This window comes from Apteryx mantelli, chromosome 21 (assembly GCF_036417845.1).
Source record: "Apteryx mantelli isolate bAptMan1 chromosome 21, bAptMan1.hap1, whole genome shotgun sequence".
Classification (NCBI taxonomy): Eukaryota; Metazoa; Chordata; class Aves; order Apterygiformes; family Apterygidae; genus Apteryx; species Apteryx mantelli.
The window spans coordinates 10,450,496-10,511,911 of NC_089998.1; the positions used below are offsets into that span (position 1 = coordinate 10,450,496).

The 61,416-nt window shown below is 46.7% G+C and overlaps 2 protein-coding genes and 1 long non-coding RNA gene across 8 annotated transcripts; 1 reads left to right on the forward strand and 2 right to left on the reverse strand.

Annotated features, from left to right (window-relative positions):
- Positions 1 to 28,411: 28,411 nt before the first annotated feature.
- LOC106493706 (uncharacterized) lies at positions 28,412 to 32,058 on the forward strand. The gene is made up of 3 exons (XR_001294186.2): positions 28,412 to 28,514; positions 28,842 to 28,943; positions 31,283 to 32,058. It is a non-coding gene; the product is annotated as an uncharacterized lncRNA (long non-coding RNA).
- Positions 32,059 to 33,345: 1,287 nt separating this feature from the next.
- TMEM268 (transmembrane protein 268) lies at positions 33,346 to 53,630 on the reverse strand. Of its 6 annotated transcripts, XM_067309061.1 has the most exons (14): positions 53,260 to 53,630; positions 52,165 to 52,442; positions 51,512 to 51,699; positions 45,746 to 45,888; positions 44,145 to 44,281; positions 43,265 to 43,600; positions 41,785 to 41,894; positions 41,245 to 41,311; positions 40,839 to 40,900; positions 39,617 to 39,766; positions 38,361 to 38,471; positions 36,659 to 36,739; positions 35,083 to 35,268; positions 33,346 to 33,665 (listed from the first exon to the last, which is right to left on the reverse strand). In XM_067309061.1, exons 6-14 carry the CDS (start codon positions 43,368 to 43,370, stop codon positions 33,486 to 33,488), a joined length of 1,053 nt encoding a protein of 350 aa, XP_067165162.1. In that variant the 5' UTR covers positions 43,371 to 43,600; positions 44,145 to 44,281; positions 45,746 to 45,888; positions 51,512 to 51,699; positions 52,165 to 52,442; positions 53,260 to 53,630; the 3' UTR covers positions 33,346 to 33,485. The 6 variants fall into 6 exon arrangements, with proteins under 6 accessions (XP_067165162.1, XP_067165164.1, XP_067165163.1 ...); XM_067309063.1 differs by lacking the exons at positions 51,512 to 51,699; positions 53,260 to 53,630 and having other exon boundaries at positions 52,165 to 52,185; XM_067309062.1 differs by lacking the exons at positions 51,512 to 51,699; positions 52,165 to 52,442; positions 53,260 to 53,630 and adding an exon at positions 46,004 to 46,570.
- A 2,082-nt stretch (positions 53,631 to 55,712) lies between these two features.
- ATP6V1G1 (ATPase H+ transporting V1 subunit G1) lies at positions 55,713 to 60,128 on the reverse strand. The gene is made up of 3 exons (XM_067309073.1): positions 59,996 to 60,128; positions 57,966 to 58,066; positions 55,713 to 56,487 (listed from the first exon to the last, which is right to left on the reverse strand). Exons 1-3 carry the CDS (start codon positions 60,075 to 60,077, stop codon positions 56,314 to 56,316), a joined length of 357 nt encoding a protein of 118 aa, XP_067165174.1. The 5' UTR covers positions 60,078 to 60,128; the 3' UTR covers positions 55,713 to 56,313.
- Between the last annotated feature and the right edge of the window lie 1,288 nt (positions 60,129 to 61,416).

Here is a 61,416-nt window from a genome sequence, read left to right on the forward strand (position 1 = left end):
ATGAAGAATTTGACAGATTGTTTTGTTTGACCTGAATTTTCAATTTCAATGAATAAAATATTCATAAAAAATATCTTGCCTTGTTCTAATTAGCACTAAGCGTTACCATCACTCAACTGACAGAATTGCAGTCTAGAAGTCCGAACAAAATGTGAAATGTTTCAAGTGGAATAACCACTAATGCAAACGACCTGAAACAGTCTGACAGAAGTCTCCTTGCCAAGATGTCACACTTTCATTAACTATCCATCAGCCTTTGCATTTCCAGAGTAAAAGAGAAGGCTGCTACAACAGACAAGAACTAAGATTTTAAGAAGCCCTTTCAGGCCTTTTTCATACCTGCTAAAGAAGCAAGAGAGGGCACAAGCCCACAGGTTTTCCCTCGGGTTGTTTTTTTTAACATATTTAAAAATGCTAACAGAATTAGAAAACCACCAACAAACAAAGAAACACTTAAAAAACAAAGCCCAGCATTTTAACAAATTGCTTACACGCAGCAGTACCTGCAATCACAAGAAGATCTAAGTACAGAAGACTTTGCAAGTGAAAATACCACAGCCAACATTGTCTAACTGGCTCGGATATAGATTCAAGGCACCCGTCTAGGCAAGGGCTTTGCACTGCAGTTCCCAAAATTGCCTTATCGCTGGCAGTGGTTGCTTAGGTGCCACAGGATGTTTTATTTAAGGAGGGATGTGCAGGGTGACGGAGAGTCCCTAGATGCAAAGAGCCTCAGAGAGCAAAGGCTGCACCTCTCAAACTTCAGTTGTAGTCATCAACTGAATTAAGTAGTTACAAAAGTTTGCATGGATGCATGCCCTCCAAGTTTAATCAGGCCTATGTTGCTTTAGATTAAGTAAATTAGATCAAACCCAACTAATCAAACTCAAGTAAGTCACTCTTCATTTAGGAACAGAAGGGGGAAATTCTGACTCTGTTGAAGCAACAGGAAACATTAACATTGGCATTACTGGAGCCGTGCCTTCATTTAGAGCATCCGGAGAGGTGTCTGCAGGGCCTGGTTAACAAACTCGTCTAAGTTAAAAAAAAAGGCAAGTTCAGCAGGAAGACGCAGACTGGGCCATCACGAGAAGGCAGTATTCTCCTTAGAGAAATTCCCTACGAGACAGGCAGAACAACCCATCCGAGGCAGCACACGACTGTCCTGAGGGGCAGGGAGGAGATGTTTCTTAACACGCTGGCACATCTCCAGTTTCCATCCTCTCACTAAACAAATTAATCTGGACACAGAAACACTACGGCAGGTGCGTGCGGCTGTTATTCCCCACACTACTTAGCACTGGTGTATCTGGTGCTTGCTCATGTGACATGAAGCCATTTAGATCAGCCCTGTGACAGCCCCAAAAGTCCCTCTGTGTTTCTCCCAAGCTATTGCCAAGCCTCCCACGCTTGCCCAAGACAAGAAAGCAGTAGAAGCCCTTCAGCCTTTTCATCTGCTTCGATTGCTGCAGAGCTGAAGATTGATCCTTATCACGAGGACATTTGGGAACAGATAGGCAATGAGCCAGTTTGGATCTCCTTCAGGAAGAGAGTTGGGGATGGCCAGGAATGAAAGAACTGAATCACACGCAGCCCCGGGAAGCACTTCGGTTCGTTCATCAGATGCCCGAAAATGCATGAACCCATCCCACTCGCATTTTAGACTGTTGAGGTGATGTGTGCAGACATAAAGAATGAGTTCAAATGAAAGAAATTTGAGTTTATATCAGAGATCTTTGTTCTCTCTGCAAACATGCTGGGGCAGCTGTACGGCCAGAAACTTCCTTGTGAAGGGCAATGTGCTACGCAGAGGAAACCCCCCGTGCTCTTTGCCAACCATTCGGAAACTGAATGGGACCGAGATTCTGTCAGAGGGTGTACTCGAGTCACCCGTTGAGTAGTTTGGCTTTACATTTTATATTTATTCATAATATAATATAAATTAAATAGGTACTGTCATTTTAAAAAGGAGGAGAATCATCTCAACTAATGACCACCCATGAGAGCAAACCGGAGGTCACTGCTGAAGTCAATGGGCAATGCTGGTGCGAGCAGAGGAGCTCTCCTGTGAACAGCACAGACCTTTCAGCCCTTCCCTTTCTGATCCGACAAGACCTCAACTCCAGACATTGAGCCCTGAAACCGGAGCAGCAGCTGGGAGAAAGCGTCGCAACTTTGCAGCCACTGGACCTGCAGCGCTGTGGCTATCACCAGGCTGCAGCATCGCTGCTCAGGCATCTGCATGGAGGACGTGACTCATCCTCCCTGCACAGCCCCTGAGAGTTAGGCGCCTGTCCTGCGCTCGCCTGCCTTGTCCTTATAAACCCCAGCAACTTGTACAGCCAGAGCAAGCAGTTTGCTCAGAGAGCAATTCGTCTCCTAAATGGGTGCATGAGGTAGGCAAGACGATGCGCATCCTGGAGGCCCTGTTGAAAAGAGGGGCCGTATTAAATGGAACTGGATGGAACAACCTGATGCAAGTCATTTACACCTCAAATGTCCTGTGAAATCATTTGGACTTGTTCATGATGATTAAAGGGATTCCAGCAGCGGCACCTCTCTAGTCTTGACAGTCCTAGCGCTACTATTAGCCCTCTGGCATGACAATGAGGTGGGCAGACAGGACAGACACCTCTCACAAGATCTCTTCGAAAGGCGTAGTGGTTTTTGTTTGGGTTGTGTGTGTGTGTGCATGTGTGTGCGTGCCTGTTTGTTTGGCTATAAATGATCTGTTATTTGCTAAGCAGTCCAGTGTCAAGAAAAAAAATCGCCCTGTTGGAAGCAAATCCTCCCCACTACTGCCTCAATAATCAAGTCTGGATCACATTTCATTTTAAACAATAAAATGTATTCAAAGAAAGCCAGAATTTGGAGTGTGAAGCCTAGACTGTGGATACCAAACACCTCTTACTTGTTCAAGCTAACAAATTCAGCCACTGAGCTTAAAAGTGAAAGAATCAACAATCACACTTGTTTTTGTGGGTGAGAAAGGAAAGCAAAGCAGGTAACTGTATCAATCATACAGTGACCCTAGGAGCTCGCACTCCAGCACCTGCTGCCGTGTGAATAGTCTCCACATCTGCATCCGTCCTCACCGCAGGGTGAGAAACCACCATGCAAAGGACTCGCGCCCAGCTGAGAAAGTCTCTGGGTTTCCTGTCATCTTTTCATTAACCGCTGCTTCAATGAGAAGGTGGTGGGACATTCGTGGGATCAGGGCAGTGAGAAGACGGTTCTGTTCGCCTACCAGCTTGAAAGGAGAAGTGGAGATAACAGCTGACAAAATATCTTCAGAAAGGAAGGCAAGAATCAAGATGCTGAAGGGTTCATTATAGAAATAAAGATCGAGTCCTGAAGACCTTCACTCTGTCTTCACAGCACCAGGGGAAACTGTGTAAGGAAACTGCAGTGCTATTACTGCTCTCGTTTATCTAATGGGTTTTATGGAAGTGGTGCTGGCTAAACTTCTTTGTTATCAAGGAGTGAGCCGGGTTTTGCACTGCTGCATGCCTTTTGGAAGAAATGCATCTGTGCAAAACAAGTGTGAAATGCTATCAAATCCAAGTTTTCCACTTCCACTAGTGGAAATGCTTTTCATTCACTTTCTGCTGGTCCCTTTCATGACAGATGGGCAAAGCACTAGAGGGTCAGGTTTAATTTTCATTTGGGGGATTAATAAGCTATGTCCCAGTTAGTCCAGATGTCAGCTGACCTGTTCATTCCTGTAAGCCTGTTTGGATGAATGCCCTTCAACCAGTGCCTTCCTCGTTTCCATCAGAGACTCGCTATTTGTGTGGCATGGATGGCTGTGTGACAAAGTTTTTCTGCTTCCTGAACAAATGATTGAAAGAATGCAAAAAGGTCACAGTGAAGTAGATTAGTGAGTAGGCTGGCGCTAATATTTGTAAAACATTTCCAGTTTGCAAGTAGTGTCAAGAACACACAGCTGTATTCCAATAATTCATATGCATGTGAGTAACAGATAACCCTATCACAGGAAACCGGTGTTTTCATTTGCGATGAGATGGATACAGTTTGTGCGGCAGGGCAATTCAAAATTGTTGCATTACTTATGTTCTTTTTAAGCATCAAAAGGACACTGGTGTGGGACTCAAAAAATTCACTTGGTGTTTTTCTCTGCAGAAAAAAGAATTTCATAGGAAAGTGTTAGCAAACCTTTCCTCCTCCCTCCTGTACTGCTGCTCGATGCGAGCACACTGTGAGCTTTTTAGTATAATTATTTGAAGGAGCTGTCTTTCCTTGAGAAGAAAATTGGAAAAGAGATACATTTATATAGAGATATATATATAGCCCAACAAGCAGTAAAAAAAAGGGAGCTGTCTTTCCTTGGGAAACCACATTGAGAGATATGTGTATGTATATATATTAAAAAACATAAACATACGGCTCAGTGAGTGGGTGTGTTATGGAAGGGAAAGAAAATGCAGCCTAGGGCTTAGTAGCGTTATATTTCCCATCGCCTACATTGCAAATTGAGATTCCAAATCACTGTTTCCAGTCAATAGCTAAGATCTCATTCACCCATTTGAGATATTTGGATCTAATCAAACTGATTAGATCGGGTTCAACTTTCATTGCTCTCCGTGTACCTAGTGGAAAGGGGAATCATCTGTAGGCTGGCAAGGTCTCAGCAGGAAATTTCACCAGAAGCATGACCAGACAGGCAAGGAAATTTTTGTCAGCGGCATCCAGACCTGCTTTTTTAAGTCTGCACCCCTCTGGGTGTGTGACAGCTGCCAGCAAAGAGCAGCCAGTTCAACATCCTTGTCTTCAGTCGCTGGGACTGCAGAGAGGTTAGCACCAGCTGTACGTTCTAGCCCAAGAGCTCTGCTGCTTTATGGAGTGACTATGAAAAGAAAAAAAAGCACAGTGGGGGGGAGGGAGGAGAAAAAAAACACGCTTCACCAAGAACAAGAACTAGGAGACATGGCAGTGTGGGAGGCCAAGCAGAGAGGGCAGCGCGAGCACCACATGCCAAGCAGCTCTTGCTGTGACCAGGCTGTTCGTATCGCCGCATGATGGAGGATGACCCTGGTCTTGCTCTCAGGGCTGGGAAAGGCTCCGGACTTGGCACCTTCTTCCCAGATTCTGCAGAGATCAGCTAACAACAGGGGTTACTGAAGACTGAGAAGCAGAACTGATTAAAATATGGGAAGAAAGTGCAGGTGGGCTGGTTGGCTGAAGTAGAAGTGCCAGCAACACAGGGCTTTACAGCTTACGGGGAAGGAGAGAAGGGAGACGGGCAGAGAAGGTCTTGCTGAAGTTCAGAATAACGAAGCTGAATGATGGGGTGGGGGGCTTCAAAGTGTATTCAAAGCCCAATCCCAGATGCCCATTCAGACAGCCACTATAGAGGTAGGACGTGGCTAGTCCCTTCAGGGCTACAGCGAGAGAAAGGAGCATCTCACCCTTGAGCAGGGCCCACAGCACGTCCAGGAGGGTGTCCCTAGGACAGCCCAGCCCAGAAGAGTGCAGAAGCTGCTGCTCTGCAGAGAGGCAGCCGGAGGAGCACGCTGGGGAAGGAAACCAAGATAACAAAGGGCTCAACTCTGCTTGTACTGGCACTGGTGTAAATCAGGAGCTGGCCCATGGTGCAAGAGCAGCATAAAACCAACAAGCTCTGAATCATGGCGGAGATCAATTTAAAAAAAAAAAAAGAGAGTTTCAAGGACTCAATAAAGAGTATCAAGACTCATTAGGATGAGCTTTTGTCTCTGCATCTGTGCTAAGCAGTACCACAGTCTAGCAACAGATGCTGCAGTCAGCAGGGATGCTGACAGAAGCAATGACCTCTCAAGCTAGTCGCTGCCGCACCTGGTTGCAAGCCAGCAAAGTTAGCGGAGGAGCAAAGCAGCCTCACTGCTGTCTACAAGCAGCGGCCCAAAAAGCCAACTGGCATTTCACTACCCGCAGCCTCCGGGCATCTCAGCTCCAGAAAAAAAAAAAAATAAATAATAATAATAATAATAACATCAAGCCTTCCTTAACGACGGCTTGCAAAGTGGGGCACAGTCACTTGGATTAGGAGAGTGCTGAGTCAAGTGAACGGTGGGCACGTCCTGTAATGGAAAGGCTCATCTGATGTTTCTCTGATTGTGAGAGTTTCCTGGCTCTGACGTAACTGGGAGAATTATTTCCCAATGTGTCAGCTTTACTGTCAAGCCACAGCCACACGCGCACTGTAAAGACTAAAACGTATCTTGCTTATGCTATTAGCACGATAGCTATTTATAGCTGGCATTTACACAGCTACCACTTCTAAAGCACCTGAGAGCTTCCTAATTTTAGTTTATCCCTGCATGCTGGACTCCGCTGGGGCTACAGCCAGGGGATGGAGGGACACGGGACCTCGGACTCAGCACTCACACAGTCTGTGGCAAAACAGCGACTTGCACTCAGGTCACCTAAATCACAAACTACTGCCTTAGCCCTTCACCTCTGTTTGCTGTGGCTAAAGGTAGACAGAAGCGATAGGAAACCATGGAGATGTGTGAAGTTTCTGGCACTTTACATGTTTACCTGAGCTGCAGAATCTTCCAGAGTTTGCAAATCTAGTCCGGAAATTGCTCAGTTACAAAATTTCTATTACTTTCTGCTTCCAGTCAGGCTAAAAATAAAGTAAAACTGTAGGCCAGGCTCATTGCAACCACTTGATCTCAGTGGAGTTTAATCAGGGCAAATGTGGGCCTTCACCATGTTATTTTTCAGCAGTTTGGCTTCCAGTCACAGCCAGAACAAGGAAAGAAAAACCAGTGGGTGAGCCAGCCAGCCACCAGCACTTCTCGTCTTTGCTCCTCACAGGCAGGTGTCTGCGTCCCCAAAACCTCCCCATCTGCTCCTGCTCCACTGCCATGGGCCCTGCAAGGTGACCACTACCAACGTGTACTTGAGAGGCCCGAGGTGAGACTGGTGCTGTCCTACTCTGGTAACATCCTGGCTTTTCTAATTGGCAGGAACGTGCCATCAGAGGCTTGTAGTTGACTCTTAACAGAGTTTCTGGTTTGGGATGCTGTGCAGAGAGCCGGCTGCATCATTGATGTAAGGGGAAAGGGAACAGGGTCCCACTTTAGGGATTTTAGGAACAAGTGAGCCAAATTTCTTTGAGGTACTGCTTAGGTATGGCCCTGAGCAGGGGCATGGTCCTAAATTTTGAGCATCCTGTGAACGACTTCCTACCCACACACTGCCTGCCTCATCCTTCAGGGACATCTCCACACCTCTAAAGGACGTCAGAGAGCTACACACACACACACACAAACCTTACAGAGCTACTTCCAAGCAAACATTTTGGAGCCTTCACATTCCTGGTGAGTGCCACAGAAGCTGCTCCCGTTGAAAAACTACCCCGCTGCAGTGACATCTGATGCCCATAGCGCATTTCCACAGCCCACCACTATGGGCACAGGAAGATTTGTAAGTGCTGCTAATGGGAAATCTCTGCTGGCGTTGTAACACCCTGCATCACTTTGGCTTTGAAGGGTGTACTCCATCCTCTCCACCTTCGCCAGGTGAGTGGTGAACACAGCCAAGGGGAGGTGATTGGGACTCCCTTTTCCAGCTGCTCTGCATCAGCATGGCTCAGTTCACAGCTCTCAGCTCCAGCAATTGCCTATCAGCCTCGTTGCATTTGCAGAGGCCGTGTGCCAAGCCTTTCTCAGGGCCAAGGGAAAATATCCAGTGTGATGTGGTTTAGTAAAAGAAATCAGCTGTTTATAGCTTCTAACCCAGTGATAACTTATTGCTGTAAACCTTGAATAACCACAACCTAAATCTTGCTTGACTTGCTGGAGGCACCAATGTTCCTTCTCCTTCTGAAATAAGGTGAAACCACCAATATTCTGGTATTGGACAATACTTCTGAGCTTGGGGCTGGGTGTCTAACTGCTCCTGCTCTGCTCAAGGGCAAAGGCAGTAGCTAAAATATCAATTAGTTTTCCCAGCTTTGCACTGAAGGGAGTGGGGTAAAAGAGGGACTCTGCCAGTGCCTCCGTGCTGAGCGATAGCATGCGTAACCGTCTGACTTTGTAGGAGGACAGAGGAGGAACATTTACACATTTTGTTCATTCATATAGTATCTGTGCATGTAGCAGCATCCTAAACTCCCTCAGAAAACCTGGCTGACTTCAGATCCCTGCTCCCAGGACATTTCCACGCTCTAGAGGAGCTCAGAGCTTGAGCCAAGAGGTTGGACTGGTCCCTAAGACACAGACAAGCTCAGAAATAAAGTGACCAAATCTTGCCACCTATTTTGGATGTGGTCTTTTTGCTCCAAAGTTCAGAGCAAACAAGAGACGAGCCTAAAAAGGATGGGATTTCCACTCTCTAACAAGTCATTGCTGAGCTGAGGAGTTATTGCTCTGCACCGTGTGACAGGAGAGCAAGAAGTGAGTCAATTAAGTGACAAGCAAATTTCTAACAAATAAATGAGAACATGTCTATGTGGGCTGCGTTGTCAGTGCACTGGAAAGAGGTAAGGCTCGCTCCTGTTGCAGACGTTTCATGAGAATTGGTAATTTTACATCCTTACAAAGTCTAGCAGAGCTGATTACATTTCACACCTCACATGAATAGAAAATATTTTCCAATATCTTATGGTGTCTCTGACAGGGTGAATATGAAATTTCCTATTCCTCCAGAACATGATGTGCAGGTCACTAGTAGAGAAAACATTGAATAAGGTTACAGTGACATGTGGATGCTGAAATATCTCCAACTTCTACTTATTTTCTAATCGGTTCTGAGCTGAGGAGGAAAAAAATCAATCACTTGTAACAATGGGCAGGAAAGCTTCCAAAGTCAAAGCTGCTGAAGTCAGACTCCTACCTATTTTTTACTTAAAGCATTATGCTTTCAGGTCGATTTTGCAGCCCTGTGGGAAGTAGCTAGCTTTGCCCCTGCGCTGGCCAGCTGGCAGCAAAGCTGAGGTCTCTGTCCTTCCCCCGGAGGTGGAAGTTGTGCTGTCGTTCTCTGCAGTGGAGGATTCGTTCCTTCGAGACCTGCCAATACCCACACCAGAGAGCCGGTGCCCGACTGGGGACTGCTGAGGTCAGAATTTCTTGCATTTAGTGGAAAACTTCCCAGCAGGCAGCTCCACACACGCTAGGTGGGAATGCATGTGTTGCGGGCAAGGCTTTGTAGGTGGTGCCAGGGGTACCTCCGTGCAAGGACTCTTGATTTATGCTTCCGGGACCCCAGATATAGTAGCACAGGGGCCTTGGTAGAGTCACCTATTTGGAGAGTTTCTGCGACTGATGCCTTTTACCATTTACCACAAATGACTTCAGCAGCCACACATTAAATCATTTCAGAAAATGCTTGGAAATATTAACCAACAAAAAATTCCACCCCATCTTTCCATTCAGTCAGTTGTGTTCTTCTTTTTCTTTTTTTTTTGATTGAAAAATCGAACAACAACAACAATAAGTAGAAATGTCATTTGTACCTTTGTGGTCCGCGTAAAAGTCCCCCATCCTTTCTTCAGCTGTCTCGGTTGCAAGTGGCGTCACAGAGAACAGGTACAGGGGCTGAAGCCTAGTTAGAAAAAAAAATAGGTAAAGGGGAAATTCAACAAACAATGAATTATTGTTGTTCTGAGGTTAAGCTCATAGCTGAGCCTTGGGACTGCTTCCCAGCACATCATGCCATTATGACCTTCAAGATAACCGCATGAGAAAGGGCTTTTCAGAGTTCTGAATCCTGAAATGACTGATTGTGCTTACTCAGGCAACATCCTCCTGGGCAAATTAGTCACTTTGTCGCTTGTTCTTGTTTCTTTTCTTTCTCGTTCTCTCTGCAGCATTACGCTGGAAGACATCTCCGGGTCAGGCCCTGCCCTATCTTCAGCACCATCAGGCCCCTTTCTGCTCAAAGGGCACAATAGTCACTTGGTTACAGAAAGGATTAAGCCCAAAGCTCTGCAGGACAATTTAGTGCATTCTTGTCTCTGCTTGCACATAGAGGGGATTTTTGTAAAGATGCTTTATTTTCCTGGCTCTCCTTAGCACCTATTATTCATCCTTTCGCAGAAATCTGACTGATTGGAGAAGTAGCCACAGGCCTTGCGAATGTTGCTGATAAATTTATCTTTTCCACACCTCTGTGAAGTGTGAATATCTTTGATGTAAAGAAGGATGATCAGGGTTTAGTATCAAGGAAGTGGGGTCAAAGAATGAAAATGAGCCTCTTGCCAGTCCAGTGACTTGACCATTCACGCAGCCCATCCTTGGCATTGACCCAAAACGCCTTCAGAAGAGGAGCCTCGTCATATGGAGCAGTTGGATCTTGGCTGGGATCCACTGGGTCATTAAGGGTAGGGTCCTTAGCCAGAGACTAAAACAAACTCCCAGCTGCTGGGCACATCTGGATTTTGACCCGAGGCAACACAGACATTGCACTGCCTACACATGCTGCAGGGTATGGAAGTTCTGGGAAAGAAGATCCCAAGCCATGCTGAGCCTGGTGCTTCAGGGCACGGACATCTGCTGATTGCCAGGGACGAAGAGGAGACCTTCCTAACCACAAGCTCCCACACAGACACCTGCAGGGCTCCTTGTTCTGGCGCACTGAGCTGCTCTGTTGACCCCATTTGTCCTCAGCCCCCCTCTCCCCAAGCCCTTCCCGTTTGGACACCTCCCTTTCCTGTGGCGATTGTTCAGCCAGGGATGCTTCCCACAGCCACCTTCATTCCGGGAAGATAAGCACAAGGTTCCAACCAAGCAACCATGATGGTTTCATTAAATCATTACTGTTCCCTCTAAAATTACAAACCCTGACCTTTTTATGGATTCTTACTTCCTCCCTTTCCCTCTACTGGAAGGGCTTCAAAAAGGCTAAAATGCAGTTTCGAAGATGTATTTGAAAAAGCTGTGCTCTTCTTGCTTCCCACACATACCCTGCAGTCACCTCTGTATCAGGAACACAGTCCCCGAGGAGCCCTGCGGCAGGGGTCCCACAGCCCTTCCCTGCCTGCTGAGTTACATGCAATGAAGACTTAAAATTGTCTGTGTAGCCTTCAGCTTCAGGAGTACCTTAGTTTAGCTGATCCACCCTCGGCAGCATGGCCTCTCTGTGGAGCAGTGCCCAGTGTTACTTCTCAGCTCGCCTCCGGCTGCCAGTGTCATAGCTTGGCTGCTCCTTGCCCTGTCCCTACCGCACTGGGTTAAGGTTTCCCCAACTAGCCTGGATTCCTCTCACTCATTTTTTTAGGCCCTTTACTGAATTGTCTAAATTTGGCACCTAGCCCAAGAGAGATGTCCAGCCTCCCAAAAGAGCACCTTCTGGTGGGATTCATCTAACTCCACAGGCTCCTCTCCACCACCTCTTCTTCCCTTTCCTGCCTACGCAGGGCTGCCTGGGGACATGGCTCCTAAAGCGCACAAGCACCTCAGCTGGTTCCTCTCACCCCATCCGCCAGCCGCACGCCGAGGCTCCACCTCCGTGTGGCTGCAGAAACACTGCCTGCCGTGTTGCCAACCCATCCCTAGTTCATGTTATTACCACTCTGACACTAATGGCATGCAAAAACACTACAGGCTCATGACAAACAGGCTAAATTCTGCCCTGATTAATTCTACCTTTCCTCATGCCTCTCTCACAACCTCAAGTACTTCCCAAGGCTGCGGGGATGGACCTCCACACAAAATTCACCTTTTCAGACTCATCAGCAGCCACAGAAACCTTGTGCTCTCTTCCCTCTTTGACAGTAATACAGTCTTGCAGGTAGAATGGGGTGGTGAGGATGACCTAGATAGCTTGCCTCATCACCTACAAGATTTTCCTAATTTTGCTGAGATTTGGAACCACACAAAAATTAGTATCACACTTTTGTGTTTAATTCTTGGTGCTGTATCAGCTTCTCTGTCAACTGGCTGCTTTAACAAGAGCCAGAGGTATCTAAGTGTTTGCACTAGAGTTATTTGAGAGGTTGATATACAGATAATTACTAATCTCAGATGCAAGATATAAACCGTGTGCATGTGCTTTGTTACTGTACAATGGCAAATGTATTCATCAGAAGATTATGCTAATAATCCTCATAAATAACTTTTATGTTTATTGTAATTACACATTGGTGTGAATGCAACTTGTCTTATATGCTAAGGTGCAAGACCATTCATCAAGCATGAGTTTTAAGATCTCATTTTTAACCTCAGTTACACTGGTGTAAATTAGGAATAATTCCACCCCGTAATTCCAATAATTTCACTGACCCAAGTCATCCATTTGCATTTATTGCTCTGCATCTGTTGTAAGTTTTGTGAAACATTATTACAGCTCTTCCTTTCCGGTCCACTTTGGTCTTTTCCTCATCATCAAACACTACTATATAAAGCAGGGCCTATTAATATCCAGACACTGCTTTTTTGCCTCTTTATCTCCAGGAAACTTGCTGTCTGAAGAGCACAGTTGGTCTAAAATCTGGCTGAAGACCAAAACTGAATTCCTGCTTTCATCACTGATTTCCTCCGTGAGCATAAGCCAGTCACTTACTCTTCGCGTGCCTCACTTTATACACAACTGTGAAAAGGAGATGATGCTTTTTTTATCACTTTGGTGAGTCACATGTAATGAAACATCTCGGGACAGGGACCTCCTCTTACTGACAGGACATCGCAGACTCATACTACCTAACCTACATCCTATGTGGCTACGGTTGCCCTCGGTCCTTCCCAACCCACAGAGAAGGGAATTGTCCCCTCTGGTGGGTGAATCAGGTTGCACGTGACCCAACTCACCCCTCACTCTGCCCCAAGCCCGGGGGGGGGGGGGGGCTGCACTTCTGTTTTTGAGTTTCCTATTAGTGCTAAAAGTCCAGAGGGGTTGGCGGGAGGAAGGCATCAGCTCGGATTAAGGAAACACCATGTTAACAGCACAGGCTGAGCAATTGAGGCTGATTGATTTGTGTTCGAAATAGCACTGAAGAGAAGGTGGCTGAGTTTTCACTTGAATCAGCAACATCAGACTAGTTCACTGGGGCTAACGGGGGATATCTGGGTGCACAGCAGAGCTGGTGGCACTGCGGTGCATGCAGGGACCGCTGCAGCGGGGCCCGAACCTGCCCCAGGACAACAGGTGCTCCTGGAGGATCTGCGCGGCTGGGAGATGCTGCAGCGGCTCTAGACAAAGAGCCATCCCCACTCTTGGAGGACGTCCCCAGCAGCGGTGAATAAAAAAGAAGTAATTGCACGTTGGTCTGGGGACTTTAAAGGTGTCGAACGGTCTGTTTGGAAGTGCTGTTCTCTCTCTTCACTCTGCTCTCTGTCAGGTTATGAAACACGTATTGCAAGCACCACTAGGCCGCCCTTGTGCTGAAATCTGAAGCTAGTTGAACCCTCTGCGGCAATGGCAAATCTCTGTTCTTAACTGTACCCTTGCAGATAAACTTCTGGCCACTTTGCTAAGAGTGGTTTTTAGCAGCATTCGTAAAGATGACTTGCAAAGGATTAATAAGGTCCACATGCACAATGTGCCAATATTCAACGAGATATTTGCAGAGGGGGAGAAAACCCACAAATCTGACACACAACCATCCCACCGGACCAATTTCCCACAGTCCTTGTCTTGCCTTTTCCCTGTATCCCCCCACCCAGTCCTTTCCTAGAGAGACCAGCCCTCTGCATACGTAACTCCTGCGGCCCAGCGGCGCTGTCGGGCCGAGCTGTGACCCAGGCCTTCACGCTCGTGTACGACCCTTGCGGGCATCGCCCGCCACACCGCGCTCCTGCAGTTTGCTCTGTTTCAGGAGTGACTCCTCACGGAAAATTTTACTTCTTTAAAAGCTTCAGTACTACTCGCTAAGAGCGTCGTGGAGCGTTAGGTGCAGTGAAGCATCACTGATCCTCAGAGGGCCATTACATTTCTGATCATCCCGCAGGGCCGAGGAGGTTCTCAAGCTTCAGGAAAACACGTTATAAAAGACGGCTTTGCCCTTGGCAACCCGACAGACGGGCTCCTCATCTCCGGTGCGGTGCACGCAGCCCGTCTGAGACCGAAAACATTCGTCACTGAGCAAACGGCCCCGTGATGCGTTTCATAGCCTGAGACCCGACTCCAGCGCTCAGCGAATGCTCGGATCCCGGCCGGCGACACATCGCGGCTTTGCCACCCCGCTAGAAAGGAGAGAGACAAGGGAGCCCGCTCCCCTCTGCTGAGCGACGGTCCTGCCCTGCAGAAGGCACGCACAAGTCTGCAGACAAGTGATCTTTTTTTTTCCTCTTCATTATTTACAAGGCTGATGTACCAGATCCCGTCTTAGTACCGTGTCGCTTGCGAAAATCGCATCAGATTTACAGCGGGGCCACTGGGATCAGAAGCTGCTGCTGTTTGTTTCGGATACGAGCTCATCTGGCCTCTCTCCAGGGCATAACTCGGAGGATCCCCGTGCCTTTGATGGCATTTCTGATTGACCCGGGTTCAGAAAAAAACAAATATTTGCAATATCTGGGTCAAATTCTGCTCCTTTTCACACTGCTGTCAAGGCCAGTGTAAGAGCCCCTCGATGCTGCTGGAGAGGAAACACCACGGAGCAGGGCTGAAGCTTTGCTCTTGTCGTAAATGTGCCTGATATTTTAGCACAAGAGAAGACACCTCTCTTTCCAATTAAAGCTACACTAGAGGTTTAACCTTCACGTAGTGTTCTTCCAAGAGGCCCGTTTAAACCAAGACGTGTTGAATGGCCAGAATAAAAATCACATGAATGCAACCTTCCAGGAACAGCCATCAAATTGCTACTTAGCACCATTGGCCCTCTTTACCTGAGCAGTTCTGGAATCAATTTTCTTTCCTCCCCTAACACTAGTCATTTTAGCTTCAGCATTGTCCCCTGTGTCGTTAACCTGGGATACCTGCTAAAAAACAAAGACTATATTGAACCCAGTTTGTTTGTTTTTAAACCTAATAAATAAGCCTCATTTCCCAGACTGTTGTTTTGACTAGCCAAAAGGAAGCTGCTATTTGAACAGTAAGGTTTTTATTTGAAAATGTGGAGCTCTTGGATAAGCTGTTCCAGAAAGATGAGTTCAGATCCGGTAGCACGGACTATTTTAAGTAACTGTTTTGTTCAGTTCAGCTGGATTTTCATGCTGGCACAGGAGCTCAGTTCTAGATCTAAGTTATAAACAGATATAAGTCCAGCAGGTTGTGAAAATAAACCAATTTGAGTTGCCTAGCTCCAGCCATCTGCCTACAGGCCTGGTCCTTCCTGGCATCTCAACAAGAAGCTGGTTGGGAGGAAGGGCCCAGCGCTACCACAAGCATGGGTCATCTGCTCTGCTGCTGGGTCTCATCCGACTACAAGCAACCACGCTGTGACAAGGTCAGCCTTTAAAAAGGAAGAATTGTGTTTAAAGCACAGCCAGCATGAAGAAGAGGCTTGGAAACCAGTCCATCCATGGACACTTTGAGAAGAAAAAGCTCCTACTCACAAGAAGCTGCTTCTCTGTTTCTGCTGTGAGCTTCTTTGGCCTCCCAATATCCCAAAGAAAGGGACTCAACATGCCTGGGGGCTAAAACCTCTTTGCCTCCCCCGGCCCAGGGATACACAGAGAAGAAGATAGTGGGAGAAACTGAAATCCAAAAGCAAATGCAAAGCTTACGGAAGGAAATATTTTATAATGCGGGGGGGGCTGACTGCTGCAAGAGAATCACTGAATTTTTGCCAGCCTCCCAAAAGGACTGGCTATTTCAACAAACATCACTGCTCAGAGGATTTGTTTTCCTTTTCCAAATTTGAAGTAAACAAGGATGCTGCCAGGCTCTGACAGCTGGGAATCAGGGAGACATCTTCATGTGGATACATCCATCCAGCAGCATCCTCTGAAAAGGCCTGTTCTCTGGAGCATGGCAGGGCAACCAACATGCCAGGGGCAGCATTTGGGCACATCTCGCCTGGTGGCCACCAAGCACACCTAGGCTCCCCAGGACCTTCCAGCCCTGACTTGAGCTTCCACTGAGCTCCCATGCTTCCCCTGCAAAGCAGTTTCATTCCCAGCGCCTGTGCCAGCCTGTTCAGGTGGTTTTGTATAAAAACATTGTCACATGCCCCCAGATCTCCTCCTTCTGTACACCAGGCTTTGGAGGCGCGCGGAGACGAAGGCTCCCTCCCTGCAGCAGGCACACAGTGTCCCTCACCGGCTTGGGTTTATTCCTCCCAAAACGAGTCTGCACCATCCAAGGACCAGCCTTTCCGTGTTCCTTGTCTGAGCTGGTATCTCCCAGTCCAGCCCAGATTAGGTTTTGGGGGGGAGGGTCCCACCCTTACAGGGTTCATGGGCTGGATAGAGCTGATATGGGGGAGGCAGCCTGCACACCTCCCTTTTGGAAACAGCAAACCAAGAAGAAGGGATTTTGGCCCTGTTTGCAGAAGAGTTTCATTGTTATCATCATCATGAGCAAAATACCAACCCCCCCGCTCCCATGCAGGCCCAAAATACAGGTAGAGTTTCCAGAGTGACTTGCTCCCAATCACAGAGAGTGACTGCGATAAAGCCGGGATGGAGGCCAAATTGCCCAAACACCTTTAGCCACGGGACTCTACACCCTCTGACGGAAGCACCTTGAGGTCTCCAGAGAGAAACCACGCTGATGGGTTTTCTTTGCCTTTCAAACATGTTGCAGTAGCTTCTTGTCACACTAATTTGTAATACAGATTTCCAATACAGTCTAGAAGTTAAGGTAACGCTGTCGCTGTAGTGCCCGTGGGCAGGATACAAAGGCACTGTTGGACTGGATTATATACAGAGCTTTTTACCAACAGATATATGGATGAATGCAAATTAAAAAAAACAAAACCTCTGTCTAGCAGCCTATCACAGAAAATGAATTCTAAACCTTCATCCAGGAAACTACAATGCTGGCAAAATTGATCAGAACAACAGTTAATCTCCTCAGTATTTTGTCATTTTTATATTCCATTTTACGAGCTTTTTCTTGTTGAGTTTTTACAAAAGAGGAATAAGAACAATAATAATATAAGCTGGACAAGTGAAAATATGAGCTACTTGGGGTTATTTCTATGAAAAACTATAATAATGGCCTTGAACAAAGCAGTGAAAGCAGATGAGACTATAATTCTTAATAGGTATATATTTAATAATCCAAAGGTTGGGCGGAGAAGATTAATTGCCTTTGTAAGGGAATTATTTATTAAGATTTATACCAAGGAGGAAATAGCATTTTCCTGGGATTAATGCATCTTTCCCAGTATGTTTAAAAAAAAAAAGCAATTAATTATTTTTTGAGATCTCTCTTTTTTTGACAAAACCAATAACAGCTCAAGACGTATCGGTCACTTCTCTCACGGCTGCACCCTCTTTTCCTCTCCAAGTCCTGCCCTATCCGTTGTCTCTTGTTAACACCCGGGATCCAGGGAGGGGTTTACAGGGATGCGGGGGGAGCAGCAGCAGCCCAGGCCTCCTTAACGCCGGTTCGGTCCCCGCACGCGGGCTCCCGCGCGTGGTGCAAGCCGGGATGAAGGCCTGCAGTGGGGTCCCTGTCGCAGGGCAGCACGAGGCCGCGTGCTCCAGGAGTGAACAGCCACTTGCACAATTGCCCTGGAGCAGCGCTGGGACATGCTGTACTCTTTTTTTAGCCCATCAGCTTCCTCCAGCATGAAGCCTGACTTGCAGGTGTTTTGCAGAAGCAAAATAAACAGCAATCCCTGCCCAGAAGATCATGTTAGCTAATCAGACAGAAGGAAATGGAGTAATGAAAGCGGCTTGCATAAGAAAATACAATGAAAACAGAGGCAGGAGTGGAGTTTGTGTCTTCTTCCTTTCTCCAAGATACCCCATCATTGCGCCCAGTGAGGAAACCTCCCACGTGCTTTGTCACATCCTCTGCTTCTGGTTTGTCAAATGGTGAAGGAGAAGAGCAAGGATAAGACAAGGGCAAGCTCTGCGGAGGGGCTGAGTGGCACCACGCGGAGGAGCTGAGCAAGGCTGGCAGCACCTGCAGTAGCAGCCCTGCCTTCCCTGCGCCATGAGCAAGCCTGAGGGATTCATGCCTTGAGGTCTCGGCCCCAATTTCCTACCATGGCAGGGTCAGCTGGGTCACAGCTAAACAGATAACAGAGCTCATCCCAGTGTCAACTTTTCCCATGTAGCAACAAGAGGTTCAGTTTTCTCAGGGGTCAATCTCAAACCTCAACGCTTTGATCGAGACAAGCACCACAAGCCATTTTAACCCCTTTGCACGACACACCATCATCTCCTCGTGCACGAAGTACCAGCAGCAGGACACCCTGTTCGCCTTTGGTACGGGGTATGTAACTGTGCACAGGGCAGAGCAGGCAAGTGCGGGGTCTTCTCAGTGCTGTCACCCACTCAGCCTTGTAGCTGCTTGACCAGGGGCTATCTGCAATCACTGCAAATCTTCCAAGTTGTGGTTTCTTTAGGGAATTTTTGGCGCTTCCTGATTCTGATCAGGCAGAGGAGAAGCAACTTTCCTGCAGTTAGTCTTCTGGTTTCAGGCAACGTGGCATGCCCAGTTAGGGACACTACAGGCTGAGGACATGTCTGTGTCCCTGGACCTCCCAGCTGCTGCCACTGACTCAACATGCGCTGAGCAGCTGGGAACAGCTTTTGATCCACTGCTTTACTTTTTGACCTGCCTTGTACTGCCACATGACTGTGGGAGGACATGGTGATTTAGCTAAGCTAATTTAGAAATAGATTTAATTGATTTAACCCCCTTGTGCTGAGGCTTATGAGTCATTTGAAGTTACACAGGCCATTGTTTGGAATTTTCAAAATCTCACAACCCACAACATGAATCTCACTGGAACTCTATTAGGAGTTTCTGAAAATCCCACTCTCCCTGTGATCTGGGATTTCAGTGTTGCAGAAGCTTTGGCTAGTTGGCTCTTTGCAAAAACATCAGTTTTGCACTATAATAGATATAAAAAACTTGATTTCACACCCACTTATGGTGCTGTAAATCCAGGCTAACTATATTGTCAGTGGAGCTGATACTGGAAACTTAAAACTACTGTGAGTAAAAGTCACATCAGGTCCATGGAGTCAACAGCCTGGTCTACAGCCACCTTGGGCTGATTCGTAAAGTAGCCCAGAGAAATATCTCTATAAATGTTCCATTAATGTTAACAGCTAAATCCTTGGCCTTCTCTAAAAATCCTATCCACATCTAAGTTAGTAGCAACAGTCCTTATTTATTTTAATTTGCTCACAAACTTGACAGATGACATTTTCAGTCATTGGAAGCTGGTTCCCTTGAAGTCAATCATCGTATTTATTACATATTTATTACAGGGGTATTGGTATTACCCTGGCTAAGGACCTAGCTCTTGTACCTTCTCTTTTCAAGGTGTCGAACAAAATCTGATCAGAAACCTCAGAAAACTTCAGTGCTAAGACTTTTCCCTCCATGTTTCATCTAAACTTCATCTAGTGGAAAATTCCCCATGAGTTTGAATCTTGATGGGTGATTTTCTCCTCTGTCAAGTGGCTTTTGAGGCTTTCTAATATTCTCCCACCACAAGAAAGAGTTTTAAGTAAAACGTACCCCGAACTGACTTAGGCTGATTTATCGGTTTCTGCTCCGAGGTGCCCGTGATGGGCAGGCCCCATCGTCCCCACCACCAGGCCTCCCATCCTGGGACACAGCAGCACTGCTGAAAACCGCTGCGCTGGCAGCGCGGCCGCGGTGAGGACGGGGCTGCCGCGCGGGTACCCGGGGAGACGTCCCAGCTCCCAGCCCAACCTGCCCACCGCCCCCCGCAGCGGGATGCACCATCGCACTAGGTGAACACGGAGGCTGCTGCGGTTGATGCTCATGGTGCCGGGTGCACCGGGCGGCATTCGCCAGACCGCGGGGCTTGTTGATAGGAAGAGAGCAGTCTGCTTTCTAAGCTAAAAGCAGCAACGGAGCCAGCAGCCGAGCACAGCTCTGGCCCACCCTGCACCTAACAGGTCCTTTGACACCCAGTTTCTGCGGAGGGGTTCACCGCCGTCGGGACGTCTCCGCCAAGCAGCGTGAGCGAGCGCGGGAGAGGAGGAGGGCGAGAGCGGCGAGCCGCTGCGGTGGGCACCGGTGCCGCGCCGTGCGTCACCGCAGCTGGCACGGGAGGCAAAGCGCCGGCAGCGCTGCTAGCTCTGGCTTGTCGTGCCCAAATGGGCCCAGTTTCTACTTGTGCATGTCAGACAGGCGCCTTTCCAAATCTATTGGAGAAGAGAGCGGTGATGTTGCTCAAACAGGGCTCGGAGTTCATTTCGGGTTTGTGAGCTGCAGGGAAGTCCCCAGCCTTGGGGGCGCAGACTGCAGGCAAGAAGTGATGCAAGGCACCGAGGCGAGGGCCAGCGGAAGCGCAGGGCACAGCTTCGGCCTTGAAGCAGAGCGTAGCAAAGCACATTTCACCCAACACCCTTTAAACCTTCCACTCGCGAGCCCCCGTCCCTGCTGAACCACTTCCCAAACCTGATTAAAACCCAAAGCAATGGCGCACTCAGACTAGAAGGAGGAATTAAATGCCGTTTCAGGTAGACAATAACCGGTCATTAAATCACTGTGCTCTAACAAACTTTTATAAATACATAGAGGTTTCTTTACGTGCCAATAACAGTTTTGCTATAGTTGGTTGGTATTTATCACACAATGATCGTCCCTTTAAGCATAGATCATAGGCATATCGAGGGATCTTATCAAAAGGCAGTTTCCAGATCTCACTCCAGGCCTGATTTATTGCTCAGGGACCCTCATCTCTCTTGCTGATGGCCTGTCTGTGGCAACACGAGAGGACTAGAAACACCAGGTTAGCAATTATTTTTTACGACCTTATTGGAGCGTCTTCAGTTAAGCAGGAGCTCAGTTTGGCAGAACTTGGAGCGCTGGGGTGCTGCCCCGATTTTGCCTCAGCTATCTAGGAAGATTCCTCCATCCGAATCAGGCGGAGAGCAGCTAACCACCAGCGTTTCGACCTACCCACAGGAGCACACAGCAGCCAGATTCAGTGGACGTTTCTAGCCCCACGCAGTGCGACATTTCCTGTGTGCAGCCCAGACAACTCATCTCCTGCCTTGGTTGCCCTGTTTCTAAACGACAGACCACACGGCTCTGGGCATAAAAATTACCCAGAAACTTCAAACTCTCAAAGCAGGAGTGCAGCCACTCATTAGTGCTGTCACTGATGGCCCTTGGTGCAACTTTCTCATTTTTTCAGACTGAAAAAAAAAAAAAAAATCTGTGGTCCAACCACATAAGATTACACAGTGTCATTGGGTGAGATACTTCCCTTTCCATACTACTGCTGTGGTCTCTCTTTTATAACTGTAAGCTTTGCTGTGCATTACGGTATATCACTGAAGATGAATCTGGGGTTAAAAACAAAACAAAAGTCAAAATACTTAAAGTCGTGAACCAAGTGTCTTCCCCCCACTTGGCTGCCCTACAGCACTGCAGCTCGATTCAACCACAAATGGGATTCCTTCCTAATAAAGAACTGCATCACATGAGATCTACTGCAAATACAGCAGTAATACCCAAGCATTGTGATGAATACTTTCTGCTTGAACATTTAAGGATTTCAGTACTGCTTTGGGCTTTGGCCCAAAATATTTCAACTCAAAATAAAGGAAGTATACTTTTAAAAATGCATTACATAGATACTACTATTAAATACTCTGGTATTTAATGGTTGAAGGACTCTCTGAAGCTCTGCCTCCAAGAAACTGTCTCCAAGAACTTATGGAAGACGTTGGCAACCTGTGGGCTGGAGGAAGGGGATAGCAGTGCCTGTCTCCCAGAAGGGCAGAGTAAAGCTGAAAACGAATGACTGAACAGTTTGTATGAGAGCTCTCTGAGGACACAACAATGATAAGAAACCACTAAAATAGCCTTTCTCAAAAGCACATCAAGACATATAACTGCCTTTTTGACAGGTATCTGACTGTGTGGATAAGAAGGAAAGGAAGAAGCAATATCTAGTTTCAGTAGGGCTTTGAGCACCATTTTACATGTGTGACTCTCACTTAGGGAAGTGCTCTCCAGGGCAGAGAAGTGACTTGCTCTCATGTCTCAGAGAAATGAGACCCACCAGAGCCTACTGGCATCATCTGCACCTTGCTGGGTCTCTCTTCCACAGCAACAGAGTGGCTGGGCAATGCTGGTGGTCAGGGGAAGCGAGGAGAGCCAAAAGCAAGAAATCACCATGACCAAATTCAGAGTTGCAGAAATACTTCTTAATTTGCCCATGATGAAGGGCTGGCCTCCTCCTGGCATTGCTACTGTGCCCTATGGACCTATTTTCAGGAGCGTGATGTGGGGGAAGTGTGTGGTGAGACTCCCTTGCTGGTCTGTGCCAGAGGAACCTCCCCTGAGGGCCACCAGAAACAGGGCAGCAAGCCAGAGACCCTCCAGATGACATGGACAAGAAGAGGCTCAGGAAAGGGAGCCTACAATAAGGATTGAAAGACTCAAGTCTGCTTAGTCTGGAAATGAGAAGCTAGAGAGGAGGCATGATGGCAACTTCTAAATGTGAAAGAGACTTTCTAGTGGCAGTCCTTCTCCATGTCCCAGAAACAATCATCTTTATTCGCAGCAGAAAAGAAGTAGGGTCAAACTCAAGAAAACCTGGCTACAGGGAGGGACAGCTGAACATTCGGATGGGCTCATTAGGGTGCCTGCAGGTTCTCATCATATGTGTGTGGGGTTTTTTGTTTGTTTGTTCGTTTTTAAGAATTATATGTGCAACCCCCTGTCACTGAGGTCAAGATGCCCTACATCAGAGCAGGCAGGTGAAGACACACACACACCTTTCAGCTCCTTTCTTCAGAGTCCTTTCAGCTCTGTGACTTGCGTGCATTTGCTCACTTACGTATTTACAGAGAAGAGGAAGGGAAGTGATCTATATTCTGTGCTCCGAGGGCAAATTATCTCAAAATACTGTTCCTTCAGAAGCTGCCAGTAACCGATAGAAATGCCCAGCCAAGAATGATAGTCATAGCAAGGCCAGACAGCTTAGGTGATAGTTCACAAGCCGTTGAAGTGATTAGCAAACAGCAGGAGATGAAATGTACCCCAAGGCATCTCTTCTGCTGGCTCTGCTGCTGGTATTTGCTCAGAGCAGAGTGGTTCTGGATGAGCAAAGCCGGGCTGGCGTTACCACCTCCCCGTATGTCCTCGCTCCATGGGGGAAAAGCGAAACCACCGCCTGTCCCTGAGGCTCTTACAAACCCCTCACCTTCCTGAAACCCTCCCCACAATGTCTGGGTACCTTCCATGGCATGGTTACAGATTTTTAAGCTATGTTTCTGTGTCTCTCTTCTCTCTCAGCAAGGATGTCACCTTGCCAAGGGCTGGAAAAGGTGCAGCTGAACAATTTGGGGGGTTGTTTTGCCATGAACGGTTTGCAGTCACCTTCATCTCTCCCAGGACTTGCAAGTGCAAGTTGTTCAGAAATCTGTTTTTTGCAATCACTGCATTCAGGCTGGAGAGAAAGAGCTCGGCTGGGCCAGTGACACAGGCCTGCTGGCAGAAATGATAGTTATGCCACAGCAAGGAGGTCACTAAGGTGAAGAGTCAGTCCCACCTGGGAAATGTTTGATTCAACAGGAATTCCCCACAGTCAATGCCAAGAAGGAAGCACCTGGAAAAATGCAGGGACATCTTTGTCTCCAGAAAAGCCTTTCCCCTGTCTTCTTCTCAATAGACGTGAATAACAGCACAAAAGTCTTCCCAGCTCCTGTACACCAAGACCACTCCAGTCCTACATGTCAGGCCTCAGGAGGAAAGCTTTGTTTGGAGTAGTTGACATTTGCTTACCCCTTGATTCACAGTGACGACAATGAGGTTTTCTGACATGGTGCATCAGTCCGCCTGTGGTTGATTTTCAGAGCTGAAGTAAACAGCAGCAGTCCCATGTTTACAGAAGCACATTTTGCCTCCTCTCTGCCCTGCAGCCCACCGAGCTGCTCCAGAGCAGCAGCTGTGATCCTCAGCTGGCTTCCAGCAGTCGGACATCTCATGACAAATGTCACTTTTCCCTTCTTCTGAACTGGATCAGACCCCTAAATCCACCTCATCCAGCTTATTTTCTCCAAAGCAAGCAGGTGCTCAAGCAAAGGTGTGAATGCAGAGTTAAGCTGGTTAACTAGCTGAAGCACTGGGAGAAGGACAGGCGTAAAATCCACCGCCAAAACTGGGAAAATAGCAGACATATAGCACATGCTACTATGGCCATGTTGCTCCTTGTAGCAGTCTAGTTTCTTTAAAGCTAGTGATATCTTCGGATATATCCACACAACCCACAGACCATGGAGGTGGCATCAGTGAAGACACTCTGAAACAGTCAGGCTCATGGCTGGAGATGACGCCCCCAGGCTGTCACTTTGCAGACATTTCCTGAGTGGCCAAGAGTATCTCTGTCTTTGTAAAAAGAGATTCATTTTTCCACAAGATTTCTGGCATTTCCTACTTCCAGTCAGAGTGGAAATCTCTCGGAAAAAAAACCTTTTTGTGGACTTTCCAATTAACTTATAAGATCCTCAAGACAAGCTAACTTCTTTTCCTTATTTGTTCTGCATGGAAATGTGAATTTCTGCAGTCTTATATGAAAGAAATGTATAAAACAATAGTATCTTCCTGTTCTGTCTGGAGTGCTGAAGATCTAGGAAAGATAAGAACTAAAGAGAGGAAATGCTTAGTCGGGCTTTCTCCAACACGTTAAAGCACAAACCACAACCATCCAAGAAAGCTTTGGGCCTGCTCATGAATGATCGCCAAGAATAGTACAAGGATTTTGTGATAGCAGCTAGCTCTCAGTAAAATCCTACTGATAAATAAGATATAGATTCATGAGGTAAGTGATGTCTCCACTGTTCAGTTTTGCTGGCGTACTTGTTAGTGCCAAAACAAACAACCCTTCCACAAAGTTTCTTTTGTCAACACAGCTCATGTCATTCAGAGAGGTGGTTTAGTTAATGAAGCAGATATACCAGGAAAGATTTACCATGCAGTTCTCACTGTCTTGTGCAAGGCAAACTGGCCACATAGCAGCTTAGCCTCTTCTCCAGTCACGTGTAGCTCTATACAGATTAAAGAATACCTTGTACAAGTTTAACAGTCTCCAAAAAAAAAAGATTTTGGGAGCATAGCTATACTGGACAAGGCAATGTCTTTATAGCAATGACTCCAATCTTGGCTTGGCTGCCCAGAGACATCATCATACATTGCTCTTCCCTTATTTGTAGGACTAAACAATTTAATTACCTGTGATCATGGGCAATATGAGAGGATCTAATGGACAGTAGGTTGCCTGTAGCTCATGGATTAATCTGAGGTCCAAGTTTTTGAGAGCTGTTTGCACTTTCTGAGAAGAAGAGTCAAGATACTGTGAGAGATCACAGCTTCAGAAAAGCTCAGGTCTCATGTAGGCACTCAGGTAGCTGCCCAGTTTTTCCCCAAGAGCCTGGGATGCTGGATGCTGCATTTTGCAGGCAGCATTGCCTCGAGTATCCTCATACAAACTGCTGAGTGCTGAGCCCATATAATTGTCACTTGCTGCTTACTCTTCTGAAAAGTCAGCCCAGATTACAGGTTTCAAACACTCAGAAATCTGTCCATGAGCTCTTGATCTGGTTTATGGGCTCCTCATGAATGGAGCCAAGACATTCTTAGAAGGTAAACTTGGCAAAAGCAGTCTTTCTCCACTGTACTGGTAGAAACTACAGTCAAAGCTCATGCCAAACAAATCTAGACTGGACAGTAGTTAAAACCTGTAACAGCCTGTCTCCACCACTGACTCTCGAGGGAAGTACTCATAATGGGCCAGCAGGCAGCCTTCTAATTGCAAAGTAACAGGTCTGCCACCAAAATTCACTTCTCAAATTGCTCTTTAGGCCATACACCTAGACAGGGGCTGAATGTTCCTTGACCCTAGTTGAACTATGTCTGCTTGTGCCAAAGAGCTGTCTTTTGCAATCTTAACAAAAAGTACAGGTTGTGCATTGATATGGTTAGTGTGTACGAACATCTTTTCCCTTTCCAGAACAAAGGCACAGTAGAAGAATGCAGGACAAAGGAATTCAATTCCCCTTTCCCAGTAGCATTACATCAGTGCAGTACTACTGAGGTCAATAGACTTGTTCTTCCCTAATTTGTACTTACTGGGAAGAAAAACAGACCTGAATGTGGCTATTCTTCGAAAAGCTTGTCTCTTTAGCAATAGCTCTGTTTCCATAGCGTATTTGCTGCACTTCTGTGACTCTGCTCAGCTGCTGATCCAAAAGACTTCCCCTCCACAACTAACCCCTGAGGATTCTTGCCATTAAATGAAATCCAGGCTGTGTTTTCTCTAGAATGTCTACATCAATAAATCATATATTATCTATTCTAGAATTTAGTTAAGATTCTGACCGATGATCCATGAAATGGAAGAGAAGCCAGCTTATGTAGTCCTAGCTGTGTTGCTTGGCCAAACTGGTTGAAGTGAAAAAGTAGCCAAGATGGATTTTTGCCATCAAAATCAACTTGTCTGATTTAGTGCATGAATGGGAGCAGATACACTGATTAAAAACATGATGCTTTTATAGAGTCTCACACACCAGTGAGGGAAATTTGAAGTGGCAGAAGGGCATGAGAAGTATTTACTGCAAATAGACATGATGAGTGCCATAGGAGCATGCCCATACAAATGTATGGGAGCCTTGCTAGGAACAAGCAGAGACCTGAGATGTTCTCCCAAACCAGGAGTCCTCAGGGAATGCAAGATGTGCAGAAGTAGGACAGAGCAGGACAATTTCTCCTCCAAGGCCCCTCGCCACCTGCCTTTTCTCTTTAGTCTAGCACCATCTAGAGGGATGCATCTGCAAAGCTGAGGCATCAGGACACGCCAGTTTTATGGTGCATATTTGGTGAAGGATGTCACCCATCAGAAATATATTGTTTTGGAGTCAGAGGAAACCAAACAACTGGAAAGCAAAACTGGAAAGCAAAACCTCAGCACAGTAGTTTGCTCCTCCAGCCACTCTTGCTATTTGTTAAAGAACACAAGACTGTCCTGCAATCATTCCCCTTGCCCTGGTTGGCTCTCCTATGAAATGAAAAGTCGGGGTCTCCAGAGAGGAGGATAAGAGTTTTTTGTTTTCGTTTTTACACCTACAGATCTTGCATAATATAGGCAATACTCCTACAAGCTTCCCCAACATCTGGTGATGTGCATGGGAGTCCTCTAGGGTTAAGAGGAGAGATAGTTCATGTCCATTCAGGCCTTTTTTTTTTCATGGACACTACACAGGAGGGTGTCAAGATGCTAGCTGAGGTAAAGGTTCCTGTGCTACATTTTGGGATTTTCAAGCCAGTCCATCAGAGCTTACTCAAATTTCCCAACATGAAACACCAGAACAAGAATGAGGGTGGGTTAGAGTCACCTTATCTCCTGTCTATCTTACAGCATGAGCTTGCACTTTCTTTTGAAGAAGCTCAGGCTGCTGACCTTCAGCGTCATGAGACACAATACCTGAACTCAATCAGCCACATCTCTACCTAACCTTATATAATCCAGGGAAAGGTCACCGGAACAAAAGTCCAACTTGTCTGAATCAGTGAGTACATGGGTTTGGAGATAAGAAGTACATTGCCCTAGTCATAGGGCAAAACGTAGGCTTTCAGAATTCACTTGACTCCTAAGTTGAGGAACAAATACCAAGAAATAACAAAAGCAAGGTCTTGCTAAGGATGCACAAGACCTGTGTTCCTTTAGTAATTGGCTGCAGTAACTCATGAGGACAAAATCCCAACATCTCCAGTGCTCTAAAAGTGGTAGGATGCAGGAAGGATCCTGGAGAAACAAAGGCCAATGCTAATATCTTCATCTTGTCTACTATGCTACCACTCTTATCTTCCCCTGAGTACGATGAGATATAGTATAAGAGGGTTTGAAGGTCTGTTGGAGAAGGGAAGAATATTCACATGCTGAAAAATGTCCACAGCATTCAAGCAGCTAGAGGAAAGGTGAGGAAATGTCCCTTCCTTCACCCCTCATCCATATTTACTTAAATTGTGCACCACAACGATCCTCTCTAGCTCAGCTTAGAGATGGAAGCACGACATTCACCTCCTCCTTTCTGAAATCTAGGTCCTCTCTGTCAGGCATGAAGTACAGCAACAGCAGGTCCTACAGCTTAGGCCAAATGCCTTTCTGGCATATGTACACTCAAACTTCCATTAAACTGCCCAAAAGCCAGTGCTCTCAAAGCTCTTTCTCCTTCCTGGGAGATGCACAGAGCCCACGGCCAGATGCTGGCTGCCTCACAGCCCTACCTGGAGGCACAAGAGGAAGCACTGGCACTGAGCCTGCCTTCCAACCGCATGACTGAGGTTACTGGAGCAACATCCCGGAGGGAGGGAGCTGCGGGAAGAACTGGGGCTATAAAGAAGGAAAACCACAGTCCAGCTGCCTGCGAGAGGAGAGAGAAAGAGACAGGCTGGCTGGAAAGGACAGCTTTGCTGAGCCCCGGAGAAAATGTCTTGAGTAATTCTCGATGGTAAGGAAACCTCTCATTTGAGGGAAGAGCTTGGAGTGATTTCTGCACGATAGATACTCTGTGTACGTTATGGCCTTGGCTCGCAGGGGGAGAAGGCTGGTCCTCAAGTGGTTTGAAATGCAGCCAGGATCACCAGACTTAGTAACTCTCTTACAGCCCATTAGATTGAGTCACCTCCATTTCTTTTGTTACTTTTGGCCATAATCTACTATGGGTCCAGCACAACGTCTAGCGGGGCTGGGGGGCCCTCCAAGAAGCGTTTTTATCGTGCAGCCAATGTTTTCTGTCCATGCAGAAAGCAGACAGTTTCCTCACTTTTCTCAACAGCCTGCCGGAATGCGGCAAGGAAGATTGTGAGCCTGTGCAGCCGGGGAAATGAGGAGTCACCAACGTGCCCCACGCAGGCAGCCCAGCCCGGCCAGAACCAGAGTAAGTCCACGTCTCGCTGGGGGTGCTGTGAGGGCTGCAGGGTGGGGACCGACATGCCGGGGCTCCTGCAAATACGACAGGGACTTAGGGGCTCAGGCTGGCCTCGGACTCTGGAAACCAGGGTGCAGCTTGTATTGCTGCTAACCTGCCCTTCGGTCTCGGGCAAGCGACTTCCCCTGTGCCCTCAGGGGAGACGCACAGGGTCCTGGGTCCCCATCCCTCCCTGCCTACGGTCCAGTGACCACAGTCTTCCTCAGAGCTGGATGCTTTGCCTGAGGAAGAACTGCAACTGTTGGAAGTCACAGACAGTTTCCTTTCTTTCCTACTTTATTTTCCCTCGCTGATTTTTACCTTTAAATGTCACGGCTGTATCCTAACCCCTGGCAGAGATGATGAGCAAAAAGCAGCCTTTGGAACGGAGGCCAAAGTTACTCCATAGGTAATCACGGGGTGACCGCATATACGCTGCTGAAGCACCATTTCCACAGATCTACATCTCCCTGGGGGTATCTTTGTTATTTCATGTCATCAGGCACCCTGCTAGATACTGAAATGCATCATCCCGCTCCACAGCCGGCAGCGATAGATTTCTGTGCTCGTTGCCAAACTTCCCAGCCCCTTCCCTGCCTCATCAGTTGGAGGTGGCCTATTTAAAACACACAAATCACTATGACTTTGCAGATTGCTCATGCAGTACCCCAGAAAGCAGCCGCTCCTCCTGGCTGCCTGCAATTCAACAGCGCCGGTAGACCAAGGACTTCCCCAGCGAGCCCTCCCTGCCCCGCCGGGGCGCCGCGCTCGCTCGCAGCGGGCAGGCGCTGCTTCGCGCGCAGAAGGCTCCCCGCGGAGCTGCTCCCTGGGCTCCCGGCCGCGCTGCTCGAGAGTCAAAGCCCCCTTTCAAAATGAAATAGCCCCTGAAGAGCAGACGGAGGAATCTCAGCATGGGAAAACTCTCCCCTGACGATACCAGTTTCACTGGTTCAGCTGAGTCACTCCCAATCGCCCTTGTGCAAACAAGCCCAGAAGTGCACTGGGAGCCCACACGGCCCCGGGGAAGCTGCTGGAGCAGCTCAGTTGCACCTGGCTGACTCCTACCTCTCCAGATGCCGCAAGAAACTCAGGGCTGTTGGAGGGGGCCAGTGGAGAAGATGCAGGGTTAGGGCTGGGTGGTTTCCACTACATCGCTCCCAGGTGCTGAGTGCAAGGGGATGGAAAGGGAGTTATGCAGCTGGGAGGTTTCTTATGAAACCTTTCACCCTCCCCTTCAGAAAACAACAGCTGAATCTTTAATCAGGGGGAAGGATGTGGGGGAAAAGTGATGACTCTCCTCACTAATGCTTTAATTAAGTTCATATGAAGAAAAAGCAGAGTTCTAACCATTTAGCCTGCACTGAGAGCCAGGAGCTAGCTCTGTGGAGGCTCAGTGTTGGAAGACCAAGACGAGCACTTAGATATATCAGCAGGAGGAATCAAACTTCTCCTTTGAAAAAGAAGTTAAGCTCTTTCTCTGCTGTTGGGCCTTTGTTGCCATCAGGGGAGCTACCCCAATTAACGCTGAGGGTCTGGCCCAGTGTATTTCAAGCAGGGTCAGTGACACCAGACCCACAGCTGGTGTGAGTAAGTGAGGCTATATTCCTTGCTGGGGGACACCTGGGTACAGGAGCCCCAGCTTACAGGCTGGGGATAGGCTGGGTCAGGGCTTGGCTCTCAGCTCTCAAGCTCTGAGGCCAGGCCTGGCCCGCGAGCTCTTGCTGCTACAGCAATACCATTTAGAGAGGTCGTTTTCTTTTGCGATGCTTCTGTGCTGGCCAAAGCTCTTGTGTAGATGGGGTTATAATGTGACTTTAAGTACTTTCTCCTGTTTGCTCTGTTTAACCCATTGCACCAATACAAGCTATACTGGTGGTTTCTACCCTCTCTTTAGCATGGCCCAGCCCTTAGCCGTGAGCTCTGTTGTACCAGAGGGAAAGCTGCCACGGGGGGGGGGGGGCGGGGCGGGAAGGAGGAGAAGCGAACACCTAAGCAGCGTAGTGCACCTTTGATCGCAGAGCCTAGTGGGAACCAGGGGTGATCTGGTGGCACCAGTGGCATTTGGGTCACAGATTGGGAATTGCAGAGCTTTATCCCCACCTTGCACCTAGGGGGGCTTTGCTGGAGAGCTGTCTATTGTAAATCTGGCCTGACTCCCTCACATTTTCCTATAATTGCTTATAGTTCCTATGAGGAGGTTTTCCTAGTGCCTTGCTAGTTCACATCTTAGCTTTGTCCCTTCAGCAGTAATCTTTTGCCTCGGCTAATACTGAATCTTCTTCTTTTCTCCAACGCTTATGCATTTGCAGATGTAAACGCAGTGGTATCAGAAGGCCCCCAAGAGACTCCGTTCCCAGGAACAATGACTCCGTCCAAGACCAGCCCTGCAAGTCCTGAGGGTAAAAGCCCTCGTGATGCTCCCTAGATGTCCATGAGCTCCCTTCCTACAGGTGTCCCCAGGCAGATCTGTTTGCTGCACCCTGCACCCTAGGGATTGGGAATGTGTTTCATCAGCAAATCCCTCCTGTAGCTGCTCTAAACACAGTCACAAAATGATAGAAAATGCCCTCATGAGTCTCGTTACCAGATTTTCCAGCCAAGGTTGCTGGCAGAAAAAAAATTACCAATGTGTTTCAGACACTCTTAGCACTCTAGGGCCATGGAGTGTCAGAGGAAAAGTATGATCCATGGTATCCTAATATCAAATCAATTTTTTTTCTATGGGGCCAAATTCTGCTCCCAATAACATTGGTATGCATTCAGACTACTTCCTTGGAGGTAGAATCAGCTCCTGAGCCAGACTCCTGAGCAAGGAGTCTTGGAGTTTGGCTCTGGGGGAACCCCACGACGATTTGCACACAGCCCTTACCCTCTCCCCTGTGCCCCAGTACACCGGTGAAGCTGTCCTTGCAGCAGTCAGAGCTACGGTGCGATGTGCAGCAGCCGCAGGGACCACGACCATCTCCCCGCTCCTCTAGCAACCCCCCTGCCCCGTCACAGAGAGCAATGACAGCAGTATCACAAACTCCGTATGCGCGGGGAAGAATCTGTTCGAAATCATCCTGTGACACCCTAAATTGATCCAGAAATAAAGATGAAAATCTGAATGAAAAGAGGCTTGTAGGGAATGTGATAGCTTTTCTCCTGAAAGAGTTTGACTGTCACTATGGCGTTTGAACAGCCCAATCGGTTTTGATTTCACATTTGTACGTTGGCAGCACTGGGACCGCCGCTGCCATGGCTTTGTTTGCTGCTTATGCAGGAAGAGACAGTCCTCATCTTGCAAGTGCTTGTGATAGAAACACCGGGAGAGAGAAGCAGGCGAGGCCAGAAGCAGGGCATGGCATTATCCCATGTCGCTGGGACAGAGCTAGCAGCCTCCAGGTGCTCAGCTTCTTACTGCCACCATGAGCAATGACTTGGTCTTTGGTGGCACAGGCTTTTCTGGTACAATACTGCAGGAGGAGGACATGCTCAGTAAGAGGATGGGTCATGCCGCTGCAACGCACAATCGAGGGATGTGCGCACTGTAGTGACCTCAATTTTAAAGCTCTCCCAGGCTTTGTGAGGGGCAGGATTCCTGCATGGAGTTTTATTCGGGCAGGAGAGGCACAAGCGTTGCCAGGGGAGGCTGCATGGCTCTGCATGAGAGCAGTTATTCATTCATGGGTACCACTTGTAGGCTTACAACATTTTATTGCACATGCCGGCATGCACACCAAGCAAATGCTGAGGTCTCCTGCTCCCTGCTGGCTCCTCTTCCATACTATACACAAACACAATGTGGGGAAATAAGAAAAAAAATATCAACCTGACCCAAAATGGATCAAAAGAGGCGTCTAAAAAGAGCCTTGCTCCAGGCCTTCCCACACAGCACAGTGTCTTGTTTAAGCCCTAATCCTGTGGATCATTAAAACGTTCAAAACCCTTGTTGGACAGCAGAGTTAACACACACGGTAGGTGCTGAGCACCTTCCCAAGCTGGTTCTTAAGTGGAAAACTCAGTAAGTCAACTGCTGAGATGCTGTCTACATCTGTCACAGGACAAAGCTCACTGTCACTAAAGATATAAATGTAATTCAGAGCAAACATCACATTTACAACACTGCTAAGCAAAGATTTTCCCTGTCTTCCTTGTACCAAAAAATATATGCTTCATTCCAAAGGCAAGGGACTGGTATTTGAAGGTATTCCTCGCTATTCTCTGTGGCACAGGTAAAAGCAGTGGCAAATTACCCAAGTGGAGCTCCAAGCTACCACTAGATTGCTTTTGACACCTAAAGCGATTTCTTCAGAGCTAGAGATTTAACCTGTGGACAGGACAGAAGGTTTCAGAGGTTAGCAGCTTTCTGATGAGCAATTTGCATGTTTTATTAGAGTCATATTGCCACTCATTCATCCACATAAGTCCAGGATGATCAGTTACAGCTCGCTCTCTCTCTGCCGCCCCATGGCTTCTTCACGCCATTATACACAGATAGTTTTTATTTCAGCTTTCTCCAGCCCCCTCCAGTCACCTGCCCATGAACCAGCACTGTCTGGTGTTGAGCGCACTGGTCTCTATGAACTGGCACAGACAGGGCACTTTCCTGTGCTCCATGTGCCCTGCTGCCAAGGCCTGGGGGAGCTGACCGCTGACCAGGAGCCGGACGTAGCAGCCACTGAAGATCACCAGCAGCTGCTGGGCCATCACCTGAAACAAGCATGAGAGGAAGGTAAGAGCAGAGTGTCTACCTGGGTGCCCAGTGTCCAAGGAGACCAAACGCTGGCTCTCTGCCGCTGAACACGGCAGTCTCTCCTACTACCGTTGCTGAGCGTAACCCAGTGAATGTTGTGTTAAATACATTTTGCTCGCTCATTCAAACACTGTCCTCAACCATTACTGACCACAGCAGATGCACCTACATCCTACAGCAAAGGAGGCAGAACAGAAAAATAGAAAGCACTCAAAAATTCCCAATAAAGCAACAGAAAAGGCCAGAGAAAGTTAAGCATCTTTGCCAGTCGTACTGAGGCTTCTCTGCTCCTTAAGTAATGCAAAAGAGGGTCCATTTATATTTTATGTACCATCTGTACTGCTGATATAAGTGACCATTCTTACTAGTGGCAATCAGGCTGTCCTTAACTTGGAATATCTCAGAGGTTACCACATGTCTGAAAGGAACAGGATGGGAGCCAATGATGGATACATAACTGCTCCAAATCTGCTTGTGGACAGCAACTTTTGCATGTTGTCACCACAGGGGAGCAACATGAAATGAGTCAGTATCCAGCAGAGACCAGCCACAGGGCCAGGCTCTGCAGAGACAGCCCAGACTGTGCTCACTGATGGGTAGCAGGGGAGCCAGGATGCCTTTGGGATGTGCCTGCTCTGTCACTAGCTCATGCTCCTTTTTTTCTGCCTGTAGACACCCAGAAAGCTTTACTCTGCAGGGTTGTCACCTCCATACAATTCACTTAATAGCAGTGAGCAGAAAATTGTAAAATAAATCAAAATCATCCCTTTTGAAGCTTCTTGCTGAGAGAGAATGAGGACACATTTGTCACTCAAGGCAACACAAGTCTTTGAGAACACAATTCACAAAGGAGGCAAAAGCTCAGCACTGCAATGCCTCGTCCTCAGACCTGAAGCAAGGGGCCAGTTTCCTAGATAGTCCCTAAGGAGAGGTCAGTTCTCCAAAGAGGACCCACAGACACAGCAGAGTGAGGAGGGAGCGCCTCAAATTAACCAGAAGGAAGTGGCATGTCCATAAGATATGTCAGCGTCTAATTCCAGGCCAGGAAGTACCTGCCTCTACTTGGGATTCAGAGACACGAATCCTCTCCTAGCCCTGGCTACCTAAACTATGCCAAAAAGAATCAGGTCTTGCCAGTGAGATTAGCAAGGGAAAGCCTAATCTGTGAATCCCTCAAGGCCATCAGCATTAAGCCACTCAGCAATGTCAGGACTTGAGAGGCTGTGTGTAGGCCTTGAGGTTTCCAGGTTTTTCTACCAGTGAAAATGGAGGGGTCTGCCATGGTCGGCAGCTGCTGGGCAGAGTTTTGGAGACGAGATGCCTAGGGAGGCAGTTAGGCACCTCTGTCCATCAAGGAAGGTGATTCCTCATTACCTCCGGTGGGCCCTCTGGAATGAGGCAGAGCAACTCATTGCATGTCATAGGCTCTTTCTTTAAGTTCACTCCACTGGATAAAAGAGGGGATTCTTCAGATGAGACCTGCTCTGCTTTTCCAGGATCAGGCTGAACTGCTGTCTCCATAACAACACAGAGCTGGTCCAGGCTGTGCCGCAGGTCTGACTGGAAAAGAAAAGGAGAATTTGGGGGTCTCCAAATACAGGCACCAGGAGATCCTGTAAAGTGCAAGATTTATTATCAAAATTAATCCCGCCAGGAATAAAAAAAATAATAATATGGCATTGGCCAAGAGCCATTCACAGCACTTGGAGTTCAGTGTTTCTTTTCATCACCCGTCCCTTGTGTCTGACAAGCCGCAGCCTGCGTGCAATGCATCTCCTGGGGGACGGGGCTGTGCGCAAGCACACAAAGTCGTGCTCCCAGCGCTCTGTGCTCCCGGTAGAGAGGATCAGCCCGCGAGCCCTTCACCTTCCTGGTCAGCAGTGACCAGCAGCAGCCTTGTTATGTTCAAGCTGCTTCTTATGCCAGGGACTGCTCCCAGCAAGATGATCACGGTCTAGCACTAGGACAGGAATCTTGTCTTTAAAAATATACATATATATCAGTTTTATATCAGTCAATGTGAATTGGTTTGTTACTGTCCATCCCGTGCTCTGTATCTGTTGGTTCATCCAGAACAGTCCTGAGATTTTCAGAGGTTCTCATCATGCAAGTCTAATCAGCAAGGTTAATTCAGTGCAGTACAGTGCAGTATATATTTACACACCCAGGTAGAAGAAAATATTTTTTGAAGGCCAAGAGGACAAAATTCATATACAGTTAACCAAGTAGGGTATTTACTTATTCCTCAAGCAATCCCATTTATTTCAAGATGACAGCTCAAGGTGTCAGCTATTTCAAATTGAGAGACATGCTTTCAAAATTTGCCCTTGATTCTTCATGATTTTCCTTTATTAAAGCTGCATAGTTAATTATCCAGACCGGCACATACCACAGGGCCTAAATGAATTCATACGGAACTCAGCACTGGTAAATGCAGTGGTTCCTCCAGCTTCCAGCAGGGAGATGATCAGGAGGAAATTCAGACAAGTGTTTTCTCATTTTTTGTTAAATCCACGCTTGGATCAGTGCATGGGTGCAGCTCACACTGATTTGGGGGACTCTGTCGTGTTCCCAAGTGCAATAGTTGTAATCAGCACTCATCCCACTCAGTCAGCGGGGTTCTGACTCCTGACTCACACGAGTGCCAGAAGTGTGGCCAGACGCAGAGCACAGGATCAGTCCTCTAGCCCACGACTCGCTCCCTTCCCAAAACGCCACTGCCACAGCAGGGAGGAGGCCAGGGCTGGATCTGCAACACGTCCAGCCCTCAGCCTGCTCCCTGCCCACCTCGTCCCCTCCAAAGCCAGGGTATAGAAGCAGACATGCACTCGCCATGGGGGGACGCTTGCATTCCTACGAGGCAGAAACCCAGTCCTCGCGCAACACGCGGCACTCTTCCCAAGCTGTACACATAGCGCAGGGAGCTGAGGCTGTGCTGGCCATCGCTTACCTCTCGCTTCCTCTGCAGGTCCGCGAGGTGGGCTGATAAGGACTGGAGGCACCGCTCTGGGCTGAAGTGCACAAACCACAGCTGGGACGGACAGGGTTAAGGTTTAACACTTTCCACACTTCGTCCTCAGCAGCCCTCCGCCTTGGAGCCCTCAGGGTGCAGGTCTTGCAGGTGGCAGAGCAAAACTGCATGGGTGCGCTCAAGACACATTCAGGAGCCAAACAACACATCACAGTGACTAATTTTAAGCCAAGAGGCCGCGTTGCGTTGCCAGGCCAGCCCAGTCCTCTTCACACATCTCCTGTACCCTGGGAGGTGGAAGCTGGGGTAACTCAGGACCATTGCTCAGAGCAACAGTTACTCAGTTCAGTGGCCTTACATCTAAAGAAACCATATGCTCACACTGACTTAGCTCCACTAAATCCCTTCCTGCTCTCTTTTCTTTGTTTCTAGGGATTGAGTCCATCTATTTTTACAAGACTTAGGGTTCTTCAAATAATATCATCCTTCCAGATGGAGGCACTGTTAGCTAAGAGCTTACCAGAGTACCATGTTGGGGATGTGAGTCCTACCAGCTTTGGATACAGGGGCACCCTAGAATGGAATCAAATGTCTGGGTCCTCACATACCTACTCCAGTTGCCGTAATCAAGGCTATTCAAGAACAACATAAAAGCTAGGGGATTAAAAAGGATCTGACATCAGAGCAAACAGAGAAAGCATAAATCCTTGGGTCTGTTTCTGCTCTCAAGCAGTTCTGGGACATGTAGGTAGAGGTGAAGGCTCATCGTATTATTCCTTGTTTACTCAGGAGTATAACTAGACTAGTCTGAACAAACATGTAATTCAAGTTCTTGAGTGTTTCCTCTTCATTCTGCATGACTTCACTTTTGCCACCAGCTCTCCTGTTGTATTCCCTGCTCCTTTCTTCAACCCTGTGCTTTCACCCTTGGTTCCCTCTCCATTTGTATTTCATATTGCTGCGTATATTTGGGAGTGCGTGAGGTTTACCTGTCACTCTGGGACACCATCTCTATCACCTTCCTTCAATACTTTCATGCTATCTTAAAATGTTCTTTCCCCTAAATCTTTGTCTAGTTTAGAAAAGACACCTCTAAAAAGCAGTAAATGAGACTCCCCTCTATCTGGCTTCTTCAACATGCATTTCTTAAAGCCACCAAGATCAGAACTGCTTAGCAGCAAGAGACCGGGGCTGCCATTCACTCACCTGCATGAAATCATATTCTTTAATGTGCCTGAAGGAGGGAACCCAGGGCTATAAATCATTCCTGAAAATGGAGACACTTGGGCACTGTTGACTTAGTTTGTCTTTGCAGGGAAGAATGCAAGCTCCTAGGGTTTCCTCTGTGCTTGTTTTGCCACAGACACATTGCTGTCACTCAACACATAATAAATTATCATGCATGCAAATATGATATGCTTCCAGAAAGAATCGTGAGCCCAAAGGACTAATCTCACTTCAATCTTTCAGACTCATTATCACCAGTGGTCTTTGGGCATATCTCAATCCTCAAATGTAGGAAGGGAAAATATACTCAATCCTTCATGACAACCAGTAGAGAGAAAAAAAAAAGCTATAAATCCCACCCTCTGGAAATCCTCATTGATCATAACAGCAATAAATAGTTCCACAGCATTAGCTACCTGGAAGAGATATGAATGATTCCCCACAGAAAGGATACTTGTAGGACATTGTGCGGCCCATCCAGGACATCTGTAATCCCTAGAATTAAACTGTGTTTGATAAAGATTTCATTGACAGCTGCCAGCCTCACATCTGTATTCACATTTATCTGTTAAAAAATGCAGGTAAAATTAACATGCTCCATGGCAATGGTTGGGCCAGCCTACAGCTACAAACTGCTGTTGGATAATCCCATATACTGTCTCTCTGAAAGGAAAGCAGCGAAAAAGAGCTGTCTGAGGTTAGGGCAGGACTTTCACTGGCCATCAGTATGACCTATCCACGACCAGCTGATGCCTGTGCAGCCAGAAATCTCACTAAGGATTATTTATATTATAGTCAGGATGCCTAACATGGAATTGACTCCCAACATTATGCTCTCCATTCCTTCCCCCAGCTGTCCCTAAATACTGGACTCTTTCCTGAACTTCTTTGTATCCACAAGTTTGTGAGGTTTTCCTTTGGAAAAATCATTAGAGGCTTGCTCCAAAATCTGTTAAAATCAGTGCAAAGACCCCTCCAGATTTTGACAATCAGGCCCTTCCAACACTATCATTCAAATCACTTCTTAAAAGCTTCTGTATGCCTGTGATTCCTGCAAAAAATAAGCAGGCAACAATCAGACTGCTGATGTTGCAGGCTGGCTGCCTCTGCTAACATCTACTCCTTGTTTTCTTCTACCTCCCAGTCCGCCTCTATGAATCTGTTATCCCTGGTTTTATACTTTAACTGCAGACTCTGTGGGTTAGGAGCTGCCTTTTGTTCTGGATCAGTTGCAAGGCAGATGTGGTGGGGACATGGCCCATGACTGCAGATCACTATGTTGACACAAGTAAATGATGAAAATAAATAGAAATTTATGCCAACACACAGTCCCAACTGCAAGGACTGTCTTCAAACACAGGACAGGAATTCAGCCTTGCTCCTACTGGCAACCCCACACAGCTTCCCACCAGCTACGGGGAGTGTGAACCACACTCTGCAAGGTTGCTTTTTCTGCAGTGCCAGCAGACGCTTTGAGTCAGCCTGCCAGGCTCCAACACCTACTTTTTAGCCATTATGACACCTAACTTGGCTGTATAACATTCCCCGTCTGAACCTGATTTCTGAGTCTGCTCTAAAAATATTCCTTCCTCCCCTGATAATTATGTTCTTTGTATGCATCTAGGAAGCTATCTAGGTCCCAGCACTTTTCTGGGAGGGAAGTCTGCTCCCTGAGTGCTCCAAGTCAGCACACAAGCAATCTTCTCTTACCTTCCTTTGGCGTCGGTCAATAATTAATATCACGACTACCGTGACTGCTACAGCAGCTACGGTCACCAGCATGCTGACCTCCCAGTAATGTCCGAAGGAATATAGCTGTACTGTGGAGTAAATATTTGTCCAGAGAGACATGTAGAAAATCTGTAAAGACCCAGAGAGATTGATGACACTCACAAAACTAAGAAAGCAGAAAAATGTCAAGGAAAGAAGAAAAATATCGCTCCTTTCTCTATACCTTACCATAAATTAATTAAAGCAGCCAAGATTTTCAGAGGATGAGAAAGGACAGAAGTTCTTTCCAAAAACAAATAGGGGAGAGAAATGTCTAGAAAGGAGCCCCAGTTTATTGTAAAGAATTAGCAATTGTCAAAGACAGAGCGAATTATTAATGATGATTCATACTTAGGAAGGATTTCAGCTGACTTCTTCCATTTAGATAAGAAATGCACTCACTGAGGCATATTGATAATACTTCTAATAGTCACTGCATTTAAAAAGTTCCTATGCCAAAGCACTCAAGGCAGTACAGAGGCTATTCAATTACAATAATCCTCAGATGGTGGACACTGACACTGGGCTCAAGGACTATGTTAGGGACCAGCAAAGTTGGCCCTTGCATAAAGATAGGCAAAATTGAATTCATTTGACCCTTACTTCAGGCGGATGCATTTTGGCAGGAGACTGCCTGGAAGCAAACATGCTGTGAGTAGCACAGCATGGCACAGCCTCACCCGGCAGTGATATGACTCTATCATGTTAAACAGGCACCCAAACCCCCCAAACACAGAGTACCAGTTCCTGCAGTATTAGTGAAAACAGGGGAACCCATGTAGAGTGGCTGCCCCCTCCCCCCCCCCAAAAAAAAACCCACATCTGAAAAAGAGGAGTAAATTTTTTATCACACCCTTGGCACACTGTAAGGGAGCCTTAAAGTAAATGCCAGTGGTTAGGTTCTCTAGAGGAGCTTCTCTCACCATTAATGAAAGAAGCCAAGCAAGACTAGACACCTAATTCAGCAACCAATGAACCAATGTTGACTGGTGCATGGGTCTGGAAGAACACCAAGGAACCCTAGGCACCCTGGAGAATGCCAGGTATAGTTCTTGATACATCTCAGAAGGCAAATACAAGTCCATGCAAGCCTCAGAGACACTCCACCATCCTTACCACAGCAATGGCTATTTGGAACGCCCTGGAGTTGTAGAACATGTACCTCCTCACTTCGGGCTTCAGAACAGCATCCTGAATTAACCTGCTCCACCGATCCACTGCCACCTGCTGAGGAAGGAAACATCAAACTAGGGCCACCCCCCATTTTGGGGCTCCTAGCCCAGTTAGTACAGGCTTGGGCAGTCATAGTGGGGCCAGGCCAGCAATGCAAGTCAGAGGGTGTTCTGGAGCACCTTTCCGCAGAGCGCCCTGGCCCAGGCTCCAATCTCATCTACACAGCTGTCACAGAACAAAAACATGTGCATTTGCCTTATTTGCAGTGAGTAATATCCCCCTGGAAAGTGCTGGGAGAGTGCAAGGGAAAACCTCCTTTTTATGACAAAGGACAAGATAGGACAGATTGTTCCAGGGATGTCCCTTCACATCAGAGTGACTTTCAAGTAATTCACCTGAACCTATGCAGAAGGCTGAACAGGTGTCTTCATGGTGGTTTAAGCCAAGATTATTACAGTTGACCTGCAGTCAATAAGGAATAGACTGTAGTTAAACTGAAACAAGCCATTCATAAAAGCCCCCAAAAAGACAACCACCTGTGCACATCTGCACCAAACCCACACGGGCAGAAAGACCCTGACGGTTACACAGCAGCTATTGCTTGCTAAGGAGCATGTGGGAAGTCTGAATCCACAGAAAACAAGATCATGTCCTTAGAGCTGTGTTTGGCAACAGCAAGGACCCACTCTGTTTTGTGGTATGTTTTTTTCAGAATCAACTATGTAAAAGCCAGACTCTGGGGGCAGGATTTTATGTCTGTACAATGACTCCAAAGTCAAGAGGACTACATGGTGCAAAGGGGAGCCTGCTCACACAGTCTGATGTCACCCCAGGGATAAGCTGTCTGTCACCTGGGTGCAAATGCAAATCATGACAATACAGCTAGCATTCACTCCCAGGGGGTACTGGGAGGAGATTACACATGAGAAGCTTACCTGGACTCCAAGGGACTTCAGTTTCTCTGCACAAAGCTCCATGTCAAAGGAGGTGGCCGAACAGTTATTGTCCATGCTGAGTACCATGAGGACCTGGCCATTGAGGGGTTCTGCAAGAGCCCAAAGGAGTCATGAGCACAGCTCTGGTGTGGGTTTTCCTCCCAGCAGCTAAGGAACAAATGACAAAGGGAAGGCTGAGGAACACAGACCATCCTGAGGAATTTTAAATGGATCCAGAACCCCCCCTCAGACATTTCTATGAACATTGCAAGGGCCTGCTATCCCCAGGAAGGAAGCAGCCTGCGAGAAGGGAGGAAACCCAAAACACATTCAAGGAGTGAGCAGTCAGTGATAACATGATTATCTGACCTTCACCAGGATAATGTCTTGGCTCACTGATCCCTAACGGAAAGGACAATAGTCTGAAGCTACTCAGTGTTGCTGTGGACAGCTATAAAAAGCTATCTGCCTCTTAGAGACATCCCTTACCACCTACCCAACCCACCCTCAGAGAAAAAGATTGGGCAATCAAATCAAGGTGCTTTACAATGACCACATTTTCTGGCATCTCCCAGCTGAAAACCTGTGGCAGCTCAGTGCCACGTGGGTGGCAGGGCTGTCCTAGAGCATGAGCAGTGGGGTCCTCCAGAGTCCAAGTCCCCACTTCAGCAATGCTCCTGGAAAGTGTGGCTCTGATCAAGGCTTGCAGCTTCCCAGTTCCAGCTGGGAAAGGCAGAAATATAATTTAGAGACCCAATTTGTGGTCAGAAGCCCAGAAAGTGTGATGACAGCCTTCCCTAGGTGTGAGAAGCAGGATCCTTGGAGCAGCAGAGAACTGTGATCCTCAAGCATCCCATCTGGCATTCACCTAGAGTTTACATGAGGGGAACTATGCCAAAAGGAAGAGATCAGGTCTAAGAAAGTGGCTAGTTCAGATGAGATCCTGTTTCACTGAGACATTTCAGCCAGCTCTCCCACACCTCTGCAGATCTGGGGCCAGCCAAGCATCATCCGGGGCTGCTTCTATTGGCACTGCCTGCTTAATGCTCCTCCAAACTGCTGTGCTGGCTGATACACAGTGCGCACTTGTTTTTCTCTTCTCTCCCACTTATATCCTCCAACCTCATCATCTCTTCACTGCCCAGGAATGGGGACCACCAAATAAAATGAGACAATTACATTACAAAAGGGTGCGGCTTCATTAAGTCAGAAAGGGAAGAGTAGGTGTGTCTGAAACCTCCCGGAAAACAATGTCCTGTTTATTTGCTGAGCTTAATCTCCTCAAGACACAGAGCAGTGCAGGCTTGTGAGTACGGAGGAGGAATGAAAACAAATGGCCTCAGCCCTTGGGCTTGGATCTCCTGTTCTCCATGGCTTTGGTCAAGTCATTCAGCATATAGTCTTGCCATTTGGTTGCCAAGCTCAGATACCTGAGATTTACAGAGCTTTTCTCTTTATCATCAAAGAGTTGTTTGCTTACCTTTCGCCCACTGAAGGGATCCTTCATTTAAATCACTCTTACAACAGAAGATGGAAGGAAGGGAACTGTTTTTCTCAATTCCACCAGTTTGGCTTTTATAGGCCATGCGGAAGGGTGCCTCTCCTTAGGGGATTCTGCTTTGTACTGTCAGAAATTCAGCACTTCTTATATCTCCTTTTTCTTTCACTGCTAAGAAACACCTATTCACACCCAACATAGCAGGCAGGCAGCTTGCTGTCCTTCTTGGGGATAAGATTGTGAAACCTTCATTCACACTCCCACTGATTGCTTCCTGGAGATTCTACTTTCCATGAGCATGGGAGTCATTTTCTAGACCTGAAAAGAGGAAGAGAAATTCCAGTATCTCACAGAGTCAGTAAATAAAGCATAACAGCACAGGCTACTTTGTGTATTCTGCTCTTCGGACCCTGCTCCCTGTGGCCCTTATCATCAGCTAAGTGTTAATTAGCCACAAGTACAGTATGCACAAGCTCTCTTTTTGCTGTAAATACTTTTTTTTCTTCTCTCCCTCTCTCTAAATAGATGGAAAAGTTCATCCTTAAATATTCATATTTTGTAAGCATATTCTTATTTTTGTAAGTCCAGAAATAGGCATGATTTCTCCTTGTGAAGACAACAGGCGTTCTGTCGTTCTTCTCAGTGGGAGAAGAAAGTGGGGCCAGTGTAAATACTCCTCCCTTGAAATGATATACCTAGATCACTGAAAACAGTGGAGAATTCCCTACCACACAGAGGAAATGGAAACAGTATAGATAAGGAAGGAAGAAAAATGCATCCACTTAAGGCAGAAACAGGCAAAGCAGGAACTTTCAGCCAGAAGCAGAGAAATTCTTGAGGAACTCTTTCTTTTCCTACTCACCTCTGCCTCTCACTTCTCAGTTGCAGACAATGCCGGAAGCAGATGTGGCACAGCCCCACGGGAGAGGCTGTGTCCATGAGTTCTCCAGGTAAATGCTGCTGACGTAGGTCTCTGTAACACACATCAGCTGCCCACACCTGTGGGTGTTTATTCAAACCAAATGCTTGGCAACTCTGAAGTTTACTTTTTAATTATTTTTTATTCATGCAGCTCAGCTGCATTCCCGTTGGTTCTCCAAAACTATCATTTACTTTTTAACCTCAGCTCTGTCTTACTTTTGTACCAGGACCCTGTTGCTCACTTTTGGGCTAAGGTTCGCTTGCGGAGCTCATCAGCACTGCTTCCCAGGAGGACTGCTTTATTTTTGCCTAACAGTTGTTGCTGCAATTACCCCCTTGCATAAAGGCATGACAGTCATCGGTTGAAGGACTATCAGACAGGAAATTGAGGCAAGCGAAATTACACGAAAGTTTCTTACGATTGCAAAAAGAACCTGCAAAGGACTGGAAACTCACAGTTAAAGGAGTCAGGCTATGATATACTTCACACGGGGTGAGTATTGTGCTTGTGTCTGTACGTGGAATTGGCACAGCACCTGCTTCCAAATCAGACTGCTTCCTCAGGAAGACATATTTACAGTCTTATTCTAGATTGGAAATAATCTGATACAGACTGAATTCCTGTGCAATAACCCCAAGTGAGGGCACCTACTCACACACACGCACACAGAGACACAGTATATCAAACTGGCCATGTGAGCCTTCCAGCAGCGCAGGTGAGACGTGCTTTTCTTCTAAAATATATACTGTTCTCCAGCTCATTTTCCTTGTAGACCATGGGCATACCCATGTAACAAGGCATGTCTCCCAGCATCAAAAGGTAAACAAACAGTGTGTTTTCTCACTCCTTTTCCCTTTATCTTCAGTCCCTTCAGTTTAGTGTCAAACAGGGGTGGAGGGGAACAACACACACACACAAAAAAACCCACCCAAAATAACAACAAAGCAGAGTAAAAACCAAAACAGCCAAAAGGAAAACCTAACCAAAACCTATCACCTTGTCATTGCTGCTGTCACATGAAGCTAGAGGTGAATCAGGGCTCTCTGGCTTAGGCATCTCGAGAATTTTCAGTCCCCCAGCAAACGAGAGCGAAAGGTGCAGCAGGACCAGGACAGCTCAGACTCATCACAGCCCATCTGGGGGCTGCTGGAGGGAATGGCCTTCCCCAGCCAGGAGGAGCTCATAGGGCAAAGCTGCTTTGCTTTAACTTATTTGTGCAGCATAGATCTCATTTGGCTCCGCTGCCTTTGATTGCAGAATGACTGTCTGTTTTTGGAGATCGGTCTCCCTGCAGTCTTCCTCTGCTGTCTCTTGTGCTAACATGAGGGGTATCCTCTTTATCTCCTGCACTCCCTGGGGCTCTGTGGCTTTCTACACCCCTTCTCATTCCTATGCAACACCAATGTCTCTCTGGTGACTGTTCCCTTTGCCTCCTTCAGGCTGTGGAGCTTCTTTTTAAGACACCTCCAAGCCTTAGCTAAACACCAGAACAACATTCAGCAAGTCCTTCTTCATTTCTAGAGAGGTTGGCAGAGACTTACCTATTCCAGATTGTCTCCTGGTCCTGGGGAGTCTGGCCAGCTCCCTCCTCCTCCTTCCTCACTGTCCTGTATCTGCTAACGTCCAATGCTGCTCTACTGTCCCACCACAGAAGGGGGAGGTCTCTTGTTCCAGCAGCTCCAACCTATACAAAGCAGCTTGTGTCAGAATATGCTGCTCTCATTCCCTACATCTCCCAGGGCCAAATGACTAATCAGGCACAGCTCACTGAAGGCAAGAAGTCAGCGCCCCCACACTACCTCTTGCTTTCATTACCCCAAGCTGCAAGCACCAACTTGCAAAATCTTCCTCGTGCATGTGACTTTTCCCCTAGGCTCATTTCAGAACTGTGGCTTTAACCCTCTAGAGCTCCTCAAAAGTGCTTCCCCATCTGCCACAGTAACAGGGAGGAGATCCAGCTGCAGGATTTAGACACATCTTTTAGAGTGTGGGGGTCCAGAGCTGGAACCAGACTCTGAAGGCCTTAAAGAGGTAGCATGAGCTGAATAGTGGCAGTCAGCAGGCTGTCCTTCTCCTCAAACAGCAGAGCAGGATTCATTATGTGCAAATCCCAAGGTTGCATGAGATCAACTGCCGTGAATATATTAGTGAAAGCCAAGCATCAGCGATGGTGCTGTAGAAATCAGAAGATATAAACAAAGGTCTCAAGGCTGAGTCACATTATATTTAGTAAATGGTCTTGGAAATGCACAGTCAGGGATAAGACAAGGTGGGAACCTTAGGCCTCCTCAGAAAGAGGAGGCTGCCCTGATACAAAGGGTAGGTGCAAACTTCCTAACTGCTATAACCCAAAGAAAAGAGGTAGAATTGGGTACACAGTCAGATGGGCACCCCCAGAACTGTCACTCTTGCAATTTCCTGTGTAGGGGGAAGTGATTCAGATTTCTTTTGTGTGAAAGGATAACACTGAGAGACAGCATAGGAGACAACACTCATTTTGAACTGTGTGGAATCATGGTTTCAGGACCACCAAAAACTTGAGGCTCCACAAAGGCTAGGAACCAATACCTCAGTGAACAGTTAAAAAAAAGAACAGCTTCATTGCACTCCCTGTGTAGACTTTCTGGAGAAAATGCCCTTCTCTTTGAGGCCTGAACTTCTGCAATTCTGTTTGCTCCAGATATTGTTGAGTAATGTGTTAACTAAATCACACGGCTGCATGGGGAACAGAATTGACTTCAAAACCACTCACCCACATGGGATCTTGTTACACTGAAAACTGGCAACTCACACAGTAATATCATCCAAGTACTGAGAAAAATCAGATAATCTTCTTGCTGTTGTCAGTAGCTCAAGGCCCAGCCCACCTCCCCACCCAAAAAGGGGCATGCAAAGCTTTAGGTTCTTTTGCAAATACTCCTCATCAAAAGGTTTGGTTTTACTTCCTCCTCTTTTTGCCAACTCAAGGATCTTGACAGAGAAAGAACATAGCGAGCAAAATGCTTACAGTGAGCACTGCTGGCTCACTGCAAAAAACAGCCCAAGGCAAAACTCTGTGGGGGTAATAATCTTGAAGGGGATTCTCCTAATTGCCTGCAATGCATACAACATAGACCTCTTGCCTAGCAAGAAGTGCATGTATGGACTGATCTTGGCATCAACACCTTATCCCATCAACACAAACAGAAAAATCCTGCTATCCTGGGATGAGTAGCTGCAAAAAAAAGAAAGAAAAAGAAAAAAAAAAGGTAATTCCAAGTTTAAAAGGTTCCAAAGCATGAAAAAAGCCATACACCATTAAATCTTTAGTATCTTAATGAAGGCCATTTGAGAAACAGTAATAGATGCCAGAAAACATGCACACTCTGGCAGGAGAAAACATGTTCAACAGCAAGGTTCAGAAAGTAGGATCTAACCTGCCTCATTCAGATCCCTATGCTGGTGCCAAGCAGATCCAACTGCAAGAGACTCCTTCCAAAACACGTACCTTCAACAGCTTTCAGAAGGAGGTGCGGCACATTTAAGTTAGGCCTCCTACCAGGATGGTGAGAGAATAATTTAGCTAAACAAGCTTTTCCTCTGAAAATTTCCAAAGCACCTATTTCATGCCTATTTAAGAAACTTAGGATAAAGCTCCACAGCAGCTTAAGCCAATCTAAATCAAAGGCAAGACTTTCCAGCTGTTTTTCTGAGTTAGTTTTCCACCAAACCAACTCCCTGAACTCCCTAACCTCAGGATCACACAAGTGCTGATGCTGGCCCAAAAGAGATGGTGGATCTGCAGGTAGAGTTGTGTGGAGTCAAGGTCTCACAGTCCCAGCTCTTCCTGACTTCAGCTTTCATCAAATCACATGCTTAGAAATCTTTGGCAGGTATTGATTTTCTGGGCATCTTATTTGGGGCATAACTTTGATGCTTCTGTTAGGCAGGAGAGCTCCTACCAGATATCTTCTCAATCCAAACAGACACCCTGTAACCACAAGTCATACAAAATTCCATCTTGCAGCTAGTTTATAAAACATTCATCAATGATTAATATATTTCAATAAAAAACTATTTTATTTTTTAGATTCCAGATGGGAAACAAACTGCATATCATATCTCAGACTTTGCATTGATGCCTTTATATCAGGGTTTCTGGAGTGCTAAGACAAGTCTGTAACATTCCTATCTCACCTATTAGCAGCCCCACAATAACTTTAGCATTAGGCAGCCAGAAAATAAAAATTTAACCCTACTAAAGCCAACAGGGAGAACTGCAATGAACAGAAAATACAATGTAAATCAGTAAACTCGAAAGGAATTTGGAGAGACAATCAAGCAAAGGCTCCAAAGAAATAAGGAACTAACTGACTGTAAAACAGAAAGAGGAAGCCAGTAGGAGGATCCCAACACAGACCTCCATCCCCGAACTACAACAGCCCTCTGCAACTGGACTTTTCACTTCCTACCAGAGGAGCCTAGTTCATTTCCCTTCTCACTCACTCACAAAGACCTGCAGGACATAACTTTTTCAAAAGTTTACTGGAAATTCTTCTGTTTCAGGGAGCCCTCTTGAAACCCTCTGAAACCAGACTCATTTAAAAAAGCAAAACAGAACTGAAGAGCCCATGCCCTGCAAACAACGCTCCTCTGAAGTGCCTCTTGATTGGGCACTCAAAAATTGAAATCAAAATAAATAAAAATGCAGACTTTTCTGCTCCAGGAAGCATCTGGCAAGGCTGTATGTTCAGCTTGTGCAGCCTGGTAAGGGATTTGGGGTTTGTTTTACAAGAATCAGAATGAAGGCAGCTTGAGGTTTCTGCCTTGGGCTTCATTCACTGGTATCTAGAAAGAAGCAAGTCCTGACCTACATTACCCTATGGCAAAGCTATTTACAAAGTCTCCCTCTCTCACTTCCCTTGCTCTTTGCCCCTTTTCTGCTTCCAGGTCTTAATTCTCTGATAATTAGGTGATGAACTCCCACTGCAGCCTTGTTAACAGACGGACGCTTTTATCCCACTACCTACTCTCAAAAAACACAGATGAGACTTTACCCTTCTTTCCCATGTGGTTTAAATTGGTTGTCAAGGCCAAAAGTTAAGGGGACAAAAAGACCCAGAGGCACAAAGAACGACTGCACAAGCCCATTGCCTTGGGGAAAGGGAGTGGCAACACTGCAGTGGTGGCGATGCTGGAACCTCCACAGCCACCCAATCTGCAGCTTGTTCACCCTTCCTGTTAAATCTTTTCCATTTCAAATTAAGCTGATTAATTCTTCTAGCCTCAGTGGATCTGGTGAAGAATTAAAGTCTGTCCTCTCTAAAACATCCTCTCATTTATTTCAAGACTTCTCTTTTCCTTTCTGTTATACAGTCTCTAGACTAAACCCCCGGCCTTTCAATCATTGCTCTCAGGCGCATTTGCCAAGCTTCCCAGGGCCCTTCGTTGCTCCGTTCTGGACTCCTTCCAATTCACTTACATCTCTTCCAAAGCTCAGTGTCCAAAACTGGGAGCTGTATCCAAGCAGAGAATTCACCAACACTTAAGAGCATAGTAACTCTCTCTCTTTCTCGCTTCCATTTTACATATGACACTTCTATTAACATATTGTAGAATGAGGAGCATTTTTCAACAGCAAAGCATTTGCTGGCTCAAATTCTAGCGGAGTTAACCATAATTTCTACAATTTCTGCAGTGCTGTATAGGTGGTTCCTGATTACTTTGTTTTGGTGTATTTGATTTCACCTTCCATTTTTTCAGCTTTGCACCTCTCTTTAGGGAGTTTCATGCTGTTGATTTCATATCATTTCTCCCGTTTATCAAAATCTTTTTGAATTCTAATCCAGTCCTCTAAAGTGCTGGTCTCTCTTCTCAGTTTGGTGCCCTGGGCACATATTGTAACTGCACGCCCTATTCCATAATGCTGCATTAATTAATATATTACAGAGAAGCTGATTCCAGGAAAAAAACCTGTCATTTGAAATGCTTCCCCAGATTGACAGCGACCACTGATACATCCTCTTCAATAGTGGCTTTCCAAAAAGGGGACCACATACCTTTTGAGGTCATGAAGACCCCCATCTGCCTTGGAGAACAGAGTCAAAATCTTTATGGAAGTCAATATGAAAATCAAGGTACAACTAACTACCTCTTCCCTGTCAAGCAAGTTACCGTGTAAAAGAGCTTAGTCAGATTGTTTGGACACAGTTTTCCCTTGAAAAGTCTCTGTTGATTAGTTCTCACCACCCTCCACCCCCAAAGCGCTTGTAGGTTGGCCTGGCATTTCTCTTGCTCTCTCTTTCAGGGACCAGGCCTATGCTGATTCGTCTGCAATCTTCCATACAATCAAGAAGGGAAAGAAGAGAAAGAAATGGGAACTTTTTTCCCTTCTCCAGTCCTCTGGGATAACCTCATCCTCTGTCATGTTCTTAATACCACTTCTGAAATCCCTCCGCTTGCTTCAAGTCTCACTGCTTTATGTAGATGTTTATTCTTTAGTCTGCTTTTTTCCTACTCTGACTTCCAAGACCATATTTTCTCTACATTTATTACATTATTTGATACATTTAACTTTTCTGTGATATTTGAAACAAGCTAAAGCTGATAAGACTGTTATTATTACTGTTATTGCTGCTTTATTTGTGACAGATTGCATGCAATTGCAGCTTCTGCCTGCATGGGTTTTGTTTGAAGTTCTGTAGGCTGCAATGGCGAATGGCAGCTAACCAGGCAAATCTCATATTTCTTTTGATGAAACTGCATTTTCAGTGGATAGCTGTTCCATCTTTTTTTTTTTCCAGTGAGCCTTAACTAGGAGAACATAAAGTTGTTGAAAGCCTTGTTTTGCCCTTCCCCTCTTCCTGCACACAAACTCTTCTCTGATGGACTCTCCCTTATTATTTTGTCAAACAGCTCAGCAAAGCAGATATATTGACAGTCGTTAAATATAAAAACTTAATTTCACAATATCTTTAAATTACATGTTTCAAATGAAAAATGACACTTGCTTAAGGGATAAAGCATGATTCTTCTTGCTTCCTACTTCTGCCTTTTTCCTATGAAGACTTATAGTATTACGCCTCTTTTTATTATGGTAATGCAAAAAATCCTTCTTGCATCTCAAATTAAAAAAAGGGAAGCTCGCTATGTGCCCTGGATAATGATTCTGTTATTGATCCAGCAGATTCTTTATTAGATTATTCTGAGACAGCTGAATGTAATTTAATAGCTATTTATTTTCTATTCTTACGCCAGTCTGAGATTCATGCAGAAAAGATTGTAACTAGTACTTTCTCCTTTTAACCTCAAAGAAAGATTAGACTAACCTCCAGTCTTAGATTATTTCAGGGAACTGTCTTTTTAAGCAGAACATTGATCTTGAGGGTTCTTGGTAATCTTTTCTTCTAATACTTTGAAGTCAAATGCCCAGTTGTGATCAGCAGGTTCTAGGCTTTTCTTTCTTATTATGCATTAATGCAAGAACTGCTGATGTCAGATAGAAGGAGAAGAGATTCTAGATGAGGGGAAAAAAAGACAGAGGAAAGGAAAAATGATCAGGTTTCATAAAGGCAAAAGACAAGGAAGTGAAGAGGAATTGCATACTTTTTATACAGTTATCTACAACCTAGAGAAAAGATTGAATGATGGTACACCAGAACTGGAAGAGAACACAAACATATTGAGGTCAGTGTAAATTAAGGTGTACTTTTATAAGATATGGCCCAGCTACTCTAAATGCAGCCTACTGCTGAGAGAGACATCTTGCTGTGCACCCCTCATGAACTGCCTGCAGGCCACAAACTACCGGCTTTTCTGCAGAGTGCCTTTTTGCCAGATGACCACCAGTGTGGGGGAAAAAAAACAGGAGCCCAAAGCTGTGGACAGAAGAAAGGGATGAGGGACTGCCAGCAGCCTGATGGTCTTATGTGTAGAATGAGGAGTTTAAGGTTGCCAAGCGCAAACTTGCACGCTGGAATACCTTGAACTATTTGCACTGAACATCTTTAGCAGCCAGACTGTCACCACAGGCAGAACGAGGAATAGTTCCATTTGACCTTCAGCAGTAGCCACAACACAGAAAATTTAAGATCCTCTCTTGTGGTTCTAAACCCCTCCAAATCAGTCTAGCTGGGGAGTTTCTGATGAAGCACTGGCAGTCAAATTCCTCCCCATTTAATGAAAGTTTTCACAAATTCCCGGATTGCAAAAACTTAGGCATGCAGGAGATTTCCCTCCTTTGTTTCCTCTGTTTGGAGCCTGGAAATGGAGGAAGGGAAAAAGGGGGGGGGGGGGGAGGATACCTTTAGGCCAGAAAAAAATCACTTTCTCCAAAACAAAACACACAAGTATCAAACAAAACATTCTTATTAAAACAAAAAAAACTAGAGACTGTTTTTACTTCACAGGAAGCACCGTAAGCCAGACGCTAAAAGTAGTAAGCTCCCCTGCCAATCCACACATTAACTAACTAAATTTTTCAGATGCCTGTGCCGTTTTACTGCCTTGCCGTTTGCCTGCTTTTGCAGCACCTCATGGGATAACCCAGGCTGTGAACAACTGGGGAGGCACCTCCCTGTTTTCACTGCACATGCTGCATTTCAGCGCTCCTTTCCATTGCTAGACCCTTCTCTCACATTTTTGGATTTAACTGTGACAACTGCACAGGGAATCAAGCCCAGAGCATTCTGGGTCTGAAATGACCAAAAAATACCTGGACACAGGAATTCAGCCCACTTCATTCTATATCCAGGCACCTACTTTACCACCCTGCTTCAGCTGCTTGGTAACAAGGCTCCAATTATCCATCTAAACTGGTCTAAATGAGAAATATTGACATTGGAACTGCTCTGGCATAAAGAATGAAAACTGCGCTCAGCATCCCCACAATTGTTGGTGGTTCGTCTCTCCTCAGGACCACCTACAGCAAAGACTCGAGCACAAAACTTCTCTGTACCAGACAAAAGGCTCTTTAACCAGAGCACTCCTTGCTTAAACAGACGGCAGTCAGAAGGAGAAGCTGACCTTCAGACCTAACAACGCAAACTGAGCAGGGAACAAGCTTGTCAACACAGACCTGCCTTAAAAATTGAGCTCTGGCTTCAAGTGGCACAAATGCATGTCCTAATTGTACCTCTTACTGCATGTTAAGCCCGTCCAGGTGACGGTCATATTTTGGTGTTAATAAGCCATTTCTCCACCTGGTGCTCCTTCCATAGTACAGATGACAAGTCTTCCTAATGGTATTTTAAAAACAAAAGATATCAGCTCTCTATAAATACATAGATAATATTGGGAAAGGAATCCCCCCCACCCCGCAAAAAAAGTTAGGCTGAAACACTGCTGACAAACACGGATGTGACTGATGTCAAATCGCACTGTGTAAATACAGGAGTGGTACCACGAGAGTGCTTATTTACAAGCAGTTTTAACTGGGAGAAATCAACAGCAGCAACTACTGACATGACTTGCACGAACGAAACAAGACATGCACCCTGACCACTTTTTTTACTACACACAGCACAAGGACTCCGTGGTCGGGCTGCCAGTCAGTCAATATTTTCATAAGCCAGGGCTCAAGTAAAAGAATCAGATACTTGTATGTCTGCAAAGCAGCTTCTGGCCATTTGGGGGGTACAAGAGCAAGTTTTGCGTTGAATACATGGAGCCACAACATCTGCCGGGCCAGCGCAGCATGAAGACTTTGGAGACAGATTTGTATTAGAAGCTGGGGTGGGTTATGCTTTTATTAATCGAAGTTGAATTCTAGATAAATCAGATCTCAAAGGCAAGAGACTGCATATCTAGGTCCAGGCCTCTGTCAGTGGAAAATTGTTCCCTGCAGAATATTTTTCTGGTGCACTCTGGCTTAGGTACAGAGATAGGAGTAGGTCTCCTTTCCCCAGAGCACCTCAGTGCAAAGAACTTTCATTTAAAATGAAATACCTACACTGCAAACAAAGCCAGCCTTGCTTCTATGCAAAGCTGTACAGTCAGGTAATTCTCAACAGCAAAGTTTTTCAGGGAAACGTTACAGTGATAAAAAAGAAAATTGATATTCTTGCAATTTAAACATTAACATTAAAACTTCCTGCAAGTTCTAAAGGGAAAGTCTTCATACCACTTTTTACCAGACAGGAAATCATGACAGGAAGGGTGGGGGTTTTGTTTGTTTTTTTGTTTGTTTTTTAATTCTTCCTAATCTAGACAGTAAGGATACAAAAGTCCCTGTTAACAAAGGGAAATTTATGAACCAGTATGATAAAGTAGAGAGCGCACTATCTTTTTTCTGAACAAAGCAGCAGTCCCTCTTTACAGATAAGCAAGCTGGATGAAATTAGTAATTATAGCCTGGAGCTAGGGGGACTTTTATGAATAGTATCACACTGGAACCTGAGCACCTGTTCTCAACAGGGAAGTGTTTCATCTCCAAAGGACAGACAAAAACTAGCACGGTTGCAACCTTTTATGAGGCCATCTAGCACCTTTCCAGTCATTAGACCAGATTGATTAAAACTGCTTTGATCCTATTCTCCTTGTACTGACCTGGCTCTTTCCCAGCGTGACACATTTTACTTTGCAGGGTGCTTTTGTTTCAATTTTACAGCCTGGTTAATGGTTTTAATTCCTAAAGAGATCCTTTCAGAACTACAGTACACTAATACAAAATATTACTACAGGAGACACCGTAACAGTCTCTATTCTTTCATTGCCCTATGTGACTATGGGCAAATAATCTTTCCTTTGTTATGCCTTTCATCCATCCCGTTTTCCTCCCTCCCAACTGCAATCAAACCCTACCGATCTGAGGAATTTTTTCAATGCTGCACTGAGGGTCAGTGGAAACAGGGTATTCTGTCTGCAAAACAGCATCAATTAAGGTTCTTGGTTAGATTCCCAACTGCATGAATCTTGGATCTGATCAGCTACATGCTGATCAAGGTGGTCTCTCCTCTGTGAAAAGCCTTAAGCTGAACTCAACAAAAAAGTAAAGCTACATGTAATCGTCTAAGGGTGGGAGGGGGAGAGGGAGAACCTGCTGAAACATGAAACTTCTTGATGTTCTTTTGGGTATTTTTGATTAAGGAGCTAGACAGTGAGGCAAATACAGTCACAACACACTTCAGTGTTCTTGGGTATAGCAGGATGCTGCATAGGACAGTATGACCTTGGCATTAACAGAGCAGTGACCAGTACCTGACGAAAGGAAGGATAATTACCGCACAGTGGCCAACTATCAAGCTATTCTAGTGAACTGGCAACATTATTTCCCCTAATGGTCACAGGAACATTTGTTCCTGAAGGTTTTCAGAATGATCTGGCAGGTAAAGCATCGGACTGGAGCCAAGAGGTGTAATGGGTTTTAAACTCACCTGCTGTGACCTTCAGACATTTGCTTTCTCTCTTACTTTCTCTTTTATCAATACTTGATATTCATTCTTCAGAGTCCAGACTCTCACCTAACACAGTGAGTCCCGTCAGCACTCTCAGGAACAAGGGAGCAGGTACAATAAGACTGACTAAAGAGACTTCAGAGTTAAATAAGTTTTTACTTTCAAGTGTCATAGCGCCAGACTTGTAACTCAAGCTAATAGTAGAATATACAGAGGATATTCAATACAGAGAAACTTAAGCACCTGAAAATTACCAGCCAGTACTGCACAGCCAAAGAATTCTTCTTTCCAGGCTTAATCCCATGTGAAGGTTAACAACACACCAAAAGATACAGTCTGGTCTACAAGAATACAGTTACACAGATCTAACAAACACAGCCTCAGGCTCTCCATTCAAACCTGGCGAACCTCTGACTCCCGTTTCCACTTCTCCAAGGAAAACTGATCACTGAATACTAACCAGAAAAAAAAAGGGAGCGCTAATGTGCCAACTTGAATATATATTTCACAGCTTAGCACAGATTCAAGACATGGCCATTTAATGTTTGAATAAGCTCTGAATCTATGTCAAGAGGCAAACTAACAGAACTCCAACAAGATATTGATGACCTGCAACTCATTGAAATAATTTAACATCTTTACAAGAACAGTTAAGGTATGGCTAAGGGCTGTACATTCCACCTGAAGCTCAGATGTTACTGCCAGCGTTTCCAGTATGCTTATCCATTTTTCCACTACTACCCATTGATGCGATAATTCACATGGATTTCAGGTTTGATGTCACACACTAGTGACAGCAGCTGGGAGAGTACCACCTCACGGTTCTTCTGGAAGTTCTGCTGGATTATGCTCATCTTCTCCTGGGTCTCCTTCTCAACTTCAGTGGTGCAGCTGCCATGAGATCCGAGGGCCTACAAGCAACAAAGGAAGAAAAGTTCACAGGCAAATAGTTTGACAAAGAAAATACTATGACTGGCTCCATATTCAGTCCTTCTGTACAGCCTCAGTGCATCTTACTGCAGCAAAGATTTATGGTTGAGAAGAACTGCACATGGAGAGACAAAAAAAAGTTACTGTTTCATGCTCTTCTCAGATTTGCCACTAATCCTGCCCAAGTTCAGGTACCAGCTGCAGCTCATGCCTTTCTATCCTCTCTCATTCATCAGCTATCAGTTTAGAACATGAGCTTCCATAAGCAGAGCAAGAATGCCTGAAATCAAGGTGCTATTGTCCGTGGAACTGCAACTAGGAAACCCTGGCCATTACTGCAGTAAATAGCTTAAGAAAAATAATACTCATGATTTAGTTTAAGCACAGTCTTCACATCATCCCATTGCTTCTGTTCTTTGAGATTCCTTATGAAAATTCTTTATTAAAAAGATTCTTTATAAAAAAAATCTCTGGCTTCTTAACATAACTGTGGGACACATCATAAGCACAGCAAGCAGTCTCCCACCCACCTGCCCCATAAGCAAGGGCAGAGAGAGAAAGTTCCCATTATATGTGGGGAAAAACAGAGGCAAAGAAAGTATGCTGAGAGAGAGACTAGCACCTTGGGTGCCTTCCATTCAAAGTTTCCCTCTCCAGAGAAAGGTGACTAAAATAGAACCAACTGACAGACTAGTAAAGTCCACTTTATTAGCCTAGAATTGCCCAATACCATGCTGCCTAGTGAACCAAGCTAAAAAGCGCTTGTAAAAATCTAGTCTTGACCTAGTGGCATGAAAGCTATTATGCAGGAGAACAGAGGAGGTGGTACTACACAGACTGGAAGGCTGACAGAGGGGAGAGTTTTCTGAAGGTCATTTTCTGAAGACTTCACAAGAACTGACAGGGGCACACAGCATGTGTAAACATCCTGCCTGTGCTACTGTTCTCAGATGGTAAAGGACTTCAGTTTTGCACCTTTTGGGAGAATAAGAGGAAAATACACCCCCTGAGACACAGTAAGCAAGACTGCTGATCAGAACAGCAAGCCTTACAACTACTTCGGCAAGAGAGCATCATCTGTGAGGCACGTGGTTTTTTTCCAAGTTAGCATTGTAAAAACTAGCTTGTGACAGGAGGAATGAGCTGTCTTATTTGACACTGCTACATACAGCAGGCTTTGCCAGGCTGAGACCTCCACCAGGGCACCAGTCAATACATGAGCCTATTAAGTTAAATCTTTACCAGTTAATACTTCTGGCTTTTGAGATGCAGCACACAATGTTCTGATTTATTTCCATTGATCTCTCCCTGACACGTGGCTGCACATTTGAGGAAGGCAGTTAAGGGAAGTACATCTCCTGCAAAGCATTCCACCCTGCAGGCAGCTCTCAGGGCAAGCAACACTAACTGCAGGGCTAAGGGTCTGGGTAGGTAACAGTGAATTATCTAGAAAACAAACCGCTGCTTCCTTGGCTTTGAACTCCTTCTCCCTCTGCAAGCGGTACTGTTCAATCTCTGCCTGGGCTTCTTCTTTTGCCTGCTTCAGCCTCCGATTCTTTCCTGTTTTGAAAGAAAGTACCATGTTAAACAAAGAAGAGAAGGTATTGAAAGCATGTTTCCCCACACTGCTCCAGCTATATGAGGCAAAACAATCACTGTAGCATCTGCAGCACCTCGTCCTGTAGGAGGCCATCAGCCACAGCACCAGATCTCGGCTCTTCCATATATGCGTTGCTAACCAATCTCAGGAGCACCGGGCTGCCTGCATGCCACTGAACCATCACCAACCTCACCAGGCAATAAGCTTCCAACAGCAAGAACTGCACAGGTTCTCTAATCCAGTGGATGCACTTAGACAACCTGCAGGCCTGGCTTCGCTCATGCGAGCGTACAACATCTCCGAGATTCCAAACAGCACAGCAGAAAGAACATGCAATCTTAGTTTTGCAATCAAAGAACCAGCTAGTGCATGAACTTCTCCTCCTTGACTCTACCATCTTCCCTTTCAAGGCTATCATCATTAGAGTGAACTACAACAATCTACTTCTCACAAAACTGTAAGAGGTTAGAACTGCAAGACAGCAGAGCATCATTAAATAACAGCACCTGAAGTTAAAAAGATGATTTGTTTAGGTGGGGCTCTTTGAGAAAAATTTGGGCTCCACTTAATAGGAAAAGCTGACCTCAAGCCCCAAGAAGTAGCTCCCTGCTCTATAAAATATCTGGTCATCTACATGAAAATATACTGCTTTCATCGCAAGAAAAAAATTAAAGATTGAAAAAGTGTGCACATAAGCATATCCTATCCCTCAACAAAAAATCCTGATGCTGTGAAGGAAAGGCTTTTGATGTTGGACTCCTACTGGGGAGCAGTCCCCACTTTCGTGTCAATTTTTCAGTAGGAGAGAAGTCGTCCAACTCATTTGACACTTGTGCAGGTTTCTCCAGCTATTGACACAAAGGTGCCTCCCTGCTGTCACAAAGCATTCAACTTCGCCTTGCACATCTTCACACAGAAGAGAGATTTCTGGATAACCAAATCACAGCTGCGCTCCCAAGGAGCTGACAGTCATCACTAAACTCACCATTGCCGAGAGCATCCCTTTGGCCTTCTCACTAGCGAGGCAGGCAGCGTTTTGTCTATAGAGTTAACGCCTCCTGAACAGAGAACGCACCGCACGCTCTCTCCCTTTCCCAGGGACACCCTGGGAAGCAAACCCTGCTGAAATAATGAGCACAATATAACAATCCACACAGAAAGGCAGAGAGAGCCCCTCCTAGCTTGAACACAGAGGGCTTCGTGCTTTGGCTGTGCCTCTCACAGAATCACAGAATCGCTGAGGTTGGAAGGGACCTCTGGAGATCATCTCTGTTCAGCTCCTGGCCATCCGCACTCTCAGCCCTAAACTAGCAGTAAAACACCGATACCATCTTCACTAGCTGTCAGTGCTGGGCAGTCTCTCAGGCACGGCGCAGGCCGGGAAGGCCCAAAGCAGCAGAGAGGCCTGCCCGCAGGCTCCCCAAGACCCTGCTGATGCTCAGGCTGGGAATTAGCTTGCTCAGCCGGTTCACGAGGGGCAGCTCCAACACCAGCAGCATTGTAAACCAAGAAAAAGGGAAAAAAAAACAAATGGCAACAAAACGGATCGCTGGAGTCTTTCTCTGCCAGCTCGGTAGGGGCACGGTCGCACCACCTGTGAGACACGGGCAGCTCCGCGCCCGGAGGGAGGCAGGCAGGCAGGGAGCCGCCGCGGCAGCCGGGCTGCAGGAGGCCCGAGGGCCGCTCCAAGCCGTCAGCCCTCCGGGGCTCCGCGCTTCCCCGCGGGGCCGGGCAGCCCCCGCGCCTCAGGCCGGCGGCCCGCAGCACGCCGGCCCCGCATCGCCTCCCCCAGCCGAGGCCCCCCCAAGCCGGCGGGCGCCACGGAGGCCCGAGGGGGCCCGCAGGCCCCGCCGCCGGGGCGGAGGGCGGCCGCGCCGCCCCCTACTCACGCTTGCGGGCCTCGGCCACCTTCTCGGCGGCGCGCTTCTCGGCCTGCAGCAGCTGCTGGATGCCCTGCGACTGGCTCGCCATGGCGGCGGCTCCGCTAACGGCCGCGGCAACGGACGGCGCCGCGACGTGCTGCGTCACCGCCGCGCCGGGGCGGGGCCAACGCGCCGCCCGCCCCTCGCAGGGCCGCGGCGCCCAACGACCGACGGCGCCGCCCTCGCGCGGCCCCGGTGCAGCCCGTGCGCTTCTGATGGCCGCGGAGCCGCAACGCGCGGGGGCCCCGCTTGAAAACGGCGCTGACAGAGCTACAAGCTCCTCAGGTGTCGCAGTGCCGAGCTGAGCAGAGCCCAGAGGCCGTCGGGAGCCCGGGCCGGCCCCGTGTGTGAGGCGGCTACCTCAGCTCGTACGGGCTTTTTTAAAACGTTGCCCTAAGTAGTTTGTTTTTGTAAGGGAATAAACCACGCCGGTTATTTTCCCCGAGCCAAACGCAAAGTGTGTGTGTAGGGGGGGGGGAGTTGTCAACACAGTCGAACTCTCCCTGTTTTGGTTCACGTTTCCTCCTAGTAAGGATTTCTCACTGGGCTCCGTGGAAAGTGGGTGGGATCCCTTGTTCTTCATTAAAAAAACCAAAATCCTGAGGAGAACTGCTGTTGACTGAGTTTCAGCCAGGCCCTCAAACATCTCCCGTGCTGGTGTAGACACTGTTCCTGTCCAGGAGCTGCCCGAGTCACTGAGCTTTTCGGAGGTTTCCGAGTACTTTTTTGACCCCTTCCCCCCAAAAAATAAAGATTGGAAAGCTGAAGGAAGTCTCACTCTCAACCCTTCAGGAACTAGAAAGGCAGTAGAAGGAATTTTTTAAAAAAGTCGTGGTTTTTAGTTGTTCTCATTGTTGAGGCAACGTGGAGGCGGCAGCGGAGCACCCGGCGGGCACATTGCTGTTAAAACGGGCCCCGGAGGAAGCTGTTTCCCCCGAGGGCAGTGGACCTGACGTTTCCCTCCCGAGCTCAGATCCACAGAAGCGCACAGAGATTTATGACTGTCCGGGACCATTTTCTAACAGTGCCCAGGAGAATGAGGCCTTCTACTCTGAACACACCTAATTCACTTCAACCCCATTTCAGCCTAACCCTGGGCCGTTGTGCCCCTCCTGAGTGCCGGTTCCTCCTGACACTTTCGGAGTGTAAATTACAATTTTTGCCACCACGGCAGTGTCAGAGCTGTGACAGTGACTCATATCACTACAGGGAGGAATTAGTGTCTGCTGCTACGCCTCTTCCGTCCCCGGTGATGGAAGGGACACGAGACAATGAATCAAGTGCGTATGCAGAGAGCTCAACAGGAATTATGAGTATTTGGCAGGGTGACCTTCGTCTGGTCCCAGAGATTAACTAAATGGGCTTAGTGGGCCTGTCAGTCTAGCATG

Bases quoted from the DNA above. Each gene is read 5' to 3' on its own strand.
- TMEM268 (XM_067309061.1), bottom strand. From the start codon at position 43,370: ATGGCCTATAAAAGCCAAACTGGTGGAATTGAGAAAAACAGTTCCCTT. The intron at 40,901-41,244 runs GTGAATTACTTG...CTTCCTCAGCAG, and splicing joins AGCCTTCTGCATAGGTTCAG to GTGGCAGTGGATCGGTGGAG. The intron at 33,666-35,082 runs GTAATGAGGAAT...TGCTTGTTTCAG, and splicing joins TTCCAGAGGGCCCACCGGAG to GTGATGGCCCAGCAGCTGCT.
- ATP6V1G1 (XM_067309073.1), bottom strand. From the start codon at position 60,077: ATGGCGAGCCAGTCGCAGGGCATCCAGCAGCTGCTGCAGGCCGAGAAG. The intron at 58,067-59,995 runs GTGAGTAGGGGG...CTTTCAAAACAG, and splicing joins GGTGGCCGAGGCCCGCAAGC to GAAAGAATCGGAGGCTGAAG. The intron at 56,488-57,965 runs GTTTGTTTTCTA...TGTTGCTTGTAG, and splicing joins TCAAAGCCAAGGAAGCAGCG to GCCCTCGGATCTCATGGCAG.